Below are 70,155 nucleotides of genomic sequence, written 5' to 3'. Positions count from 1 at the left end.
TGAGTAACATTCCATTATAAATGTGTGTATATATGTATATATATATATATGTGTCGCATCTTTATCAATTAATATAACCATCAGCACTTAGGTCGTTCCCCTATCTTGGCTATTGTGAACTGCAATGTCTGTGTGGGTCAATTCTTGAGGCCATCCCATGCCGTCTGATCTAAAATTGCACACACAGCTGTTTTAAATGTAGATTGTATTATCTTCCAGGTATGATGAGGCCAAAAGATCAAGAGATGACTGCCACTGCAGGGCCACCTGGGAAACGCCAGAGTCAATCAGGAACATGAGAGAACAAAGGGGAACTGTGGGCAAAGGTCTTTATTGTGGTTTCTGCAGCAAGGAACAAGTGAAGCGGAGTAAGCAGGTTTAAGGTTGGCTGGTCTGAATAGTTATAGCAGTTCTGGGAATAGGAACGGTTCATAGTCATTTGGTAACTGGCCATGGAGTGGTTAGGACAGGTAGATAGCATCCTGAAGTAGGAGAGCCTTATGAAGGAGGTGCTTGGGATGTGGAATTGGGATTGGAATCCTCTACCAGCTCTAGGAATTGGCTAATCCTGGGAGAGGCAGTCTTTCCAGGCTGAGCCAGACGCCAGCCCTAAAAGCATCAGAAACACTGTTAATACAAACCTCCACCCAAGCACTGCCCATCCCCCAAAATACTGCGATATTTTTTCCCCAAAGCAGTTAACAGTGGCATACGGTATAGTTGACTTTTTTTATTTTATTCTGTGACACTCCGACAAGGTGCCAGCCCCATGACGGCAGGAACATTAATTAGCCTGTTTCCCTCCCAGCTATAGCGCCAGGACCCAGGACAGCGCCTGCTGCAATGAGTGAATGCAGGAACTGAACCATATGTTCTATGAGTTATCCAATGACTGCTCTTCGGCAGGTGGTGTGAAAGTTCAGAGCCTGCATAGAAACTTAGTGGCTTCTCTGATTGGCCTTCAAGCATCCCCAGCAGAGAAGGACACTGCCTGGCACTCACAACAATCTGGTATTGGGGGAACCGTATTGTGTGGCCATCCACGTCTCGGGTTTGAGCAGTTCGCAGGAATGAGACTCTCTGGGTATGGATGGGGCCCACATCCTGAGTAAGTGAAAGGGTGAGCTTCTCCCTGGAGGTGACTGACTCTCGGTCACATTTTTCCTTCACCCCCTGCCTCCATCCTAAAAATAACCAGGGTGCTAGGAGCTTGTTGAGGGTGCATGGAGCTACTTTTAACCTTAGGATCCTGGAGTGGTGACCAGGCTGCACCAATAGGATGTTGGTGGGGAGGTCCCACCTCAAAGAGGCTTTTGAGCATCCCTATAATGTGCAAGTTCTCATTTCTGACTTGATAAATGGTGTAAACTGAGAGTTATTGGGGAAGAAGCAGAAGAATGCATGAAATGCAAGAATTTACTCATTCTTTCAGTGCCAGACTCTGTTCTGGGAACTGAGGATACAGGAGGGAATAAAACAGACAAAAAAGCTGGGCCCTGGAAAGGAAAAGGACGACTGTGGAATATCTGCGTGTGTCAGAAAGCCATGAAGGCACTTTTAAAGCCTGACAGATTTTGTCAAAGGAACACCTGGTGCAGATTGACGGGGTCAAAATTGGAGAAAAGTTCTGCTCCATTGGTCAAAAAGCCGTGCCATAGAAACCTTGCCTACAGATGTTAAATGTAATTTCTTGGAGCTCCGATGGGGGAAATTAAATAAATAAACTGTCTGGACGTTTCACATTAAAATAAATAGCCAGCCCTGGCTAGTGTAGCTCAGTGGAGTGCGGGCTGCAAACCAAAGGGTCACTGGTTCAATTCCCAGTCAGGGCACATGCCTGGGTTGCAGGCCAGTTCCCAGCAGGGGACTCACGAGAGGCAACCATACATTAATATTTCTCTCTTCTCTCCTTCCCTTCCTCTCTAAAGATAAATAAATAAAATATTTTTTAAAGATTGATCTTAAATATATAAATAAATAGCCAATGCTATTTATTTTTAAAAAGTAATATTTCCCTTGGGACAGTCATGCTGAGCCACTGATTAATCAAAACACTCACCTAAAAAATATTATCTTACCGGGAAGTGTTATTTTTCAGTGACTTATTCTACTTTGGAATATTAAGAGCTGCAAATTTCTGGTTCCTTTCTAGGTACCACTTACTGTTCTCCATGTGGGAGTATTTATTTTTCTAGCAAGGAATCCATATGCTAGGAAATAAAATGCAGAAGCATTAGTTAAGGGTGCAGACCCTGCAGCCAGATTTTCTGGGTGAGTCCCAGCTGCCCCTCCCCCCGTTGGATGACTGACCTTGGGCAAGTCACTGAGCCTCTGGAGCCTCTGCCCCCGAGTCTACAAAACGGACACGTCATCTCAGCATCTCCCATCATATAAATGTCTAACCACTATGCTGTCTACCCGAAACTGATATAAAATAATATTGAATAAAGGAGCTCAGTATCTCCTTTTTGGAACAGTTATGAGAGTTAAATTATCTGCTTGTTTATGGGTAAAACACTTAGACTGGTGCCAAGGCACACCGCAAGGGCTATACAACTCGTTGTTAACAGAAGAGCTCCTTTACTGAAAAGTGATTTTAAAAAATGGAAGCAGCCCTGGCTGGTGTAGCTCAGTGTGAAGCAAAGGGTTGCTGGTTCGATTCCCAGTCAGGGCACATGCCTGGGTTGCGGGCCAGGTCCCCAGTAGGGGACACATAAGAGGCAACCACACACTGATGCTTCTCTCCCACTCTTTCTCCTTCCCTTCCCCTCTCTCTAAAAAATAAATAAATAAAATATTTTTTAAAAATGGAAGCAATATGTAAGAAACCTTTGTTCAGCTCTGACTCTACCAACATCCAGCCATGTGTGAGATAAACATCAATGGGTTGCCTCTCGCACACCCCCAACCAGGGACTTGGTCCACAAGCCAGGCATGTGCTCTGACCTGGAATCAACCAGTGACCTTTCAGTTTTCAGTCCATGCCCAGCACACTGAGCCCCACCACCAGCCAGGGCCAGGCCTGTTCTTACTGCTCACTGCAACACGGATATGCGGGAAATCTTAAGATGTCAAGTGTTGGCAGCCAGATCAAAACATACTCCTGATCTTGGACCCTTTATCTAAGACAGAGCTGGATAATGCTCAAATATTACTAATCGTGTAGCCAACATGGTTTGCCCAATTTCCAGGCACATGGAAGGATAGCATTTCTAGGCACCCTTGGCATGGTTGGGGCCAGGAGGCCTGTTCCGACCAATGAGGTGGAAGAAACGGCCGGTGTCCCCTCCAGGTGGAAGCATTTAAAGCCATTCAAGGCCTCAGGTAACCTCTTCCTGGCATGTTTATGCTGCTTTCTACCTACAGCAGCAGGACCGAGCTGCTGCCAACAAAGACCACCTGGTCTACAAAGACAAAAACATTTTGTGTCTGGCCCTTTACAAAAAACACTTGCCAATTCCTGTTTAAGCCACCAGGACTGGAGAGTTGTTGCTACAGCACCACGTGGAGCACTCTGATTGCTGAACTGCTCAAAGCCTGGGTCTCATCTCGGAAGGTTCGGGGCACCTAAGTTACTAGCGTGGTGGATTAAAGAGACCACAATTTTTTTCCACTCCTACTACCAAGGAGTGACTGAGAGACCTGGCCAGTGTGTCTCTGGTTGGAGTGTTGTCCAATGAACAGAAAGGCTGCAGGTTTGATACTCAGTCAAGGCACATGACCAAGTTGCAGGTTCAGTCCCCAGTCAGGGCACTTATGAGAGTTAACAGATTGATGTTTCTCCCACAAAACAATGCTTCTCTCCCTCTCTTCCCCACTCCCTTCTCCTCCCTCTAAAATCAATAAGCGTGCCCTCAGGTGAGGATTAAAAAAAGAAGTGACTGACAGAATGGGGCAGACAGGATGATGTCCTGGATTTCTAGGCCCAGGTCTTAAGAGGACCCACAATTTCTATTTTCTTTCTCCCGGGAAGCCCAGGCCAGACTGTTGAATGAGGAGAGGCTACTTAGAGAGAGGTGCTCTGGGGTTTCCCAGCCCCGCCTCCTGAATGCAGCAACACAAGGAACCACAGCCTACAACACGTGGAGCTGAAGAACCCCCTGGCTGAGCCCAGTTGGCCACCAAATCATGAGAAATAATCATTGTTATTACTCTAAGCCAATAATCTTGGAGACAGTGTGTTACTCAGCAATATATAAGTGAAACAAGTAAGTACGGGTGAGAATTAAACCTTTATTGTTTTAAAGCCCCTTAAATTTAGCCCATCCTGGCTGCCCTGCCTGCCCTCATTGTGCTCCCCTTTGCTCAAAGTTGGGGGTTCAAATATCTGAGCAGGACTTCACCCTTAAACAAATGTGGTTTAATTGGTATTGGAAGAGATTCAGAGTTCACTCACTATGTATCAAGAGCAGTGCCATGTCTAGATGCTATTTTTCAAAATGGGAAAGTGTTCAGACCCCTTTTATTACCTGGTGATATCCAAACACAATTAGCAAGCCTCTTCTCTCATAGAAAGAATAAGCAGTGCTCAGTACTCACCCATATGCTCTCCTACATTTCCCAGACTTCCTTGTAGGTGCAATAGACCCACGTGACTACTTCTAGCCAATGGATTATCACTATCCGGCAGAGGCAGGTAAGAGCTGGTACACCCCCTAAGGCCTTCTCCTTCCCTCTGCAGGTGGCTTTGGAAGCCCTGTGAGTGCTGGTGCTGGTGCAGCTGAAGGAAGGCTGGCTCTCTGAGTCACTACTTGGAGGTTAGCCCTGCTAACCAGCAGCTTTACAGGGAATTGTGCTGGATGAAGCCACTGAAGTTTCCAGTCTGTCATTGCCACTGAACATAGACTTACACTGACTATCGAGCATAATTTCTCGACTAGGATAGCATTCTCAGGAAAATCTTGTTGGCATTACATGTCCCTTTTCCTTAGCTCCAGTTGGCATAATTCATTATCCGAGAGGAACTCAAAAGTTAAGTTAGTGAGGAACTACCTAAGATCCATAGGCGGCAGTTTGCTGACCCCATTTGCTTCATGAGAGAGTAAGAATCATTTACTACACAGTGAATGTCAAGGGGTCTCTTTAAAGGGACACAAAATATCCAAGAGCCTCTCCTGAGAGTGATGCACGTAAGTCACTTCCCCAGCCTGGGCCTCAGTTTCCTCATTTGGAAAGCTGGATCAAGGGGTCTCTACAGTCCGTTCTCCTAGTTTAAAAAATTAGCTGTTTTAACTTCAGTCTGGATAATATGGGACAGGGAAGCAGAGAGGAAATTTGGGGACAAAATTCCCCTCCATGTAACAAAGTCTGAAGATTACGAAGAGGTTATAGTGAGAATGGGAGCAAGGAATGTAAAACTCCACAGAATGGGGTGCTTGCTGCCCTGGATTTAAACTCGGCGGAGCTTTTGGCAACACCCCCCGTCTTTCTGCCAACAGACTCGAGGCAGTGAACTGTTTGCTTCTGTTTGCTCTGTCCTCAGTACAGGACCGGTTCTCTGCGCACATAACCCATCACGTTCTAATGTACTTCCATTTTGTCCTCTCCTCTCTGTGCTGTGTGGTGTCTTCAGTTTGAAAGGTCATGTTCATCAAATTGGAGCATGAGAGGTTGGCAGGCAGACATTTCGTGTAAGTGCTTAAATGCCTGGGGCAGGATAAGGAGGAAAACACTTTTGCAATAGAAAAATAATTCTAACAGTTCAGGCACAGTCCTAGAGGTGGGCATATATTAAATATAGTAACGTTAGACTTTACTTTAACCAACTGTTTTTCTCTACGATAAATTATTTTCTTTGCCCAAATCATTCCAATAAATTTGCCATGCATAAAAATGCAGCTATTATATAAAAATGCAGCTATTATATTAAAATGCAAATTGTGACAAGTGGTGATCTAAAATAACACAAACAAATTGCTAACACCTGGTTTAAGCCTCCATCGTCTCCCACCTGGATCAGTGCAGTTGATTCTGCCCAAGTCTCTGCCCTCTATGCCCCATCTCCCTAGACACACACCAGTCCGTTGCCCCCACAGCAGCCAGAGGACACCACTGAACACACACTCAAGTCAGGTCATATCCTTCCCCTGCTCAGAACTTTCCACAGCTCCCATGTCACTTGGAGTAAAAGCCAAAGTCCTCCCCATGGCCCAGAAGGCCCTGCACAATCCACCCTTGTCTCCTCCCTGCCCTCATCCTGCTCCAGGGCCTTTGCACTTGCTGTTTACACTGCTTAGAAAGCTCTTCCTCCCAGCCGCCTCCTTCACCTTCGTTGTTGGCTCAGTTTTCACATTCTCAGTGAAGCCCCCACCCCGAACACCCTGTTTGTAACTGCATTCCACTCGCCAGCTCTTCCAATCCCCTCACCCTGCTCTGTAGTCTTAAGTGCTCTACAGCACTTACCACCTTTTACCATACTTTCATGTATGTTTAGTGCTCACTCTCCATGTCCCCTCCCTGCAATTGAAGCCCCACGAGGACAGGAACTTCGTTTACTCACTGCTGTAGCTCAAGCACCAGGCCCAGAGTAGGTCATTAGTACTACCTAATCAAAGGAATGGGTGAAAAAGCAAATGAATGAATAAAAGACTTGCTTTGGAATATCTTACTTATGGAACTTTTAGGATATCTACTTTTGGAATATCTCAACATTGACTCTTTTAAAAGAGGTTTTTATTTCCTTCTCCCTCTTGATTGGATTCTATCTGAGTTCAAACCGTGTTCCTCTTCTAGAATGTTCTCCATCTGCAGACCATAGGGTGCCTGTGCCCCACCCTTCTGTGTTTTCACATGGAATACTAATCTCATGGACTATACTCACCCCTGGGCCTTTCTGGGGCATGACAGCTCTGCGGCTTCCATCAGCAGAGACCAGCCTGACTCAGCCTGGACATAGCTGGGTGCAGATCGCCCTCCTCGGTGGGGACCGTCTGCCGTGTCCGGCCTCCACCCGCCTGCTGGCAGTAACACGGCCCCACCCCATGCACGGCTACCAAACACGTCCCCAGACTGCCAGACGTGCCTAGGGGGAAAGACCACCCCAGGATGAGAGCCACTGGGCAACAAGTTCCTGGAGAACTACCAAACCCACGTCCCGGGAAGCTCTCAGAGAGGGCTCTTTGGGTTCATAGTTAAATTAGCACCATTTTCTTTTTTTAACCATTTCCAACAGGATTTTGTGCACACTATCGCCAAAAAGCCCCCCAGCCATGCCCAGAGACACGTACAGTGCCACTCCCATGACATCCTGGCCAAAAGGACATAAATCAGGAAGAAACATCAGACAAACCCAAACTAAGAAAATACCATTTCATGCTGAAAGAGACTGAAGGGACTCAGTGACCAAACGCACTGCATGACTCTGAACTGGACCCTCTTGTCCTAAAGGACACCTTTGAGGCCACTGGTGAAATGTCCATGGCATTCGGGCATCAGATGGTCATATGGGGCAAACTTGCTCCCCTGATTTGGACAGTTGCGGATTGGTTCTTGGGTTTAGTGACTCACTCAGAAGTGCTCAGGGCTGACAGGCATTGTATCTGCAACACTCTCAGACAGCTTGGAGATGCTGCCACTGAGGAACGTGTGCAAAGGGAGTTTGCTCTCTGTGTATTGGTATTACTGCAACCTTTATAGAAATTGAAAACAATCTTTTATAATTTTTTTAAAAAAATCACCTAGTCACTTGGCAAAATTTGAATATGGGCTGTATGTTAGATAATAGAGTTACATCAACCTTACATTTCTTGAAGTTGGTAATTAATACCGTAGTTATGTAAGACAAGGTCCTTGACTTTGAGGGATGCACATTAAGTACTTGGGAACAAATGGTCAAATGTCTGCAACTCACTCTCAAAAGGCTCAGGAAAAAACAGCAATAATAATAGATGCATGCATATATGTATATACATATGTATTTACGTGTATAGATATGGAGAGAGAGAAACAGAGGCAGAGAGGCAAAAATGCAGACAGAGATGAAATCACCATGGAAAATATTAACAACTGGGGAGTCTACACAAAGGGTTTGTAAGTGGAAAAATCTTGCAATTTTTCTATAGGTTAGCACATTTTCAAATTAAATGTTGAAAAAAGAGATCACCCGGTCTATTGCCCGGATGTTGATTATTTTCAGGTGTGGGTATCAAACTGTGCCCCTGTTGACAGCCTGGCAAAGGAAACATGGGAAGGAAATCAGAGACGCCCAGAAGACATTTGGCGACCACCACGCAGAAGCCACGAACGCTCTACGTCTTCCATCCCCACCAACAAGCATTTGCCCAACAGCATCTCAGGGCACAAATCAGAGAAAGAACTGTGTTCTTCCTTCTGGATTTGCATAGACCCAGTTTGGAGCCAGGGGACCTTAGGCTACATGGAAATCTTGGAATGTGGGTTCTTAGACTGTTTTGAAGCTGGTGAGAAAACAAATTGAAGTAAAACAAGGCTGTCGAGGCAGAGGCGTCTGCAAGACTAACTAGGGGATCCGGTCAACACCTACAAGTAGAACCTTTTCTGCCCTCCCGGGAATGGATGGAGCTGGGAGGGAAGGGAGTTGATAGGTGACAAGACGATCCTGCCAAAATCCCAAAATAGAGCTGTTCCAAATGCCTTTTCACAGCACATCAAGCAAGTGCCGAGTGGGGACAGTGACATCCTGTAATGACTGAATGTCAAGTGGACACTTTGAGAAAATAAGAGAGGAAGCACAAGCTATGCACAAAAAACATACCCTTTTTATGTCTTTCCAAATCTGGGTCAAAATGTTCGGCTCTGAAACCAGGACACTCTCTCAGCTGTGTGGGAAGCAACACCACCTCATCCGAGTCTATCAGGGTGCCAGAACAGTTGGGCTTCTGATTAGTAAATGATTTGTCTGGTGTACATTCATGGAGCGCCCATGGTCCAATTGCCAGAATGCTTTGGAAAACACAGTGGATTCTCTTAGTTCCCACCTTTGGAGGTTTATAGTCCAATGAGGAAATCTTTGGTCCTATTTCTTCATCCCTCCCCCAACCCCCACCCTGTCGTGAGACTTCGCCATCCCTGTCTCTAGAGGCAGAGTTCACACCCTTGGTATTTTCGAGTACAGTGTAATGATAGACGTAGAGTATGACCAACAGATCAGAAGATGGTTTCCACTGAAAACACAGTTTATTACTGAAAGGTTTTCTTAGGCTCCACCGAGGAAGAAATGCCAATCAGCCACAAAGTTAGGCAGTATAGAGCTTTATTGGGGTTTGCGTACCCGGGCGAGGTTCTCTGGTCCAGAGAGTGGGGCTGGGGAAGTCACGCCCAAGCAGGGAATGTGGCGGGGTTTTATTTTGGTTGGCTCTCTTCGTGGGAGCTGGGGATTGGTCCCCTTTGAACAAAGCGACAATGTATCATTGGTGGTTCTCCTCGGGCTCAGGTTGCTATGCAGATACCTGTTTTGGCAAAGCCTGCCCTTTCGGCTCTCTGGTTTGTCATCAGCCATCTTTTCCAGGATGTAGTTCAGCCACCATTTTGGGTTGAGGTTCAGCCGCCATTTGGGGTTGTAGTTTAGCCGCCATTTTGTTCTACCCCGCCCATCCTGACAATTGCTCAGTTTCCAAGAGGAGACGGACATGCCAAGACACACAGGGACACATGGGAAAGCACCAGGATCAGCCAAGAGGCAGAGGGAAGGTGAAGTGTGGGCAGCAGACATTATTGTGCTTTCCTCAGGGAAAAAGCAGGCAAGGCAGGGTAAACAGGCTTAGGGTTGGCTAGTTCGAATAATTTCAGCAGACCCCCTGAAAATGGGGCTGCTGCCAGTTGATTGCTACCTGGCCCAGGGGCAATTCAGCCTGTGGACAGGGGCTCAGACTGTGAGAGCCCAGTACAGGGAGTGGTTGGAGTGTAAGCTCTGATTGGGTGGTTTGAACATGAAGGGTGGGTTCTTGGGCAAGTTGTTTACTATCTCTAGGAACTGTCTAACCCTGGGAGGGGCAGTCCCTCCAGAGTCAGCAAAGTCCCAGGTGTCAAAGCATCAGAATACAGAAAACGAAAGACATGGTTACTACACTTTGACATTCAGTTATTTGACCTGCTTTGGTCAATGGAAGGGAGTGGAAGAATCACTGTACCATTTACAAGCCCAGAGCTCAAGAGACCTCACGTTTCCATTTGCCGTTACCTCCATCATCACCAGGAGGAGAGCTTCCCCCAGAACAGCTTCTCCTGTGGCCAAGGCCCCAGAGTAAACACACGCAGAGCGGACCTGCAGAAATAAGCTCGAGCAGGAATCAAGGCTGCCCAGCTGATCCCCACCTGTATCGGCCAGGTCCCAGGCAGACCTTGGAAGAGGATAAATAATTGTTACATTTGGAACATTCACCAAAACAGCCCAAATGCTGTGCTGTAAAGCAAGTCTCAGTAAATTTTGAAAGACCGTAGTCATCCGAGTATGACCACAATAGGATGCAACTAGAAGTCAATGACAAAAATATAACTACAAAATTCCCAATTGTTCAGAAATTTAGCCACATATCTCTGAAAAGCCTATACGTCAGAGAAAAAAAGCACAGTGGAAAATAGAACATATTTTAACTGAATGATAATGAAAATACAGCATGTAAAATACAGGAGCTTGGGTGAGTTAGGGTGAGTAGGGAGGAAGGGGCACAGGTGTCATGACGTTTTTGGTCAAAAACTGCTGAACACTCAGCACGATGCAGGCAGGTGCACTCGTAAATCACTCATCATGAAATGGGCAAATGCACTGACTCTTTCAGAAAAATCACTGAAGCCGAAAACAGTCTCTCACAACAATGCCAGCTGGTACATCGATACAGATGGGTTCCTAGAACGCTCACCTAGCAGGGGAAGCCTGTACTGCAAGGGCCCCCACCCTCCAAAAGATCACTCTGGTATTTTTTGGGTCCCCCTCATAATCACAACATTGTGGTAAGTGCTATTAATTCACAGAGATGAAGTCACCTAAATCAGAAAATAAGAAAGCTGTGCTTGAACAAGAATTAAATTAAAAAATTATTTTAAAAAGAAAAAGAAAAAATTTCTAGAAAGAAAAATGCTTGAACCAAATATTGAGTATGAAAGAGATTATCTAGATGGTTAACAGAAAGTCAGTTAACAGGAAGTAAAGACTGATGAGAAGGTTGGGCAGAGGCCCACAGGCCTGAAGAGCGGCACAGAGTTCAGTGTAGCTGACCCATTCTCCATTTCCTCATCCCCCAGGCCTGGCAACCATGAATCTGCTTTCCCTCTCCATGTATTCGCCTGTTCTGGACATTCCATGTAAGTGGAATCACACAGGATATAACCTTTTGTGTCTGACTTCTTTCACTGAATGTAATGTTTTTAAGGTTCATCCACGTTGCAGCATGTACTTCATTTCTGCTTATGGCTGAATAACATTCTGCTGTATGGGTGGACCACGTTCTCCTCACCTATTCACCCATTAGTGATATTTGGCTTGTTTCCACCTTTTGGCAGTTGTGAGCAATGCTGCGATAAACATTTGTGTACAAGTTTTTGTTTCCAAAATACTTGTCTCCAGTTCTTTAGGGTAGATACCTAGGAGTGGATGCCTGTGCTATGTTTGCAACTTTTTTATCTGAGCTTATTCCCAACTAATTGTTTTATAAAACAAATTCAATAGCCAAAATCCAGATAGGGTTTGTGAATACATTCACACTCATGGAGCAAATTAGGAGGAAAAGTACTCTGGATGTGTTGGCAGACCTCCTGTGCCCTCCTGTGGTGGTGCAGCTCTACCTCCAATGGCAAGAGCCTCACAATGGTGTCTTTCAGACACACGCACGCATGCACACACACATGCATGCACACACACATGCATGCACACACACACACACATTCGCACATGCATCTGCCAATGGAACTGCAGGCGGCAGCAAGGCTAGCAAGCTGGGAGGATGCAGCCCAGCCTGCTGGTGACAAGCTGGATGAAGCACGCGATTTGCTGCACAGCACCACGCACACAAATAGTTTGGGGAGCCTCTGGAGGGCCGGAGATAGCCCATGACTTAATTCTGGTATTGGTTACATGGACGTACACACGTGCAAAAATTCACTGAGCCAAATGCTTAGGATTCCTGCAAATGTGGGCCTAAGTTTTAGCACCAGCAAGCCTTGCCTAGTCCTGCAACGTCCCCACCCCCAGCTGTTAACTGTCCCTCCTCAGTTCTCAGAGTTCTCTGTCCACTATATATTTTTTAATATTTTATTTATTTATTTTTAGAGGGAAAGGGAAGGAGAGAGGAAGAGAAACATCAATGTATGGTTGCTTCTCGTGCATCCCCTGCTGAGAACTGGCCTGCAGCCCAGGCATGTGCCCTGACTGGGAATCGAACCGCAATCGTGTGGTTCACAAGCCCGCGCTCAATCCACTAAGCTACACTGGCCAGGGCTCTTTCTACTTTAAATATGCCATAATTATATATACCAAAGGTTGGCAAGCCTTTTTCCTTAAAGGGTCAGGTAGTAAATATTTCCAGCTTTTCAGTCCAGATCATCTCTGTTGCAATGACTCAACTCTGTCAGCTGTAGCGTGAAATTAACCTCAGATGATACTAAACAAATGGGTACAGCTGTGTTCTAATAAAAACAATTTACAAACACAGGTGGCGGCCATAGTTTGCCAGTCTCTGAGGATTCTTATATGTACCATTTTGAATTGCTTCATCTGTCTCCTCTGTCAGGTGTAACTACCTTGAAGGCAAGGACAAGTTTTTCCATTCCTGCGTCTTCACCATCTGGTCTTATGCCTGACAAAAAATAGATGATCGTGTGCGAACAAAACAATGAGGGATTTATTGTTTACTCAGCTCAAATCTAAAAGAGAAGAGGGAGAAAAGCAAAGTTGAGTGACACAGAGTACAGCCCCCCACACCACACATAAACACCTTCCAAGTAGCCCCCACACTATGAGAGTGCCGGCTGTTTCCAAGTGCAGGGCATTCTTTTAGGGCGACAGAAACATTCTGGAACTAGGTAGAGGTGATGGTTGTGCAGCACTGAGAATGCACTAAATAGCACCAAACTGATCATTTTTAAATGGTTAATTTTATGTTCTGTGAACTTAGTTTCATTTTTAAAACAGCAAAAATAAAGTGATACACAAATTGGAAAACCTCACTGAAAAGGAAAACAAAGGCTCCCTCTGGCTGCTGTGTGGAGAACAGGCTGTTTAAACTACGAGGCAGGAGCAGAATCTGGATGTACCAAGTCCTTGAGCTTCGGTCATTTTATTTTTGTTAGTTCCATTATTTCTGAAATATTTCTTGACGGGCACAAGACTTCTGGTCTCTGAGCTATGGGGACTGGTTAGCCACATTAGCCTTGGGAAATGCCAAGAGACTAAGGTGCTGCCACTGGGCAAGCTTGTGGGCTCACAAGTTGATCATCTCGGCCCAATGCACCCTGATACTGGAATCTTGTAGCAGTGGCTACACCCACGGAGCACTTGCTAGATACCAAGCACCACATTGACCGATTTCATCCTGACCATATCCCTGGAGCTGATGGGCTGTTTTATCAGCATCTCTGCAGAAGACCCTCTGGCGTCCCTCGTCCCGCCCCCAGTCCTCTGCTTTCAGCCTCAGTGAACAGTTGCTGCAAGTTCTCAGTCACCTCTTATTGATAGTATCCCATCTCAAGGCTGCATCCATATATCTTTCTACTTTTTCCAGCCTCCTCCAACCTGGAGGAGATTCAATGCTGCTGAAGTTTCTTTCTCCCAGAAGCTGCCCTATCATTTTCCTTCTTCTTTTTTTTTTTTTTTTTTTTTTTGCTCATCCCATCTGCTTTAGAAGGATAACTTTCTTTTGTCTTGGAATATCTGCCAGGTTGGAGGAAAGTGTGAAGTTAAAGACCCCGGTATGCAATTGGTCACAGTTAACGCTGACATATCACATCACGTGGTCTCTAATAGGATATACTCAAAAGGACGCTGTAAACTGAATGTTTATGACGTTGAAACCTGATGCCTAATGTGATGGTATTTGGAGGTGGGGTCTTTGAGAGGTGATTAGGACAAGGGGTGGAACCCACATGAATGGAACCCCCAGAGAGCTCCCTGGCCCCTCAGCCGTGTGAGGGCACAGAAAGAAGACAGATTCGATGAACCAGGAAGCACAAATTCACCTGATTCCAAATCTGCCCACACCTTGATCTTGGACTTCCAGCCTCCAGAACTAAGTACGTTTGTTGTTTAAGCCATCCAGGCTATGGTATTTTTGCTATTGCAGCCTGAACAAGAACACAACGTCACTCTATGAATTCTTGCCAGAAACGCATAATCTCATACCTAGAATAGTCAAGTTATAGAGACAAAAAAGTAGGCAATGGCTACCAGAGGCTGGTGGAAGAGGGAAATGGGGAGTTAGTTTTTACTGGGGACAGAGATTCAGTTTGGAAAACTGAAAAGAGGTCTAGAGATGAATGATAGTAAAGGCCGCACAGCACTGTGAATGTCCTTAATGCCACTGAACTGTACGCTTAAAAATGGTTAAGATGGTACATCTGATATGATGTCTATTTTACCACAATTTTTTAAAGATTTTATTTATTTATTTATCTTTAGAGGGGAAGAAGAAAGGAAGAGAAACATCAATGTATGGTTGCCTTTTATGCGTCCCCTGCTGGGAGCTGGCCTGCAGGGAACCGACCTGCAACCCAGGCATGTGCCCTGACTGGGAATCGAACCGCGATCCTCTGGTTCGCAGGCCTATGCTCAATCCACTGAGCTACACCGGCCAGGAACCACAATTTTTTAAACTGATTTTCCAGGTAGAGAACTATAGTCATATCTCTACAAGGAGTTGTAGAAAAAAATTCATAATCTCAATCTAATTGTGAGAAAGCATTCTACAAAGTACCTGGCCAGCACACTTCACAAATGTCAACACCATGAAAGACAAGTAAAGACCGAGGAAGTACCCCAGGCCGCACGCAGGAGACAAAGGAGGCTCACCAACTTCGTGGAGGCGTTGTCCTGGGTGGGTTCCTGGGCTGAACCAAGGAAACCACGCTGGACTCCTAAGAAGGCCTAATGTGCATCCTTAGTCAGGGTAAATCTTGGTCATGAAGGGTGTTAACATTTGGAGAAGCTGGGTTAAGGGTAACAAGGACTGTCTGTACTATCCTTGCAACTTTCCTATAAGTCTAAAATTATTTCAGAATAAAAAGTTTTCAAAGAAACACATTTTGACCCTCAGCCAATGGAGAACGCAACCCAGTGGATAAATGTTCCTGCTTGCAGCTTTCAAACGGGCACTGTTGGGAGAAAGTTTGCCCAGTGGCCCCAGTAACACACCTTCTCTTGGCTCTTCCTCCTTCTCAACCACACTCTCCCAGGTCCCTCACTCCTGCTCCCTAAAGCCACCTCTGACAAGGACGCTCCCTTCTTGAACAAACTTGGTGGGGCTTCTTCTCTGAGCCCTCTTCCTGATCAGGTCTCATCCTTGGCATGCCAAGCCTAGTTTAGCAAGAGCTCCCCCACCTCCGACCCCACCTGTGACATCTAACCAAGTTCCCCTCGGGAAGTGCCACCCACTGGTTCCCAGTGCACCCATTGGCTAGGAGTCCCAGCTGCCCTTGGTGTCTTGGGATTGAGTTCTACCTCTCCTCTCCATTGCAATAGTCTTCTTTCTCTGTTTAATGTTGTCTGGTACAATTTTTCTTTGACACTTTCCAAAAGAACAACCCAACGCCAAGTCCTTATCTCAAGGGGACCCACACTAAGGTGAGAAAAATGAGGTGAGAAGTTAAGGAGCTCTCCCAGTACCACACAGCCAGGAAACCATGGAGAGAAGGCTCCAGCCAGACAGTCCTGCGCTGAAGTTTCCCTCTTGGTGACTGCATGATAACTCCTCTAAGAGGAGAATTTTCCACTGTAAATTTCACTAACTGAGCCCTGACTGGCATGGCTCAATGAGTCAGGCATTATCCCATGAACTGAAAGTTGCAAGTTCGATTCCCAGTCAGGGCACCTACCTGGGTTGCAGGGCAGGTCCCCTGTTGTGGGTGTGCAAGAGGCAGCCAGTTGATGTTTCTCTCCCTCTCTTGCTATCTCCCTTCCCCTTTCTCTAAAAATAAAAATAAAATCTTTTTTAAAAAAGATGCTTCATTTAAATTTCACTAATTAATTTCATTAATTGAGACCCAGACTTATGTCCCCCAAATTCCCTAATACAAACCCCAAACAATATTCTCCTGCCAATGTATTTGAATAATGTGCTTAGGGCAGAGAGTAATGACAGCTTGCAACTCTTCTAATTTTATACGTACAAATAATGAAGGTTGACTCATGCTGTTTTCTCCAAAACCTCCCCCCTAAAAACTGGTAATCTGGTTGGTGTTACAGAATGCCAAATTTGTCACATACATCTCTGACAGCTTCTACAATTCTTCCTCAAAAGCGACATTCAGAAGCCGTCAGTCACAAAACAACAGGAGTAAACAAGGGATATTCCAAGACAAAAGAAAGTTATCCTTCTAAAGCAGATGGGATGAGCAAAAAAAAAAAAAAAAGATGAGCGGGGAAGAAGAAGGAAAATGATAGGGCAGCTTCTGGGAGAAAGAAACTTCAGCAGCATTGAATCTTGTAAAGCCCATTAACAAGGTAAGAAAAACTAAGTTGCTATAACAAACACGCAGAAATGTACACAGTTCAAAGGAGGTAGAAGTATGAACCTTTCTTAGGTAACTGCCCTCAGGTAAGTGGTCCAGGTGCACAAGGCAGCTCCTTTCTGTTCAATCATTTCGGACTCAAAAGAAATTTCAGTTTTCTTGCTCTACTATTGTATCAGTTTCGTAGGGCTGCTGTAATGAGGTGCCACAAAGAAGCTTAAAACGGCTGGTGTTTATTCTCTGACAGTTCTGGTGGCCAAGAATCTGAAACCAAGGTATCAGCAGGGCCGTGCTCCCTCTGAAGCTCTGAGAGAGGACTCTTCCTGCCTCTTCCAGCTTCTGGTGGCCTAGGCATCCCTTGGCTGTGGCAGCACCACTTCAGTCTTCACGTGGCTATCTTGCATCTGCCTCTCTATGCAGCAGGGTGGTCAAACTCATTTTCACTGGGAGCCACATCAGCCTCAAAGTTGCCTTCAAAGGGCCAAATGTAATTTTAGGACTGTATAAATGTAACTGCTCCTTAACTAGGGGCAAGGAGCTCTAACATTTGGCCCTTTGAAGGCAACCTCAAGGCTGATGTAGCCCCCGGTGAAAATGAGTTTGACACCCCAGGTCTATAGTATCTTTAAGGTCACCACACAGATTGGATTAGCTCCGCGCCCCCCCCACCAGCCCTTAATGAATTTATTTTAATTTGATGAGACCCGCAAAAACTCTTCCCAAATTAGGTCACCACTAAAATGTTTTTACTCACAACACTATTTTGACACCAAATGTGTGTGTGTGTTCACACCTACAAACCAGTTTTCCAACTCTCCAGACACCACCTGGGTGTCCAATGATTCAACCCAATGCTGATGCTAAATACCCAGAGGCCCAGTCAGACCCCGAGATCTCCTCCTCAGGTTCAATAATTTGCTAGGTCAGCTCACATAACTCAGGGGAGATAGCTTAGTTACTGTTACAGGCTTATTATAAAGGACAGTATAAACCATACAAACAAAGAGCTAGATGAAGAGGTACATAGGGAAAAGTCTGGAAGGGCCCCAAGTGCAGGACCTTCTGTCCCATGGAGTTGGGATGCACCGCCTTCCTGGCCATGATGCATCCACCAACTCAGAAGTTCTCTGAATCCCACAGTGGGCTGTCCAACCCAGGCCCCCACATGTGGCCCAGGATGGTTATACATGCAGCCCAACACAAAATCATAAATTTACTTAAAACTTTTTTTTGCTCATCACTTTTTGTTAGTGTCCGTATATTTAATGTGTGGCCCAAGATAACTCTTCTTTTTCCAGTGTGGCCCAAGGGACACCAAAAGGTTGAACACCCCTCGTAGGGGTTGTGATGGAGGTTACGTTAAGTAGGCATGATTGATCAAATCATTAGCCAATCATTAGTGATTGAGTCAATCTTCAGCCCCTCTCCCCTCCCCAACCTTTCGGAGAGTGGGGCTGAATGTTCCAACCCTCGGATTATGTCTGGATCTTTCTGGCATCCAGCTCCCCTGCAGAAGCTACACAGGAGCCCCTGCTGCAGGTCATTCATTAGCACACCAAAGGCACTCTTGTCGTTCCGGAGACTCCAAGCATTTCAGAAGTTCTTGTGTCAGGAACCTGGGCCTAAATCCAAATATTATAATAAGAGAAGTACCTATCATCCCTACCACTCAGGAAATTACTAGCATTTTGGGGGATTTGCGTCAGGAACTGGAGACAAAACCAAGTATGTATATATTTTTATTATGTTTAAGTTGGCTGTCCCCAACTTATGATGGTTCAACCTAGGACTTTTTGACTTTACAATGGTGAAAGAGCAATACACATAATAAATTGCATGAGATATTCAACACTCTACTATAAAATAGGCATTCTGTTAGATGATTGTGCCCAGTTGTAGGCTAATGTAAGTGTTCTGAGCACATTTAAGGTAGGCTAGGCTGAGCTATGAGCTTGGTAAGTTAGGTGTATTAAATGAATTTTTGACTTGAGATATTTTCAACCTGTAAGGGGCGTATCAGGACAAAACCTCTTCATAAGCTGAGGAGCATCTTTATATCACAACACCACAGTTGCATTCACAGCTACAGTGGTTAGAACTTCAACGTATCTTTTTTGGAGGACTCAGTGCAACCCATAATAGCCATCACCTCAGTCATTGCTCCCACCCGCAGTGTTGATGCTGGGTTAGACAAATATTACACGTTCCAGCACCAGGAGGGGGAAGACAGCATAGAGGAGCATATATCTGGAGCTTTAAGGCCCATGTCCAGAAATGCCACACCACATCACTGCTCATTTTCCACTGGAAAGACAGTGCCTTATGGCTACCCACACCTATGCAGCGGGGGCTGGAAAAGGTGGCCTCTAACTGGGCTGCCAGGTAAGCAGCAACAGAACTTATTGCTATGAGAGCCAAAGAGAACATATTTCGAAAGACAATTGCCATCTTTGCTACCAAAAAATTAATAAATTCAAACTTGTGTATCACTTAAACATTTTTTAATATAATATATTGATTATGTGATTACAGTTGTAATTTTTTTCTTCCTTTTATTCCCCTCTGCCCTGCAACCCCTCCCACCAGCATTCATCCCCACTTAGTTCATGTCCATGGGTTGTACATATAAGTTCTTTGGCTTCTCCGTTTCCTATACTATGCTAATGGTATAGGAAAACCTCTCCCTGCCTATTTTCTACCCACCATTTATGCTACTTATTCCCTGCACTTTTTCCCCATCCTTCCCCCTCCACCTCCCGCTGATAACCCTCCATGTGATCCCTATTTCTGTGATTCTGTTCTTCTGGCTGTTTCCTTATTTTGTTTTTGTTTTTTAGGTTCAGTTGTTGATAGTTGTTTGTTGCCATTTTACTGTTTGTATTTTTTATCTTCTTTTTCTTAGATAAGTCCCTTTAACATTTTGTATAATAAGGGCTTGGTGATAATGAGCTCCTTTAATTTGACCTTATTTGGGAAGCACTTCATATGCCCTTCCATTCTTTTTTTTTTAAAGATTTTATTTATTTATTTATCTTTAGAGGGGAAGGAGAGGGAAAGAAACATCAATGTATGGTTGCCTTTCGTGCATACCCTGCTGGGAGTTGGCCTGCAGGGAACCAGCCTGCAACCCAGGCATGTGCCCTGACTGGGAATCGAACCTCGATCCTCTGGTTCGCAGGCCTGTGCTTAATCCACTGAGCTACACTAGCCAGGTGCCCTTCCATTCTAAATGAAAGTTTTGCTGGATAGAGTAATCTTGGATGTAGGTTCTTGCCTTTCATGACTTTGAATAGTTCTTTCCAGCCTCTTCCTGCCTGCAAAGTTTCTTTTGATAAATCAGCTGACAGTCTTATGGGCACTCCTTCGTAGGTAACTCTCCTTTCCTCTTGCTGCTTTTAAGATTCTCTCCTTATCTGTAATCTTGGGTAGTGTAATTATGATGTGCTTTGGTATATGCTTCCTTGGGTCCAACTTCTTTGGGACTCTCTGAGTTCCCTGGACTTCCTGGAAGTCCATTGCCTTTGCCAGACTGGGGAAGTTCTCCTTCATTATTTTTTCAAGTAAGTTTTCAATTTCTTGCTCTTCCTCTTCTCCTTCTGGCACCCCTATGATTCAGATATTGGAATATTTAAAGTTGTCCCACAGGTTCCTAAGCCTCTCCTCATTTTTCAAATTCTTGTTTCTTCATTCTCTTCTGGTTGAATGTTTATTTCTCCCTTCTGCTCCAAACCATTGATTTGAGTCCTAGTTTCCTTCCGGTCACTGTTGGTTTCTTGTACATTTTCCTTTATTTCACTTTGCATAGACTTCATTTTTTCCTCTATCTTGTGACTATATGCAACCATTTCTGTGAGCATCCTAATTACCAATGTTTTGAACTCTGCATCTGATAGGTTAGCTATCTCTTCATTGTTTAGCTCTATTTTTGGAGCTTTGATCTGTTCTTTCATTTGGGATATATATATATATATATATATATATATATATATATATATATATATATATTGGCTCTGCATGCCTGTTATAAGAGGCAGAGCCTTAGGTGTTCACCAGGGTGGGACAACCCACATCACTGTGCTGTGACACTGTATACAGGGGAGAGGTCTGAGAGGGAACAATGCCACTGGCTTGACTCTCAGCTTTCAGTCATTTCCCCTACTACCCACAAGCAAATTGGGTCCTTCTGGTGCTGATTATTGGGTGAGTGGGTTTGTGTACATTCTAGAATCCTGTGGTTCTCTCCAATGAACTCTTCTGTGAGGCTGAGAGTTTCTCCCACTGCCACGACCCACACAGATTTTTACACCCAAAGGTTTTGCAGCTTTATTTCCCCAAGCTGAAACCCTGTATTGTTCAATCTGTCTCGCTCCTCAGTTGTTCCTCCCAGTTTATCCACAGGCAAATGTGGGACCACTGGGTCTGCTAGCTGCCTTACCCACCCACAAAGAACTCCAGCCGCCACCTTGCCACTCATCCTCTCTGTCCCAGCTGCCTATCTCTGCTCCTCCTACCAGTCTGAATGAATGTTTCTTTTTTAACTTCTTGGCTGTTGGATTTCCATACCGTTCAATTTTCTGGGGGTTCTGGTTATTTTTGTTTTTAAATTTGTCGTCCTTCTTTTGGTTGTGCGAGGAGGCAAAGTGTATCTACCTATGCCTCCATCTTGTCCAGAAGTCCTAAAAACTTCTTATTTTGATAAAACTTTAGATTTTCAGAAGAGTTAACAGAGACAGCACCCAGGGCTCCCATATACTCTACACCCAGCTTCCCTTATGTTAGCATCTTCTTTAACCATGGCACATTTGTCAAAACCAAGAAATTCACATTGATACAGTACTATTAAGTAAATTATGGACTTTTTAAAAGTACCAACACTTTTTCCAGTATTAATTTTTCTGGTTCAAGAACCCTCATTGTATTTGATCATCATATCTCTTTAGTCTCCTCCAATATGTGGCAGTTTCTTAGTCTTTCCTTCTCTTTCATGATCTTGACAGTTGTTAAGACTACTAGTCACACACTTTGTAAAATATCCCTCAAGTCGGATTGCCTGATGTTTACATCAGTTTTTGACAATAGTGCATTTAAATGTTATTTCTTTTAAAACTAACAGTCTCTTGCTCACTACAGTTCAATAATAGCTATGGTTTCCACATCATATTCTTCTATTAGCAGTAAGAAAAACCACTAACATTTCAACATTCTTGCTTCTTTTCCCTCTGGCTATATATTTTTGTGCAGCTTCCTGGAATTAGGAGCATGTTGTGAAGTAAAAAATACTTCCACTATACCTAAAGGTCAGGAGGAAGCCCACAAGTTTTGAGCACTGTGCTAAAAGTTTCACTTATATTTCTTCCATTTATCCTCACCACACCTTCTGAAAACTGGGTATGTGAGCCATTTTCCAGTTTAGAAAAACAGACTCTGGTGATGATATAATTTGGTTGAGGGCCTACAGTCAGTAGGTGTCACAGGCAAGATTGGAATTCATGCTTCCCCACTATGCAATACTGCTTATGAAATATAACAGGACCCTTCATCAGCCAAAAACAAAACAAAACACTTACTATTGTGGACCCAAAGAAGGAATGTATCTGTCAAGAAGAAATCCTCATGGGCACAATTTCATAACCAGAATCTAGCAGGTACTGCCAAGAGGCGTCTCACACACACTGTATTTCATGAAAAACATAAACAGCTGAACCTCCAGCCTCCTGCATTATGCTCCTGCTGACTGAGTCAACCTTTATAAAGGAGTTCCTAGTATTGTATTTCAACCAATGGGCTGAAACCTGATCCATCTAATCAAACTGCAGGGCTATATCATTTGCATCACCGCTGGCCAATCAGAGCTGCTCCACAATGACCAATCAGGATACACTAAGCTGACCCCTCCCCAGGAAGATGCAATTTGGACCAATCAGACTGTGCAAATTTGGATTTATTATTCGCATACAAATGGACCTATCCGGAACCAGGGAGGAGACTTTCTCTATCTAAAACAAAACAAAACAAAACAAAACAAAACGCCCTGGCTGGTGTAGCTCAGTGGATTGAGCGCGGGCCTGCGAACCACACGATGGCAGTTCGATTCCCAGTCAGGGCACATGTCTGGGTTGCAGGCCAGTTCCCAGCGGGGGACTCAGGAGAGGCAACCATACTTTGATACTTCTCTCCTTCCCTTCCCCTCTAAAGATAAATAAATAAAATTAAAAAAAAAAAACAGCTGGTGTAGCTCAGTGGATTGAGCTCAGGCCTGAGTATTGCGGTTGGATTCCCAGTCAGGGCACATGCCTGGGTTGCAGGCCAGCTCTCAGCAGGGGACTCACGAGAGGCAACCATACATTAATGTTTCTCTCCCTCTCTCCTTCCCTTCCCCTCTGAAGAAAAATAAATAAAATCTTTTTTTAAAAAGCCTCTTCTTTGCCTCCAGAGAACTTTGAGATATTTTTTAACATTTTATTTATTTATTTATTTATTTTTAGAGAGAGGAGAAAGGAGGAAGAAAGGAAGGGAGAGAAACATCTGTGCCAGAGAAACATGTATCAGTTGCCTCTGGCTGTCCCAACCGGATACCTGGCCCACAACCCAGGCAGGTGCCCTGACTGGGAATCAAACCGGTAACCTTTTCGTTCACAGACCAGTGGCCAATCCACAGCAGCCAGGGCTTTTTCTTTTTTCTTTTTTTTTTTTAGTTTCTACCAGAGGCTGTTCGCCCAGTTTGCAAACTTTACCTTAATAAAGTTCTCCTGCCCTGGCTGGTGTAGCTCAGTGGATTGAGCGCGGGCCTGCGAACCACACGATTGCGGTTCGATTCCCAGTCAGGGCACATGCCTGGGTTGCAGGCCAGTTCCCAGTGAGGACTCACGAGAGGCAACCACACATTGATACTTCTCTCCTTCTCTCCTTCCCTTCCCCTCTAAAGATAAATAAATAAAGTCTTTAAAAAATAAAAATAATTTAAAAAATTAAGTTCTCCTTTTACCACACCCCTGATTGGACTCCTGTTGGCATTAGATTTATGGCAGTGACCCTTTGTTTACACCATGTAACTGCTGTGTTTATTCAAAAAAATTAGTAGCCTAGTTCTTACCTCAAGGAGCTTACAGTCTCTAACCATCCCAGAATCCACTCTTTCTTTATTCCTTTTAGTAACACAACCCCTTAATTTTATTTGGACAGATGGCCTCCAGCTAGGAACTACATTTCCCAGGAATGCTGGCAGCCAGATGGGGTCATGTGGCCATGTTTGAGCCAATGTGGTTCAGGCAAACTTGAGGGCAATTGGGAGGTCATCTCCTTAAACACAAACCTATTTATCCTGGCCTTCCTCCTGCCCCTTTCTGTCAGCTGGAACTTGAATTTGGAGGCAGCCAAGTTCTTACCCTGTAGCTGAGGACAACCCATGAAAGAGCAACAAGATGGAAGGAATCTGGATTCTTGGATGACCTAATGGAGCACAAAAATAGAAGTAATATCCAACCATGACCTTCTTTGCACCATGATTAATTTTAACCAAACACCTGGACCCATACAAAGTCTTTGACGTGAATAAAATGGCATGGCACACTGTAAAAGCTTGTTAGCATTCCATAAAACCCAAAGCCAAGCAACTGGTTACTGTAAAACTATGATGTGCAGGAAGGTCGCTGGCACAAACAGAAACTTCATGCAAGTAGAAAAAGGCACCCACTCTGGTAAGACAAGATGCACGATGCACTGGGCTCCAGCTTGGGGAACACAGCCTACGCTGGATTTCAGCCCCATTCCTGTGCCTTCAGCTAGGCACAACCTGCAAAATCAGTCACACACACATACAACGGTTTCTATCTAAATGCAGAAAGAAAGTTGAGAGGAAAATCTTGTATCTAAATGAATTTTATATAAAGTGAATCGGTTTTAGGGCGCTGAGGAAGTTTTCTATTTAAAGAAATCCTGCTGTGAACTCCTTTGCAGAGTGGAATTAGTCACCAAAATTTAAGTTCTTAATTTGGTCTAAGCAAGATCTGGCCGGAAACGTCAGATAAATTATAGATACTGTTAATAAATTAGAGAGAGATCAAAGGCGAAAGAGGAAAGAAAAAAATGACTTGAACGTGAACCGGACCGACATCTGGAGAGCTTTAAAGCGGTATTCATCAGCACCTAGTCGTAGCCGGGATTCGCCTGCTGGTGGTAGTATAGCACAAGCTCTTGTGGATAAGAAATCAGCTTGTGTCCAGTTGACAAGCGAACGAAAGGATAAAAAAGAACAACTCAGGAGAAGTCTCCAGGAGTTGAGGCAAAAGACTATTAATCCAGAAGTGAAGCCGACTGGACCACGTTCCCCTCCCGCCCTGCCCCGCCCCTCCCTGCCCCTCCCTGCCCTGCCCTGCCCTGGTCGTCCTGGCAACCCGGAGGGCGTCAGGGCGGTAACTCCACACGCGGCCAGCTTCCCACAGGCCCCTGCGCGCGCTCACGCAAGCGCTTCAGCTATGGAGCGGTGGAGCGGGGCAGTTTACTGTCTTAGGCACTTAAGTACTTAGCTTGGAGGTTAGGGGTTGCGTAGCGGGAAAGCGGGGTTGAGGGAACCCAGGAGGGATAAAAAGCTCATCTGAGCTCTTGTTTGTTGCTGAGAGCTTGTTGGGGGGCTTTGTAGAAGACCCTCTGCTTGCAGCCCATTCCGTCAAAACTGAGACTATGAGAAAGTTCTGTGCCTTCTCATCCTCTTTCCCCATTTGTAGAATAGGGGTTCACAGCCCCTACCTTGGAGACCAGAAAAGATTTAGAAAACTGGGAGAAGTGTGTACTCTGTGGTGAGTGCTTGAAAGGCCTTCGTGGTAGGAGTGGTGGGAGCGAGGAGACCCCCTCAACAGCCAAAGAGATAGTTATTATCACCCTCCTCATTTTACAGAGAAGGAAACTAAAGCCCAGAAAAGTGAAGCGATCCACCCAAGGGGCACAGCTAGTGCCTAGCAGATGAGAAGAAGGTGCCCATACTGGGGTAGCCCACCCCGGGATAACCCACACTGGATAATCTGGGGGTGGGTGAGCCTTTGTGCCTTGGTAAGAGTGAGTTGTGTTGAAAATGGCGGGGGCGGGGGGGGCTGATAAAATTAAGTAAATAAATGAATGAATGTTGGGAGTGGGGAGAAGTCAGGGCAAGAAATAACAGGCCAGAATGCCCGACATTATCAGGACTATAGGCATACCGAACTATTGCAATACAATGAGTCACGAAGTTTTTGGTTTCCCAGTGCATGTAAAAGTTATGTTTACATTATTCTGTAGTTTATTAAGTGTGCAATAGAATTATGTCTAAACATGTACATACCTTAGTTTGAAAATGTTTTATTGGTAAAAAATGATAACCATCGCTGAAGCCTTCAGTGAGTCCCTTTTGCTGGTGTTGGGAATTGTCTCAATATTGATGGCTGCTGACTGATCACTGGTCACCATAACAAATGTAATAATGATGAAAAAATTTGAAACATTGTGAAAATTACCAAAATGTGACAGACGAAGTAAGCAAATGCTGTTAAAAAAAAAATACCACCAGTTTGCCCTGGCTGGTGTGGATTGAGCAGAGGCCTGCAAACCAAAGGGTCACTGGTTTGATTCCCAGCATGCCTAGGTTGCAGGCCAGGTCCCCAGTAGGGGGCGCGTGAGAGGCAACCGCACATTGATGTTTCTGTCCCTCTCTCCCTTTCCCTGTCTAAAAATAAATAAACTTTAAAAAAAAACACACACACACAGTACACTTGCTCAATGCTGCGTGGCCAGAAACCTTCAATTTGTAAAAAACACTATCTGCAAAGCACAAGGAAGTGAAGGACAATTAAATGTATGCCTGTAGAAACAGGATGGGAAAATGTATTGATTTAGGAGCTCAAAGAAATTCTGAAATTTTTTTTAACCTCACCCGAGGACATTTTTTTCATTGCTTCATAGAGAGAGGGGAAGGGACAGAGAGAAACGTCCATCGGTTGCCCCCATAGGCAACCCTAACTGGGGATCAAACCCACAACCTTTCGGTTACTGGACAATGATGCAACCAACTGAACCACACTGGCCAAGTGAATTCTTTTTTGAAGCAATTCCTTTGCTGGCAAATTCTTTACCCACTTGGCATTTCCCCCATGGTCAAGACAGCCTGCCAGCTTCCAATCTGAGCTCCAATTTTGATTTCTGCCTCCAGCACAGGGTGTCTCAACCTGGGTGTTACTGGTATTGGGAGCCAGATCATTCTTTGTGGTGGGGGCTGTCCTGTGCCAAGTAAGAAATTTATGTTTAGCATATATTCAGCCCCTACTCACTAGAAGCCAAGAACATCCTCACCCCAGTTGTCACCACTAAAAATGTCTCCAGACATTGTCAGATGTCTCGTGGGGTGCAAAATGGCTCCTCTAGTGGAAAATCACTGACCTGGGGTCAAAAATTAAAAGATAGATAAATCTGTTAGTTTTCACTAAATAGATTTTGAATTCTTTAACCATTGTCCTATGTGGAAAATATATACTATACTAATTCTCTTACTGTGGAGATTCTTAAAATAAACAGATTTTCTGAAAACTGGTTGACCCAGTTGGATTATCTGAAACACAAGGGGCGATTGTAATGCACAGTTCAACTGAGTGAAAGAAGCATTGGCCAGGAATCAGGAGATCTGGGTTTTGTCCCTAGTTCTGTCAGTACAAACTCTGTGGCCTTGTCACTTAAGCTCTCTGGACTCATTTTCCCCTCTGTCAAATGAGGATGTTTTGATTTCTAAGCACCTGGAAATGCTCAGTTTCTGACAGGATCCCTCCAAACCTTTGCCCACCCCAACACCATAGTCACTTAACCTGCCCAGGCTCCCTCCCAGTGCCCCTTCCACTTCACCTCCAACTGTGTTTGGTTACATCACTTAGCCTCCCGGCTTGTGTTTCCTTAAATACAACTTTCCGAATCAGTTCTTCCAGCCTGTGGTTACCACTCAAACAGACTCATTATTATTCCTGACTTTAACAAGTAAATTATGGTGGTGTTTAACACAGCCGTGACAGGGGCCAGTTGGTGAAAATTATGGTGTTTAAGCACAAGACACCCTGGTGTTGGCATGAGGGAAAAAAATTTTTTTATTTAAACTGGCCTTTTAAAATGCTTCATTATGTACTGCCTAAATTATAGGAATGTCCCAAGCATCCACATAAATTATTCTGACCTGGCTAGTATTCATACCAAAAAAAAACCAGAGCATCACCCTGGCTGCCGTGGCTCAGTGGACTGAGTGCTGGCCTGCAAACCAAAATGTTGTCGGTTTGATTCCTGGTCAGAGCACATGCCTGGGTTGTAAGTCAGGTGGATGTTTCTCTTCCTTCTTTCCTTTCTCTCTAGAGATAAATGTAATCTTTAAAAGCAGACACAGAGCATCCCTTTAACTATCTTTAGCACCCACCTGCCTTTCCATGTATTTTGCAGTTGTCACATTGGGGTGATATGTCAAGACAGATTGGGGTAATGTGTCAGAAGATCTATGTGCTATCAGGAATTTGGGTCCTGCTCATACAAAATGGGCTGCCCAGGGTGATCCAACCTGAACCCACTGTAATGCAATCTCGGGAGAGCACTAACTGCCTGTTTTGTTTACTGCTACCCCCCCTTAGTGCTTAGAACAATACCAGACATCTCATGGCCCTCAACAGATAGGTGTGGAATGAATGAATGAACAAGGGGTACCTGGCATATTTGGACAAGAAATAAAGTGGATCTAAATATTTTCCTTGAGGTTTAAGATTCCATTTCAGTGTTCTAGAAAGCATTGGTATATTAAACGTTTTCATTTATTTTCTGCCCTTTTCCTCATTTCACACCTAATTCTGTTGGTTCCTTTCACCAGTTTTCTCCTCTGGATACACTTTGAATGAGCAGCACTTTTCTGGAGGGAGTCCCTGATGACAAAAGTCAGAATTTACCACATCGGGTCCACGTTAGGGTGGGGGTGGGACAGTTATCTGGTCCCTAAACCTGATTCCTGTGCACCCTGTCCCCACCATGTTGCATCGTGGCCTTATTCCAGAAGTTTTCGTCGTATGCTTGTGGTTTGCCGTTTGGAAAATCACCTTAACACAGTTGCGTCAGAACAGGTGAACACAACGAAGAAATGTCGCTTGGGATTGGAACTTCACCAGTGAACTTCATGCTGAGGCTTTCTGTTCCCAGAGGGTCCACATTCTGTTTCTTAGCATCTCTGTGTTTTTATCAGAATCCATCTCAAAAGCAACTAGAGAAGGGAATTTCTCTTAAAAATGGTCAGTAGGCCCTGGCCAGGTGGCTCAGTTGGTTGGAGCATCGTCCTGCACACCAAAAGTTTGCAGGTTTGATTCCCCATCAGGGCACACGTCTAGGTTGTGAGTTTGATCCCCAGCTGGGGCACGTAAGGGAGGCAGATGGTCGATGTTTACTTCTCTCTCACTCTCTCTCTCTCCAAAAAAAAAAAACCCACCAAAAAGCAATAAATATATCCTCAGGTGAGAATATTTTTAAAAAGACATTTTTAAAAACTGTCAATGTTACTCATTTTTTTTTTTTGGTCCACACACCCCTTAGGAGAAGAACCATCTGTAGTAAAAACTAGTATTTGGTCCAGGGGTGGTAAGAGTAGGGGGTTCCTCTCCATTTCTTTCATATTTCAATTGTCTGTATATAACCTAACTCTGAAACATTTTTTAAAAGATTTTAATTGACCCAAATCATGGTCTTAATGGTGATATTCTAGACACGATACTTTTCTTTGGTGTCATTTCTCCACAGGCCATGTTTACTAGCATACACTGCTGTAGTGATTCAACTTTGGTGTCCTATATGTGGTAGATCAAAAATTGAAAGTACTGATCTCATTGCAACTGTGATACACATCAGTTTACACAGTGGAAGGAAAAAGCCTATTTGCTAAGCTAGAGACTTCCCATTCAACAGTCACAGAATCTAGACTCAATACCAGTTATGCTGAGTGCTTTCCCAGAGTCAGCCCAGGAACCCTCCTGTGCCACTCTGAGCCTTAAGTGTCATTATCTCCATCTCAGGGAGATGAAACTGAGCCATACAATAGTTAACAACTTGCCTCAGGCCACAAAACTAGGAAGTGATGCCCAAATTCAAGCCTCTGAATGTGACCTTAAGAACTTTGTAACAACCATAAGACAAGGTTCAAACACAGGACCTCCTCGCTTCCTGTCCACAGCGACTTTGCAGCTGCTTTTATTGGAAGGAGTAAGACTTGTAGTTGTTCTAAAATAAAGATTTAATCTTTTCAATCCCTTAGACCAGGGTTCGGTGAACTGCCCGGCCCAATGCCTGATTTTATTGGAAATACAGTTTTATTTGCATAGAGCCCAATCCATTCATTTACATAATATCTATGCTTTCACTCAGTGTCAGAGCTGAGGAGGTTTATGGAACCATCTGGCCCCCAAGCATAAAATATTTACTCTCTGGTCCTTTACAGAAAACTTGCTGACCTTGCCTTAGTCCCTGAGGCTTCAAGCCAGAACCAAAGCATGTGGTAGCCCAGACTCTGGCCTACCTGCCTATGACTGACTTCAGGACCCTTACACTGGTCGTACCCTTGACCTTCAGATTCAGCTGGTAGAGGCACATCAGAGAGCCATGGGATAGGCCCATGCGTTTGGGGGCATGTAGTGGTAAATAAAGGGGAATTGTAACAGAGCCACAGAGAGAACAGGAAATGCCTTTGTCATGCAGTCTGTGTTGGCACCAGCATGCATTCCTAGCCTCCTCCTCTCAGCCAGAAGCAAAAATGCTTTGAATTATACTTCAAAAGCTTTTAGAAAACCAGAAATGCTAGGGGTGCCTCTCTGTCTCTGGTTCCTTGCTTTTTCCCTCAATTTTAAGAACAGTAGGCTCCAAGAGATCACCAGGTCAACTGGAATAGCAAGCAGCAGAACCAAGAATAGAAGGCAACTGCTCTGGAGAATCCAGCTTTTCTAAACCCATAAAGACACAGGCCCCCTTTTAAAAGTCCTTTGAACTTGGTACAATAAAAGAAGTGCCTGGGTTACATGTATTATTATTCCTGTTGTTTGAAGATAATACACAGATGACACTGACATCTTCAAGGTAAAGACTTGTTCTCTTCCATGTTCTCTTCCCAGCTACCAGGCACGCTGGGGCCTCACAGCTGCAGGTTGCCCTGCCGTGAATGGGAAGGGAGGCGCCTTTGCTCTTTAACCCAGCCCTGTCTTCTTCCCCTTTCTCTCAAGAGGAAGACCAAATAAGTAGTTCTTGCATGGACTCAAAGCCCTCCGTGTCACCACCTTCTCGCCACACATGAAAAGCATATTTCTAAACAGACGTTCCTTTTCAAGATTTTGTTTCCCCAAAAGACTTTAGCTGCCGAATAATCCAGATGCAGCCATTAATGAGTGGAGATATGGCACTGACCTTGCTAGCTTGGCAGGTCCTCTCTCCTCTGGGGTTGCAGGATCACGACAAAGTTACCAAGGCTCCCTGAATGTGCCCCGTGCCTGGCCTCTGGAGGAGTGGCCCATGTGGAACCTGGAGAATCGCCCTGGTGCCCTGACCCAGGCCCTGTCCTCTCTGCCTTCAGGCTTGCACCACAAAGAGGATTTTCTAGAAGCCATTGCGTATCTGAGAAACCCAAGTATAGTCCTCACATTGGGGTCTTGCAGAGGTAAATATATAAGTCTGCAATTGAGTTTTCTCTTTTGCCTGCAGTGGATTTGAAAACACATCAAGCAGATTTCTTTCATCCTATGTTGATGTATAGCCCGAGAAAGAAACTGTATTAGTTATTTATTGCTGCCTCACAAATGATGACAAACCTAATGGCTTAAAACAACATACATTTATTTCCGTTTCTGTGGGTCAGGAGTCTGGGTGCAGCTTAATTGAGTCCTCTTCATGTCTGTGACCAAGGTGTGGGTCAAGGCTTTGTCTCACCTGAGGCTCAACTGGGGAGGCTCTGCCTCCAAGCTCATGTAGTTATCAGTAGAAAGTTCCTTCCCTGCAGGCTGTAGACTGAGGGCCTCAGTTCCTCTCTGGTGTCGGCTGTGGGCTGCCCTCACTTCCTTTTCACAACATGGCAGCCGGCTTCAACAAGCCCAGCAAGGAAGAGCGTCCCCTAGCAAGATGGACACTACAATCTTATGTATTTATATACGGGTAATCACATATATCCTGTCACCTGATCATATTTTACTAGTTAGGATAGAGTCACTAGGCCCACACTCGGGGGAGAGGGTTACACAAGGACACCAGGAGACAGCGATCTGGGGCCCCACAGAAACTGTCTACTATAGAAACCCTCTCCTCTGGCACAAAAAAGGAAATTAGCACTTGGGTTTCTCTCCTAACATCTCACCATTCTTGTCCTTTGCTCTCTCAAAAGGCTGAAGAAGAGTTTGGGCTGTCTTGAAATCATCACTCATCTCTCCTTTCTTTGCTTTAATACAACTGTTGACTTAACCAGTTCCCATAATCATATACAGGACCACTCTCACAGTTGAGCTTCTTTTGGTTGCAAGAAAGAGAAACTTGTTCGAACTGGCTTAGCTGAAGGAGGACAGTTTATTATAGGGCTGTCTCAAGGGACCTAACCACTGAAAGGCCTCCCCATGTCTCTCTCTCACTGTATGGTTGCTTATCTCTGCCTTTCTCGTGGCTAAAGATGGCTTCCCACCAAGTCTGAAGTGCCATGGTCTCAGGTGAGGCCACAGGCAGGTTCCCGTGCATGTCTGGAAGCCAATGTTAACTTCCCAAAACCAAACCTCATTCACCCAGCTTTGGTTAAATCAAACCCACTGACCCAATCAGCTATGGTGGAGGATGTGCTGGCTAAGTACAAAAGCTGTGCTTGTACTTAGGGGTTAGATATTCACACAACATTGGAAGGGTAGCAGCCAAGATAGTTTTTTTTTAAGATTTTATTTATTTTTAGAAAGAGGGAGAGGGGGGAGAAAGAGAGAAAGAGAAACATCAATGTGAGACATATCCACCAGTTGCCTTTCTCGTGCCCCCAGTGGAGCACCTGCCCTGCAACCCAGGCATGTGCCCTGACTGGGGATCGAACCGGTGACCTTTTGGTTTGCAGGCCAATGCTCAATTCGCTGAGCCACTCAGACAGGGCCAAAACAGTTTTCACCACAGCCACAAATCAAATATAAAATGTCTAACCTGTTCCATCTGCTTTCTGAGCTCTGGATGGTGATTGAAGGGGTGAAGCTGAAGTTAGGTTTAAACCAGAGGCTCTCGGAGGTAGGAGGGAGGTGAAGGAATGGCTTGTGGGAGACTGATAGGCCCTCCATGGCCCTCACAGGCAGGAATAGAGGCGATGGGTGCCAACAGCGGAGAAATGGGTTTCAGCTTTATGTAGAGAAGTTACAGATGCTTGAAACCCGCCTAATCTTCTGTCATTCTCTTGTTCCCAAAAGCTGCACCATGTTCCTGGAATGCCCTTCCCAGCCCACAGCTTTCTTTTCTTATTCAAATGTTTTACAAGTACATCTGTAGGCATTTATTTCATTCGTTCCCATGGGCGGAGCCAAAATATTTCGCTTTGCAATTGAGCAAACAGAGGTGAGGATCAAGGTCCACAGAGCTAGAATCCAGGCCCCTTCCTGCCACCCTGCCCAGGGTGGCTAATTGCTCTCCTCTCCCTAAGTGAGTTCCCTTGGCCCCACAGGAATTGGCCTGCATTTGGCCTCATTATAGAACAGTCTCTGCATATCTCAGGCTGATATTTCAGTGCCATCACCGGCCCTGTGTGCAAAAAAAGTAAGACTCTACATATATCTTGAAAGACAAAGGTTCTTACACCTCCCCTTCCCAACATATTTATCACTGTTGAGGTGTAAGATAAGGACTCAAGCAAAATTCAGTGGATGCAAGCAAGATTACTGGGGCTGAATGCAGCTCCATCTCGTTTTTCAGGATCTGTGAGTATGCCTCTGCCCTGTGCCCCCTTCCTCTGCCTTGCTTTTCTTTATCCAGCACAGGGGGCACCCCTCACAGGGATGTCACTGACCCTCACTCCTGCCAGCTCCCAACCATTGCCACCCGCATTAAACATTCCTCTGGGTCCCCATAGAACCGATACTTAATGTGTACAATATACAGAGGTTAAGGGAACAAGGTTTCACATCAGATGGAGGTCAAATCCTCTACCCCTCACTAGCTGTGTGTCATTGGGCCAGTTACTTGACCTCTCTGGGCTTGTCTCATCTGGGGAATGAGGATGTTAGCAAATCCATCCCGTAGGAGCAGCATTCCCTGAGATAACACATGAGAGTACTGAGCCCTGGTGAATGGTGCTTGGTGAATTGTGAGCACTCAGTGTGCAGCACTATAATCACATGGAAACTGACTTGCAAGACTTTAGAACATTATTCAGCACCGAATAATACAGTAGTAGTAGTGTCATCATTTCTCACACTGCCCTTGATAAACTGCGAGTTGATATACCTCATCAATGAGAAAAGGGTGTGTCCTTTACCCTCAGTCCCCGTGGCCCAGCATCTAGCATGCACCTAAAACAGCTGTTCAATGAACAAATGAACAGATTCTGCTAGGCCCTACAGGGCATAAAAATTCAAACGCCACGCCCCTGTGAAGAAAGCAAAGCCAGGCTGGTCTGACGGCTCCAAGGCAGACTGGCCCACTTCTTCTGTTAAAAGGTCTGATAGTAAATTTTTTAGGCTCTGGGATCATACACACTCTGTTGCAAACATTTAACTTCGCCACTGTAGTGGCAAAGTGGCCATAGACACTAGGTAAATAAACGGACTCAGCTGTATTCCAATAAAAGTTCATTTACGGATACTAAAATTTAAAGTTCCTATTACTTTCACGTCACAAAATGTTATTCTTTTGATTTTTTTTTATCCTAACCATATACAAATGGAAAAACAGCCCTTAGCGCGCTAACTGTTCAAGCACACGACGCTGCTTTACTTCGCCCTGAGCAGCCTTGGACTTCTCCCATCCTCGCTGAAAGGTTTCAGCTGACGCGACAGTGCTCCTGGGAGGGCGCCGTTAGGGAAGCAGGCCTCGGATTGGACTAAGTAGAGTGGGCGGGACCGAAGGTGGGCCTCGTGACGCGTACGCAGGCCTGAATTGGGCCACTCCACTAACTAAGAGCGCGCGGCTTGTCCATCATTCAGCCAATCAACGCGGCGCTGCCGCCTATCCCCGCCTCTCGAAGGCGTTTCCCCTCACCCGGAGTGCGCTACGCCCCTAGCGCGTCCATCCCTTACTTCCGGGCAAGGCGCGCTGTGACGTCAGGAAGGGGGCAGGTAAGTCTGGGCTGGCAGAGGGGCTGACAGGCCGGGTTGGGCTGGGGGTCAAACTGCTACCTCGCCCAGTCTCGGCGCCACCCTACGGGAACTGTCATGTCGGAGATCGCGGGGCTCTGCGGTCGTGGGTCCGATGTTCGGAGCTGGCCCAGGTCCCTTTCGAGACCCACGACCCAAATCCCCGGCTACCGTCGTGACCCCAGATTCAGCCTTGGCCCGTATAATGCCTGAAGGGCCTCTGGGTCTATGACATCTGTGAAGTGGAACCTGTAATCCCCTACCGCGCTGGGTTGTGATGAAGATTTTGTAAAATGATGCTTGTAAAACGGTGGACATGAGATATCATCAAAACTACTAACGATTAATTCGGCATCAGGAGCTGTTCTAACAACTTTATTTAACTCACTGAGTCTTAACGTTAAATTGATCAGGTTGATACTTTTGTAAACCCCATTTTACAGTTGAGGAGACTGAGGCGCAAAGATAGCAGCTTGCCTAAACAGTCAAGCCGAGTCTCTCTCAAGCAGAGTCCGGATCTTGGTCCAAACAGCATGTTCTGGGCACCCGCAACCTATGATTACTCTCAACACCAGGGATCAGAGATTTCTATATATTCACCCTATAGCCTCAGCTATACCATCACTGGGGTAGTAAATCCATGTTAAGACCCCCAGCTCCTATAAACAGAGCTCTTTGTGCAAGCAGTTCCCAGTGTATTATGTCATCTGCAGCAATGCCAGAAAGTCAGCCCTGTTGACCTCATCTGCTCTTTACAGGTGAGGAATTTATAATTTCGGGGAAATTCAGACACTGGCCAAGGTCACCCAGTGAGTGAGGAGTGAAGCTGGGGTTCAAGCTCAAGGAACTGTGACTTCAAAGCCTATGCGGGCACTTAAATGTTTTGTTAACAAAAGCATTTTTAAATTGGAAGGGACCTTAGGAAAATCTCGTCCAGGGGCACACTTTACAGATGGAGAAGGCAAGATGGAGAGAGGTTCAGGACAAGGTGAAATAGTTTACAGCACTTCGCGCCCCAACTCTACCTCCCCACCCATCAGCTTCTGACCCTGGACAAATTTTTGGTTTGGCCAGAAAGTTTGTTTAGTTTTTTCCATATGGTGGCTCTAGTAGTGCCTAGTTGTCTTTAACTTCATTAGAAACAGTTTTGTTAGATTGTATTGAGACAGCTGTCATATCAGTGTGCATTTTAAAAAACTTATCAAAATTGGTAAATTTTTGTGCAGTCATTTTAATATTGAAGATGGAAGGATATGTGCAACATTTTCAGCATATTATGCTTTATTATTTCAAGAAAGGTAAAAACACAACTGAAGGCCCTGGCTGGTGTAGCTCAGTGGATTAAGCGCGGGCCTGCAAACCAGACAATCGCAGTTCAATTCCCAGTCAGGGCACATTCCTGGGTTGCGGGCCAGTTCCCAGCAGGGGACTCAAGAGAGGCAACCATACATTGACACTTCTCTCCTTCTCTCCTTCCCTTCCCCTCTAAAGATAAATAAATAAAATATTTAAAAAAAACACAACTGAAAGGCAGTAAAAGATTTGTACGCTGTATGGAGAGTGTTCTGCGACTGATCAAACATGTCAAAAGTGGTTTGCAAAGTTTCTTAGTACTATTGATATTTTTGCCAAATAATTATTTGCAGTGGGGCTGTCTTATGCATTGGAAGATGTTTAGCAGCACCCCTGGCCTCTACCCTCTAGAAGCCAGTAGCAGGAGATAGCTGGCATACTAAAAATATCCAAATCAATAAAGTGAGGGGTGAAAATGAAAAGTGTGTCTTATTTTACAGAAAAAACTAAGTTGACTTTTTGGCCAACCCAATACTCAATCCCCACATCAATTGGAGATAATAGTAACATAATATAGACTAAATGAGGCAATGATGTCAGACACAGTGCAGCGGCTGGCACACTGTAACCATTAAAGAGTGCACAGCTAAACTGGCAGAAACAATTAGACCAGACTTCCTGACTCTAGCACAGGGAGCTGGCAGACTATGCCCACAGGCCAAAACCAATCTGATTTTGTACAGCCTTCCAGTTAAGGGTAGTAGTATTAACTTCTTAAATGATTAGGGGAAAATCAAAAGGAGAATAATATTTTGTGACAGGTGACAGTCATGTGAAATGCAAGTTTTCAGTGTCCCTAAATAAAGTTTTATTGGAGTACAGGCACACCCATTCATTCACCTGTTGTCCACAGCTGCTTTGTAGCTGTGATGGGCCCAGTTGAGTTGTTGGGACCGAGACAGTCTAGTCCAGAAAACCAGCAGTATTTATTGTGTGTTCCCTAGTAGAAATTTTGCCAATCCCCATTCTAGACCTAAAAGTCTCTCTTCCACACACACGGGGTGCACGGGATGCCCCTGCATTTGATACCTGTGTCACCTGCACTGATTCTTAGGGAACCTTAATTAGTGGTCCTTCATCAGAATTCATCAGAGGCCAGGCACTGTCCTTGTTGCTAGAGATACAGCAAGGTGAGACCTTGCAGGGGAGAGAGCTGTAGACAAGCAGAGAGACGCAGGGTGATGTGGTAAGAACTCCAGGAGAGAAGGGACTCCAACGAGGCCTCTGACAAAAGCGGTTTGAGCTGAGACCTGTGACAAAAAACGGACAGCTCCTGGAGGAGCACTCAAGGCAGTTGACCTGCACCCGCTTAGCCTCTGAAGGCCACCGGAAGGCCAGTGTGACTGGAACAGAGTGAGCACAAGGGAGAGGGGTGCAGGACAGGCTTGGAGGGGCAGGCCGCATGGAGGAGCTTGATGTGATTCTCAAAGCAAAAGGAATCATAGGAGGGGTTTAAGCAGAAGAATATTTCAGACTCATTTTTTAAGAGGTCCTCCTGACCTCTGAAAAGAGCAGATTGTGGGAGTTGAGGGCAGAGCAGGACACCAGAGAGAGGTGACTACAGTGGTCCAGAAGAGCAGTGACAGGGGCTGTGGGTGAGAGGTGTTAGCTGTTGACTATGCGTTGCATGATGAGTGGACAGGACGCTCTTTCCAAACCAACAAATGTCGCTCTTTGGACACCTCCTACACCTGGGGGGAAGGGGCTCTTCTGAGTGCCACCACTGGACCTAGCCCATGGTACCTTCGCAGGGAAGCCATGGTCCCTCTGCCAGGTTCCCCAGGAGGGTGCGACTGGGCGGACAGCCAACATAGCTCAGTGTCAGTGTCTTGTCTTTTCAGATTGGCCACGTTGAAGGTGAGGACCAGTAGGCAGCTCCCAAGATGGTGAGTAGACTGGCGTGTGCTCCTTGGGGTTCTTTTGCAGTCTTCATCAGACCCCCACAACAGCCCCTTCCCCTCCGAAAGCCCCTTCTTTGTGCCTGAGCTCTAAGATGGTATTTTCAGACCCTGGGTTCATGATCTTTTGGTGCAGTTCTCAAACTTTGCTGCCCACTTAAATCACCCAGGAAGCTGTTTTCTTTCTTTTTTTTTTTTAATGAGGTGAAATTTACCTGACAAAATTAATCATTTTAAAATGCATCATCCCACCCTGACTGATGTGGCTCAGTGAGTTGAACATCACCCCACACCCCGAAAGGTTGCCAGTTCTATTCACGGTCAGGTCACATGCCTGGGTTGTGGGTTCGATGCCCATTTGGGGGTGCCTGTGAGGGCAACCAGTCGATGTCTCTCTCTCACATTGGTGCTTCTCTCCCTCTCTTCCTCTCTCCCTTCCACTTGAAACAGAAGGTCAACCCAGTCCAGAGCTCATGCTACCTGTCACCACTCAGCCAAAAAGTAGAGACAGGGATTGGATTATAATTACACTTTTATTAATATCAGAGGCTAACAGTTGAGAAGGTGGAGCATTGAAACACTAATACCCACTTTACCTTGAGCTTGTAGAAGCAAGTTCATATAGGGCAAACGTGGGGATTTGGGAGGGGGAAGCTCCCAGGGGGAGCACAGATGTGCAGACATGCCGCTTCTCTTGGGAGGGGGAGCTGACGGGAGTCACGCAGCGTCTTTGGTCCAATGTTATCTCTCTGTTTTAGGTAGCACTGTCTCTCTAAAAAATAAAAATAAATAAATAAATAAAGTGTATCATCCCATGGCATTTAATACATTCATAATGTTGTACAACCATGTCCTCTATCTAGTTCTAAAACACTTCCATCAGCCAGAAGTAAACCCCATCCCCATCGGCAGTCACTAAATGTCCCCCGCCCCCAGCCCCTGGCAGGCGCCAGTCTGCTTCATGTTTCTGTGGGTTTGCCTGGCAGGACATTTCACGTAAAGGGACTCGTACACCACGTGGCCTTTTGTGTCTGGCTTCTTTCACTTCGCATCCTGTCTTCAAGGTTCATCCACACTGTCGCCTGTGTCAGAGCTTCATTCGTTTTTATGATTGAATAATATTTCAGTGTGTGGGCAGACCATATCTGGCTACCCATTTGTCCACTGATGGGCATTTGGGTTGTTTCCACCTTTTGGCCATTGTGAATAATGCCATTGTGAACGAGCACATACAAGGATTTGTTTAAACACAGTCTCCAGGTTGCTTCTTGAAGGTGCTGTGTTCGGGAGCCGCTCCTCAGAGCAGCTTTTCTGCTAGTTTTCTGGGGGTGGGGCCCAGTTAGTAGAGTTTTAGAAACTCCTCAGATGGCTGTACCGTGCAGCCATGTTTGAGACCCACTGGTCTCGTGGGTTCCAGTCAACACAGCAGGTGGCTGCCAGCCTTTGAAAAGAGACTCCCCAGCCAGGGTAAGGCTTCTTTCATGAAGCCTGTGCCTCAGCTGTGTTACGGGTATACATGCACAGCTGCAGTGTTAAATAAATCTTACCATAAGTCATGGCCCCCAAAATGCCGGAAGCCATTGCTCTAAGAGAGTTGAACCCTGGTGGAATTTCCTACGGCCACAACAGTGGGCTTTTGTCCCTGGTCACCAGTCCCTGGTCAGACATGGAGCCCAGGGCCATCCTCAGCCTCCATCATCCAGGTTCTGCCCTTCGAGTCTGCGCCATTATGCCTCCTGCAGGACCCTCTCTGAGTAATGTCTCTCTTCTGCTTTCCAGGGTGAAAGGAAAGGAGTAAACAAGTACTACCCTCCAGATTTCAATCCTGAAAAGGTAAGGGGCGGGCTTCCTTCGCCGTATCCATGATAGCAGAGACTGCACAGGGCAGGGGCCAGGAGGTACCTCATCCCTCCTGAATCGGAGCCACGGCTGCCAAAGCGTGGGTGGCCCTGAGATCTTTCTGCCCTGTGCTTGTGACACAAGTCTCGGGGCGGTCTTTGTTCCCAGTGGTCAATGTGGCCCTCGTCAGTGACCTTGTACCCTGTGCCCAGCATGGCGTGTTTCCAGTGGAGCCCAGGATGAGGTTAGGCACTCAGGCTCTGGGGTCAGAGTCCCTCACTCTCCTGGCTCCAGCTCCTCTGGTCGTACCCTCTGCTGTTTCCTCTGCCTGGAACCTCTTCCTCCATTTGACCATGAAGCTCTCTCCCTTCCTTTGTGTCTGTCCTCACAGAGGGCCTCCCTGACCCCGCCTTGTTCTCCATCTTGTCACCTAGTGCTTTATCTCCCTTCACAGCCCATGTAACTCCCTGATGCATTGTCCCTGTACTGGGGTGTCATCCGTCTGCCCCTTTAGAACACTGGCCCCACCAGGGCAGAGACAGTTCTGTCTTGTTTACGGCTGTGTCCCCTTGCTCCAGATGCCCGGTAAGGCCTGCTGAATGGGTCCGTGGTCCCAGCAGGCCCTAACTCAGCCTCTGTGTACCAATTTCCTCATGGCAAGAAGGAAGTAAGCCTTGACCAGTGTGGCTCGGCTGGGCATCATTCCACAAAGCAAAGGGTCGCCAGTTCAGTTCCCAGTCAAGGCACGTGCCTGGGTGGCGAGTTTGGTCTCTGGTTGGGAGTGTACAAAAGGCAGCCAGTCGATGGATGTTTCTCTCTCTCATTGATGTTTCTCTCCTCTCTCTCCCCCTCCATTCCCCTTTCTTTAAAAATAATAAATAAATAAAATCTTATTTTAAAATAATGCTAAAATAGGAAATAAAACAACTTGTCCTCACAGAATTGTTAAGGTATTTAAGTGAGAAAACACAGATAAAGTATCCAGTAAACCTTTGCCAGTATTGTCATCTCACCTAATTTCCCCCACAACACCTGGCCATAATTACGGGAAACCGAGGCTCAGGAAGGCAAAAGGTGAGGTTACTACCCAGGCTCACGTGGCTCTTTTAGCTCTAAAATTGGAGAGAAAAGAATCAAACTCATGTATTCCTTAGCCCAAACCCACTGGCTTCACCAGGGCCTTTGTGCCTTCCATTTCACTGTTAACGCCCCTGGTAGGTCATAAGAAAGACGCCCCTCTCGGCCTATGCAGGAGAGCATGAGCTTGCCCGGCTCAGCAGCGCTAACCCTCTCCTTCCTCTTTTTTGCACAGCATGGCTCCCTCAACCGGTACCACCACAGCCACCCGCTGCGGGAGCGGGCTCGGAAGCTGTCCCAGGGCATCCTCATCATCAGGTAAGGCCTGAGGACCCCTGCCCCTTGTACTACCTGGCCTCAATCTTAAGGAGAATTCAGCACTCAGTTTTGCCCAATGCTGCAGGCTCTTAATTCTGTTAAGCAGAGAGTCACTGTATTAGTTAGCTGTTGCCACATAACAAAACAATAAGTGCATATTATTGCTCACAAGTCTGCGGCCCAGCTGAATGCCTCTGTGGCCTGGGCTGGGCTTGGCTGACTTGGGCCAGGCTCCTTCACATGTTTGGGGGTCGGCTGGCTGGGGACTGGTTGGCCCAGCATGGCTGTGGGCAGTGCAGCTGGGCTCTGCTCCATGTGCCTCATCCTCCAGCCGCCCAGCCTGGGCTTGTTTGTACAACAGCTGCAGGTTCCAAAAGAGAGTGAGCAGAGGTGTGCAAGGCCACTTGAGGCCAACACACAAAGCTGGCACGCCATCGATTTTTTGAACTCCGTCATGATGCCCTTCACCTCCTGACAGGAACTGCTGCAGAGTCTCATTACAGAGGGCACGGACCTGGGGAAGATGGAGAGGGAGAATGAGGAATCGGAGCCATTACTGCAGTGGAGCCAGGGCAATGGCCCTTCCCTGGGGATTCTCCCGTTTCTGGCCAGCCCTCCTTAGCAGAAATGCAAACCCTTCATTCCTTCCTTCTCTGCCTCATGAACTCTGACCTCTGTCTCATGCCTACCCTGGGCCTGAGCAGAGGATTCCACCACAAAACCATCAAAGGAGGGAACATCTGTGGAAAAAGAGTCAAGACACAAGATCCCAAGAGTAACCTCAGGAGGCACAGGGCGGAAGGTCTCACCAAAACTCCCTCCATGTTTCCGTGCCCCAGAGCCAGCCAAGCTTGCCTGCCTGGGGCCTGCGCATGCCACCCCTGTCCACTCTGGTAGCTGAGCCCTCACCTCCTGGCTATTCATTACTTAACATTTTATTCTAAAAGGGAAGCTTTGTCACTGCTGTTCATAGAAAACCAGAATTGTGTGTCACACATAGAACCACATGTGAAAAAGAAATTGGTGACAGTACAAACACTTAACTCGAAAGACACCAGTGCCCCTACCGCTTGCCCCTCTGCTCCCAGCTGTTTGGCACGGTGAGGCATGGAAGACACAGCAGCACCCGTGGAGACTCACCCTGCCTGGGTTAGCTGGCCAGGGAGCAGCAGACCGGACAGGCCCCGCTGTGGGAACGTTCACCAGCCATTCGTTGTACCTGCTGTGTGCGGGCCCTTTGCAGTGCAGCTGTGGCAGAATTGCAGGGGTGGAGACCAAGGGAGAGCCCTGTGAGCAGGAGCAAAGGAGCTGTTTTCTGTTCGTGTAGGTTCGAGATGCCGTATAACATCTGGTGTGACGGCTGCAAGAACCACATCGGCATGGGTGAGTTTGTGCCCACCCCCTGCTCCTGCCAGTCCCGCCCATTCGGCCCCACAGACACTGAAGCCCACAAACCGCAAGTGTCACCTCCCAGGATGCTCCCAGTCAGGAGTCAGGGAGGAGATGGGGCCCAAGTGATGGGCAGGCAGCAGACACCTTATCGCAGAGTGGTGAGGAGGCCAGGCTCTGGGTGCACTTCCTAGTTGGGTGACCCTGGGCAAGTGACAGAGCCTCTGTACACCTCGGTTTACCCACCTGTAAAATTCAGATGATATGAGTGTCCACCTACGTGACATATAAAGGGCCGAGTGCACAGCATATGGCACAGTGTGAGGACTCATACATTCAGTCTGCTACTGTCACTGTCCTTTACTGTTACAATTAGCTGTTGAACCTTTGACTGTGCCAGAGGTACACAGATGACAGACAGGCATGGGGCCAAGGCTGCACTCAGCAGTGGTGAGACCTCACGTTTCCTCCTCTGGGGTCCTCACAGCACCTCCTTCAGCTCCTCACACAGCTCCTGGGCCAGGGAGCAGCTTGCTCTGTACACAGGAGCTGGTGGCTCTCAATGACAGGGTCCAGTCCTCCTCGAAAAGGCTGTGGAAGTACAGGAAGGGGGGTGCCACGCCACCCCACTGCTGAGGAGGACAAGTGAGCCCCTATCGTGTCTGCTTGATCAGACCCAGTCAGGGGAATCTGCCTCAAAGGCCACCAGCTACTCAGAGGACAGAGAGTGGGGCTTGGCCTGACCCCACACAAGGGTCACCCCAGGGCCATGAAGGGAAGTAGCCACCAGGAAAGGGAAACCCAGCCAAGCCATGCCACCCGCCAGCCCAAGCTCTGTTTGTCTAGTTTAAGCTTTTTTTCACTGATAAGCAAGGTCATACAGAGTCAAAAATACACATCTTCTAACCAGCAAAATAACAAAAAACCTGAAAATGCTCTAGAAAAATAATAAATCCAGCCCTTCTTGAACACTTGCGGAGCCAGGCCCTGATCTGAGCAGTCACATGATCATCAGCTTCTGCTGCTCTCACAGTCGCCCTGGACAATAGGTGTTACACTCATCCCCGTTGCATAGGTGGGGATACCTAGGCCCGGAGGGGTGAGGCCCTCACAAGCTGATAGCTGGTAGGATTGGGATTCGAACCCAGGCCCTTTGGCTCCTGTCCACCCTTTGCTGTAGCCTGAGCGCCTGTCACACACAGCCTGAACACGGCTCTGCCTTGAATTTCAGTGCCCTCCCAAGGTACCTCCCCTGCAGGGGGACAGGATACCACCCCTGTCTGCCCCCCACCCAGGGAAAAGACACTGGGGTGGCCTTAGCCTGGGCCTCCACTCTTTCCTCTCCTTCCAGGTGTTCGTTACAATGCAGAAAAGAAGAAAGTTGGCAATTACTACACAACCCCAATCTACAGGTAGAGGCAGCCTAGCAGGTGTCTCGGACACAGAGGGGCCGCAGGGTGAATGGGCTGTAAGGGAGTCTGAGTGGGAGCGGGGTTCCTACCCTCTTCCCAATAGCAGCTCCCTGCGGTTCTGTCCTGGAAACTGTCCTGGGGTGTTAGTCAGCATGTCCCTCTGCTTAGAACCCTCCATGGCTCCCACCTTCCTCAGAGTAAAAGTCCCCCTATGGCCCAAACACTCTGCCCCTCCCTGCCCTTAGCTCCTTCCAGTATCTGCCTCACTCTGCATTAGCCACACGGCCTCCTTGCTGGCCCTCTCTTACTGAGGTCCCGCCTCTGTGCCCTCTGCCTGGAACACTCAGCCTTCCAGAGATATCTGCAAGGGTCCCTCCCTCTCATCAGGTTTCTGCTCCAACACCAGCTCTCAGAAAGCCTTTTCTAGAGTGGGGAGCACCACCCCACACTGTGGTTGCTTGTGCCTTTGCAGGCAACATCACCCCTGCTGGAATGTTAGTCCCTCCAAGAGTAGGTTGGCTTGTTTCACTGCTGTGTTCCTGGCAGCTGGTGCCAAGCCTGCCACAGAGCAGCCTAGCTCAGGAAGGTTTGTTGAGTAAGTGAATGAATGAATGAATGAATGAGTAAACTCCAGTCAGAAGGTTAGTTCTGGAGTGACGGGACCATGTCTGTCTCACTCGTGGCTCTACCGCCAGGTATGGAGTCTGGCATGTAGCATGCAGTAGGTGCTTAATGAACACTTGTGGAATGGTGTGCATAGGTGGAGGGAAGCAGGCAGGGGTCACGTGATAGCCTGGGGTGGCCACAGTGTCCTGAATCCTGCCCACCACCCAGATTCCGGATGAAATGTCACCTCTGCATCAACTACATCGAGATGCAAACAGACCCTGCCAATTGTGACTATGTGATTGTGAGTGGTGCCCAGCGCAAGGAGGAGCGCTGGGACATGGCAGACAACGAGCAGGTGCTGACGACAGGTGAGCTCCATGGACAGCCCCAAAGCCATCCCTGACCCTGAGCCTGAGCCTGAGCCATGTCCCGGAAGGCACAGCCACGTTTTCACCCTTGCAGAGCAGGAGAAGAAGCAGAAGCTGGAGACAGATGCCATGTTCCGCCTGGAGCATGGTGAGGCCGACCGAAGCACACTCAAGAAGGCCCTCCCCACCCTCAGCCACATCCAGGAGGCACAGAGCGCCTGGAAGGATGACTTCGCCCTCAACAGCATGCTGCGGAAAAGGTTCCGGGTGAGTGGGCTGCAGCCCAGGGTTGGAAACACAGGCAGGTGGGGCAGGGCGGGGTGGGGGTGGGCACCTGGCACCACCAACAGGGCAAGTTAAGACCCAGGTCCAGCCTGAGCCCCACCACATCCTGGCTATCGGCATGTCATTTCACCCACTGTGCCCAAGTTTCTCCATCTTCACTGTGGGGGCCTCACAGTGCCCAGGGGAGGCCCCCTAGCCCAACAGCTATTATTAAGCACATAGCACCTTCCCCTGGGAGGGGACCAGGCTTCCCTTTCATAAGATCTCAAAGGGAAAACGAGCCATCAGCCAGGGCACAGGCGAGGCCTGAGTGTGTCAGGCAGAGGCCCAGCATGGCACTGACCTACTGGTCAGCTCCTAACACACATTTCATGGGCCCACTCAGTTGTCGCAAAATTAAATCTATAGATTGTCAACATGCCCCCAAATAATTTCTAAAATCATCCCTGCCATGCCCTATCTATGACAGACAAAAAGGAAAATTTTATAACAAAATATAGTAATGAAGGTTTCAATGTGGACATGCTTGGGCAAGACATCTGCACCTGTGTGAAGAGTCACTGGGGGCACAGCTACCAATGCCAGCTCTTACCCTCTGCAGCTTGAGGACACCCCAGGGGCACTGCTGTCAGCGACCACTGTGGCTGAACTTGTTCCGAAAATACTTGGTGGAGCTATGTCACAGGGAGTCAGGGCTCAGAGGAGTGGGATGAAAATGGGTGTTTCACCCTCATGGTGTCCACTGGGGCACTGGGAGGACCGCCTCCCTCTTCTCTTACTCTGAGGAGTAGGTTGCACCCCTGGACACTGCAGACAGAGCCCAGGCAGGAGTGGTCAGGGTGGCCCCACAGGCTGTAAGTTCCCTCGCCATCCTAGAGCCCCCATCTCTTCCTGTCTCTTTTCTGATCATTCTGCAGTCACTATTATTAGGAGTAAAATTACTAGTTTTCTTACTAATTGTTGTTTACTGAAGGTGTGCTCTTTCAGCCAGACCTGCGCCCTGAGCTATGTGTCCCCTGTCTTCTGGGCTTCTACATGGTTGGGGGAGCGGGGGGAGTCTAAAGACCCTCAAACGTATCCCCACGAGCCACCTCATACATACCTCAGTCCTTAACCTGCCCGCCCACTTCCACCCCTTCTAGGCACTGAGTTCCCAAAGCCTGGAGTTGCCCTTGACTCCCCCTCCCTGTGTCCAGTTAGTTCTGTCAGCCTGTACCTTCAAATTATGTCTAGTATCTGCCTGCTTCCACCACCCCCATAGTCTCCTACCTGGACCAGCACTCTCTGTCCTGGTCTCCAGGCTCCCACCCTCCCACCCCCAATAGGCCATTCCCCGCCTTCCCCCCCACAGCCACCAGGGGACACCTATGAACAACTGAGTCAATCACCTCCCTCCTGTGTTCAGAACCCACCATGGCTCCCACTTATAGTAGAAACCAAAGTCTTCCCCATGGCCCACCAGGTCTGAATGATCTGCCCCTTCCCCTCTGCACCCCCATCTCCGCCTTCCCCTTGCTCACAGCCACACTGGCCTCACTCTTCCTCAACAGCTCCACTCATATTTCTGCCTCAGGGCCTTTGCACAGGCTGTTCCCTCTACCTTGGAACACTCTTCCCCCAGATACCCACATGTCCCCCCATTCAGGTGTCTTTTCTCAGACATGATCTCAGGGAGACAGTCCCTGACCCTCTTCATCACCCCACATCATGTTTCAAGTTGACCCCCCTTCCCACTCCTTTTGCCCTTCCTGGCATTCTTTTTCTCCCCACCACTGTTGTCTTGCCCACTAGAATGTCAGTTCTACAGAGCAGGGGGTTTTGTCTGCTCTCTGCTGGGTCCCCAGTGTCTGGAATAAGGCCCGGGACAAGGTAGGCATTCTGTAAATATTTGGAACGAATAAGTGAAAAAGTGAAAGGTACACATATGAATGACAATTGCACCTCTCATTTGTTGAGTGGCTTTTCTGTCCCAGCCATAGTGTGAGGCTTTCTCCTGCCCTGAGCTTAGGGAGGAGGAAACTGAGACCCAGAGATCTGGAGCAATGCCCCCAAGTCAACAGGCACAGAAGAGGCAAGACTCTGACACCCGTATCACTTCTCCCAACAGGAAAAGAAAAAAGCCCTACAGGAGGAGGAAGAGAGGGACCAGGCACTGCAGGCTAAGGCCAGCCTGGCCATCCCACTGGTGCCGGAGACAGAGGACGACCGCAGGCTGGCCGCCTTGCTCAAGTTCCATACCCTGGACTGTGCGTGGGGGCCAGAGGGCACAGGGGTTGGGGTAGGGAGAGATGGGGGTCCCAGCTAAGTGGGCCATGGCAGACCCAGGCAGAGGGTGGCTCTGGACCTCCTCCCCTCCCCTTCTCTCCTTCCTTGCCAGCATATGAGGACAAGCAGAAACTCAAGCGGACAGAGATCATCAGCCGCTCCTGGTTTCCATCAGCCTCAGGACCCAGCAGCAGCAGCAGCAGCAGCAAAGCCGGCAGCGTCCTGAAGAAGCTGGCCCAGAACCGCAGATCTGCACCCACCGGCTCTGCCATCACCGTGGGGGACCTGGGTATTGTGCGAAGGCAGTCCCGGGAGATCTCAGAGAGCCCACAGTGCCTGTCGGAGACCTCCAAGTTTGGGGAGCCCCAGGTGTCAGAGGGCACCACCCAGGATAGGCCCATATCCCCCCAAGACTGCTCTCAGGAGACAGTCAAGACCGCCACTACAAGGGGACCTCAGGGGCAGAATGGGAGCTGTCAGGACAGGCCGAGGTCCTCTTCAAGCTCCTCCCAGGAGGTACCTGTCCCCCAGGACGTGCCATACCCCAGCCTCAGCTCCTCCCTCGTGGCTGATTACTCAGACTCGGAGAGTGAGTGATTTTGAGGGCTGGACTCCTCCAGAGGCCGAGGCACGCCCAGGAAGCCCTTCCCAGACTGCAGCTCCTCTGGACCAGCAGCCCTCCGAGAGCTCAGAAGTCACCCCCTCCCCAGACCTCACCTTTCTGCACTGATGGAATTATTTATTTGGTCCTGGAGAGGGTTTTTGTGCCTTGTAGGACCCCCACCCCCACCCCAACATTAAAGCCCTGCTTCTCTGCCTCTGCCTTGGGTTACTAAACGGGCCCTGCCTCTCTCCGGCACTCCGTCCACCAAACTGGACAGATCTCTCTTAGCAAATGGAGACTATACCAGTGACCACAGCCATGCATAATGAGGGTTTCAAGGTAGTGGCTCAGGTTGGTCTGCAATCAGGACAGACTTCCCAGTGGAGTGGCCCAGGCTGAGTGTGAAGGGTGGGAAGGGGACCAAGCAGCAGGAACCATGCACAGAGGTCAGGGCTGGGAGGCACATGGGGTGCCCATGCAAGTGTGAACTGTTCATTGTCCACAGCCCATGGGGACACCTTAAAGGGGGTCACTAAAAAGACCCCAGCATGTTGCTGCTTTTGAAGGAAACTGGTAACACTGAGCAGAAAATAGCTCGAAACAAATGCACATGCACCAGGTGACTCAGCCTTCCATTTCCTCTAAACCTTGAAAGGTCATTCCACAAATATTGGTGGATCACCGGAGTGTGCCAGACACTGTTCTAGCCACCGGGGACACAGCGGTGAACAAAAAGAAAACTTGGGGCTGAGGTTCCAGCTGAATTCGTAAGCCAGACATGGTGGTGCCAGTGGCTGCCCCCAGCCCATCAGCCTTGCTCCTCAAGTGGTTGATAAAGTCTCAGGACAGCAGTAAGAGCCAGTCAGTTGCTGGGATCTTCAGTTAGGGACTTTCTCTAACTGAAAGAGGTCTTACCTGAGGTCACCAGCAGCACTCCCTCTGCCTGGATAAGTCAGGGACCTGGCATGTGGGGGTCGTGGTATGTCCCCCTAACGGATCAGCGGAGCGCTAAACACAGGGCTTGGCATCCAGGAGGTGCCCGGTAAATTGTGACACCTCTGCGTTTCCAAGGGGGAGGCTAACTGGCCAAGCTTGGCCGGGATTGAGGGCTGGGATTGGCAGAGTGGACCTTGAATCCTGGGAACCTACAAGGTTAGTGTGCGCACGCGCGTGCTTCCGGAGGAGGTCCCGCCCCCACGTGCCTGAGGCCCGCGCCAGAGAGCTTTAGAGCGCCCGTAGGACGCACCATGCCTTCCCTGGAAGCTATCCGCTACTCGCGGGGTTCGCTGCAGATCCTCAACCAGCTGCTCTTGCCTCATCAATGCCACTACGAGGTGGTGGGATCAGTGCGCCAGGCCTGGGAGGCCATCCGCGCCATGAAGGTGGGGTACAGCCGCGGGGCTGGGATCGGGTGTGCCCACGCCTCGCGCCCCTGACGTCCCGCCCCTTTCCTACAGGTGCGTGGCGCCCCTGCGATTGCCCTTGTAGGCTGCCTCAGCCTGGCGGTGGAGCTGCAGGAAGGCGCCGGAGGCCCGGGACTCAAAGCGCTTGTGGCCTTCGTGCGCGAAACACTGAGCTTCCTGGTCACCGCTCGACCCACTGCCGTGAATATGGCCCGCGCTGCCCGCGACCTGGCCAACGCTGCAGCCCAGGAAGCCGAGCAGGAGGGCGCCACGGAGGAGGCTGTCCGGAAGAGGTAGAGGGAACTGTGCCAGTCACTGCTCTGAGCAGAAGCTAACCCATTTTGCAGATGGGAAACAGATACGGCGCTCATAGTCCAGGGCCACACAGGCAGGATTGGGAGTTGACCCCAGGCAGCCTGGCTTAGAAGTCCTTACACTCATTCCCATGACTGTGCCTCCTCTGAACATGCTCAGCCCCCACTGCCCTTGGGGGTCCTTTTCAGTGCCACCTCTTTCTCCTGGTTTTTGCCTTTGAGGAATTTTGTTTCATGTCCTAATCCCCTGTCTACCCTCTTCTTTTCTCACTCTCCCCCTCCAGCTAAATCATGCCCCTTGCGTTCTTTGACCAGCCTGGGGTTGTTCCTGCCCCTGGGCCTTAGCACATTCCACTTTTGCAGGCTGGGTATTCGCAGAGCAGATGCCCACCTTCAGGTTTAAAGTGTCTGTCTTTCCCCACCTCCCATAAGTTATAGCACATTCCACCCCACCCTACCCTCTTCCCACCCCCACCCCCCGCCTTTTCCTTCACCTTATCACCAATACTTGCTCATTGTTTGCCTCTCCCACACCAGTGTCAGCCCCATAGGGGCATAGATATTTGTCTTTAATATATATTTTATTGATTATGCTATTACTGTTGTCCCATTTCCCCCCACTTTATCCCTCCGCCCTGCACACCCCCTACCACCCACATTCCCCCCGTGTGTCATACATGTACGTTCTTTGGCTTCTCCATTTCCTGTACTATTCTTGCCCTCCCCCTATCTATTTTCTACCTACTATTTATGCTACTTATTCTCTGTACCTTTTCCCCCCGCTCTCCCCCTCCCACCCCTCTGTTGCTAACCCTCCATGTGATCTCCATTTCTGTGATTCTCTTCCTCTTCTAGTTGTTTGCTTAGTTTGTTTTTGTTTTTGTTTTAGGTTTGATTGTTAATAACTGAGTTTGTTGTCAGTTTACTGTTCATATTTTTTATCTTCTCCTTAGATAAGTCCCTTTAACATTTCATATAATAAGGGCTTGGTGATGATGAACTCCTTTAACTTGACCTTATGTGGGAAGCACTTTATCTGCCCTTCCATTCTAAATGAAAGCTCTGCTGGATAGAGCAATCTTGGATGTAGGTTCTCGCCTTTCATGACTTCGAATAATTCTTTCCAGCCCCTTCAGTCCCTGATTTGAGAAGTCAGCTGAGAGTCTTATGGACACTTCTTTGTAGGTACCTGTCTCCTTTTCTCTGGCTGCTTTTAAGATTCTCTCCTTATCTTTAATCTTGGGTAATGTAATTAGAATGTGCCTTGGTGTTTTCCTCCTTGGGTCCAACATCTTTGGGACTCTCTGAGCTTCCTGGACTTCCTGGAAGTCTATTTCCTTTGCCGTATTGGGGAAGTTGTCCTTCATTATTTGTTCAAATAAGTTTTCCACTTGTTGCTGTTCCTCTTTCCTTCTGGTACCCCTATAATTCAGATGTTGGGATGTTTAAAGATGTCCCAGAGGTTCCTAAGCCTCTCCTCATTTTTTTAAGTTCTTCCCTCTTGGCCGTCTTGGCCGGAAGTCAGATATTTGTCTTGGTCACTGCTGTGCCCCCCAGCACTTCACACACAGGAGGTGCTCAGTTAACATGTTGCATGAGTGAGTGGAGTGACAGGTGGCAAAGGCAGGAGGGTCCAGGCCTCACCGGTGTGAGAGGCTTTCTGCAAGGGAGTTGGGCAGGAAGAAGCGGCCAGCTCAGGCCCAGAGGCTGAGAGCCCCTTGTTGGCTCCAGAGTGATCTGCTGTGCTGAGGACATGCTGGAGAAGGACCTCAGGGACAATCGGAAAATTGGGGACCTGGGAGCTCACCACCTCCTGGAGCGGGCAGCCCCTGGGGGCAGCAAGGTGACTGTGCTGACCCACTGTAACACCGGTGCACTGGCCACTGCTGGCTACGGCACAGCCCTGGGTAAGTGAGGGGGTGTCCATGGGGATGGGGCAGGGCCTCTTTTGGAATGAAGAGAAAGAAACCCAAACCACTTTTCCCACCCTGCAAAATGGAAATCGATTAGGTCTTGTACAAGTGCAAGTTGATGCACTTGCTTAGGATATTGGCTTCAAATGTTACTGGATCCAGGGACTCAGGCAGTAGCATTAGGACCCATCTATTCCAGTCCCTAAGCTCTGCCCCCCAACTCCCATTCCATAGGCCAGCAGAGGCCCTGCCAGTGTTCACATCAGGAGGAAAAGGGCCAAGGGTCCCTATGCCAACAGTGCCAAGAAGATCTTGTAGCCCAGGGCTCTGATGGGATCACCTGTCCATCCAAGATCAACCACTTGATGCACCTGGCCAGAGTGGGCAGGATGTGGATTTCAAGAGAACTGAGGGGAAGGGTGTGGCCTCCAGGAAACACTAGGGTGGCTGTCACCAGAAGAGGGGAAACTGGGTCCCAGTGTTCAAGGCAGCAGATTCCCTAAATTCTCCAGATTTCCCTACCTGCCTGGGGCCCACTTTGGAGCCTGGGGCCCACTTTGGAGCCTGGGGACTGAGGCCCTGATGGCAAGACATCATTCATTCATTTGCTTAACAAATATTTGCACCCATTATGTGCCTTGCCACTCATGCATGCATGCATTCTTCATTCACTCAGCATTTATGAAGCAACTAATGTTTGCTCCACCGTTCATGCATGCATTCCATTTACTTACCATTTATTAAGCCCCTCCTATGTGCCCCACCGTTCGTGTATGCATGCATGCTTTCATTCACTCAACATTAAGCATCTGCTGTGTGCCCCGCCCTTCATGTACACATGCATGAATGAATGCTTTCATTCACTCAACAGACATTTACTAAGCCCCTACTATTTGTCAGGCACAGTTCTGGGAAGACAGAACTGTGTCTTCCAAGGCTCCCAAGGGAGCCGGCAGTAAACAAACAAAACAAAATCTCAGCCATCGGGGCAGGAAAGTGGGAGGAACAGGCAAAAGTCAATAAACGTATATGATGTGTTCAGAGGTGGTAAGTGCTGAAGAGGCAAAGCAGGGAAAGAGGTCAGAAGTGTGGGGGTTGCTGTGTGAGGTGGAGGGATCAGAGAAGGACTCACCGAGAATGTGTTCTCGAAGCTCACAGGTACTAAACAAAGGGAACATCCACCACAAGGGCCTGGGGATGGGGAGCCTTTGGGGATCTGTGCCCCCAGATAATGGGCCACCCTGCCCATCTGTCCATTTCTGTCTCATCCTGACCTTCTGGTGGGTCTTGCCCTACAGGTGTGATCCGCTCACTGCATAACCTTGGCCGCCTAAAGCATGTCTTCTGCACAGAGACCCGGCCCTACAACCAGGGGGCCCGGCTGACAGCCTTCGAGCTGGTCTATGAGCAGATTCCTGCCACCCTCATCGCTGACAGCATGGCAGCTGCCGCCATGGCCCACCGAGATGTGTCAGGTCAGCAGGTGGGGCGCTAGCAGGCAGAGCTCCAGGAGTCCAGGGCTAGATGATAACCCTTAACATCTTGCTTTTAGCTGTCGTCGTGGGAGCTGACCGTGTGGTTGCCAATGGCGACACAGCCAACAAGGTGGGCACCTATCAACTGGCCATCGCTGCCAAGCACCATGGCATCCCCTTCTATGTAGCTGCCCCCAGCTCGTCATGTGACCTCCGTCTGGAGACAGGCCAGCAGATCATCATTGAGGAGCGCCTAGGCCAGGAGCTGACTGATGTCAACGGGGTCAGGATTGCAGCACCAGGTAAGCCATCACTCGGGAGAGCGCCTCCAGTTATGTACCCCAGCCCCTCACAGGAGGCAGGTGGCATTTGGAGCGTCACTGGCCTTCTAGGGCACAGGCATTTTCAATTCAAGCCAATTTTTGGAACAGAAACATCTTGGAGGTCAAGTTCCACGTGAGATTGTCCAACTCATGACTTGAGAAACCTTGGGTAAACTGTCTTGCCATTCTTCACCTCAATTTTCTCACCTAAAGAACAAATAATACTGTTCAGCCAAGTGCCTATGAAGAGACAGATATTTCTCAGCTTCCCCATGCTTCCTCGCTGTGCAGCTGTGGGCAGTTTGCCTAAGTTTTCATCCCTAAGAGCCTCGGTGTCTCTATCTGTAAAGTGAGTTGACCTAACTCAAAAATCCTAGGGCTTTCAGTGAATTAACTCACGTGACATGGAGAATAGGCCCAACCCTTCATTAGTACTCATTAAATATTAATAAATATGATTGAAACCCTTTCATAAAAAGGACCAGTTAAAACCCCTAAACATTCAAAATATAGGAACACCACTAAATATGGAGTTAGGATAAAAATAACACTATACTGTTAAGCTGAGGGAAGTCCTAATATTCTCTTATTCTGCTGCAATTCGTTAATAGCATTTTAAAAACAGGTACATTAGTTGTGAATTTTTTTATCTTTTTTTTTAATGCACTTGCTTTCCCAGAGGTGTAATTAGCAGTGGTCATAATCCGCAAGACCACGGAAAGCAGAGCTGACAACCCACACCCACTGAAATAAGTCTGGGGCAGCAAGACATGAGCAACATGGGCCAGGTGTCGCCTGTGGGCCCTGATACTCTGCTCCCATTGGTGGGCATGGGAAGACAGACCCCAGAGAAATGGGTCTTCTGATGTTTCCAAGAGAAGCCTTACATTTTTTTTGTAAATGAAAACTCCCACCTTTGGAAAGCTGGTCTTAAAAAAACTGAGCCAGAGAGAAAAGTTCCAGGCCACCAGTTTACAGCCTCTTGTATAATAAGTTGTGATCTACATTGAGTAATTCATCCAGCAGATGTTTCTGAGTTCCTGGCTCATGCTAAGTACTGGAGTATAAGAGTGAAAAAAGACACAAAGTCCCTGCCCTCGGAGAGCTGGCAGTTTGGTGAGGGTGACAGACTTATAGGAGGTAAGGACTGAGAAGTAAACAAGGCAAGGAAGTGTCTGTACAGGAGCTTTAGACAGGATGATCACAGATGTCCTCACCGACAAGGTGATATCTGAGCAAAGACCTGAAGGGAATGAAACACTGGGCCATCTAGGAAGAGGGCAGAGCCCACACAAAGGCCCTAAAGTAGATTCTCAGAGGTTCTTAAAGAGGTCCAGGCAAAAATGGGGTGGTTGTATGTAAGACTGAAACCTTGTTCTTGGACAGTGACAGTTCAGAAATGGTGTTTCAGGGGACAGATACAAACTTGTGACTGGATGCCAAAGCCCACACCTTCATGGGCTTTTGGGATGAGTATCCCCAGATTTTCAAAGGTTCCCCAACTCCAAGAACCACCATGGGACGAACAGGTGACAACAGTGTGAGAACTTCACAGAGCTAATACCTGCCTTCTTGTCTCCCTACTCTGTCCTGTAGGAATCAAGGTTTGGAATCCTGCCTTCGATGTCACCCCCCATGATCTCATCACTGGTGGCATCATTACAGAGCTGGGCGTCTTTGCCCCCAAAGAACTCCAGACAGCCCTAAGCACCACCATCTGCTGAGGGCAGAGACCCTACATGAACCCAGAAGTAACCAACCGGCATCTGCATACCCATAAAACTTACTGATGGCCTGCCCCAAAGCTGACCTTCTTCCCCGAAACCACAGGGCAGGGATAGTGGACAGGGCCTTTGCTTAGTTCGTAAAAGCCTAGCAGCTGGAGCTAGGCTACCCCAGTGCATGTCCTACTTCTGCCACTTTTTCTGTTGCGTGACCTTGGTCAAGTCACTTCACCTCTCTGTGATTTGGTTTCCTCATTTATAACATGCGGACAATACTGATACCGCCCTCGTAGGTTGCTCTCAGGACTGGAATTACAGTGACATCTCGGGTGCAGGATTTTAAAGGCGATATCAGAAAGCTCAGTAACCAAGTTAATAATAGTTTTATGAATATTATTAAAAATCAAAGTTAGTGCAAAAACAAATCCATGAACAAAATACCAAGAAAAAATGAGAGAATGGAACCCTACATTTGTACACCTTGACCTTACCGTAACCTCTGATGCGAGCATTTGTTCCCATTAAACTTCATTTACAACATCAGGCTGCCTGTCTACAGGCAGCAGTTTTACAACTTGATTTTTCTTTATTTTTTCCTTTGTATTGAATTTATTGGGGTGACTAATTAACAAAATTATACAGGTTTCAGGTGCTCAATTCCACAGCACATCACCTCTGCACTGTATTGTGTGTTCACCACAAGTCAAGTCTTCCATCACCACTCATTCCCCCCAAATCCACCTTCACGCCCCCACACTAGAATATTATTTTTAAATGTTGAGCCCAGGCTGGGTAGCTCTGTTAGTTGGTTGATGCACTGGAGTTGCGGGTTCGATCCCTGGTCAGGGCATATACAAGAATTGACTAATGAGTGCATCAGTGGGTCGAACAAAAAAATCGATGTTTCTCTCTCATCAATAAATGAAAATTTTTAAAGTAAATGTTGAAAACACTATCTCAATTACATAACTTTAGACACCCTTAAATTTTGCACCAGTAAGCCTAACTCGCCTCATTTTCGTAGACTTGAGTTTTCTATATAAAGAGCACTAAACAGCCTACGTTTTACAAAGCAAATGAACGCCCAGTAAATGTTAACTTATCATTAGCTTAAGATTTTTACCAAACGCTGTCTAAAACGGACTTCCTTGGCCCAGAATTCTAAAATCTCTGCCACTTCGTTTCCCATGAGCCCTTGGGCGCCCGGCACCTACTGTATCCCATCATGCCCAGTGTCCGGGTGCAATGCTCAGCCCCACCTCTTCCGGCGTATGCCCGATCATGGCGCAGGGGCAACGTAAGTTCCAGGCGCGGAGGCCAGCCAAGAGCAAGGCGGTGGCGGCGGCCTCAGAGCGGAACCGGGGCCCGAGGAAAGGAGGTGAGGAGCGGTCCGGGTTCTGCTGGGCGAGGGGGACCCGGGGCTTCCAAGCCTCAGGCGAGCACCTCTTCCCCCAGGTCGTGTTATCGCTCCCAAGAAGGCGCGCATTGTGCAGCAGCAGAAGCTCAAGAAGGTGCGTGGGGCATGCAAGGTGTGAGGGATGGAGCTTGGAGGCAAGTGCAGAGGATCAGAAATGGAATCTGGCTCCAGTGAGGAACGTGGGGCTTGACGGGGGGGGGGGGGGGGGGGGGGGGGGGGGGGTGNCGGGTGGGGCTGGGGGGGGTGTTAGTCAGGAACCGGCGGAGATTGGAGCCTGGAGGCGGCCTGAGGCAAGGGATAGAGCCTAGAGGTCTGTGGAGGGATCCAAGGATGAAGTCTGGAACCGGGGAGAGCCGGGTACAGGAACATCACCTTCTGTTCAGCAGGCGTCATAGAAGCAAGGCCTGGCTCACAAAAAGTATTGTACACGCCTTAGCTGCTTTGGTTATTACTGTCCTTTGTAATAGAACGCGGGCGGGGAGTTGGCATAGGAAAGGAGTTGAAACCTCAGCTTTGTAAGAAGGCAGTGCTGGGTGCAAATCGCACCTGCATGGATGACTAGTGTTTGTTCACCCTAAGCCTCAAACCTGTGAAACATCGTGATAGCACCTTTCTCTTAGCGTTGTCAGGATTCGATGTCATAGGGCACCTGTAAAGCGCTAAGAACAGCACAGGGCACAAATAAACGTTAGTTTTGTTGGTTATTGTCATTTGTGTGATTGTCTTAAATCCAGTTTTTTATATAGATGGGTAGGATTGAGCTTATGAATAAGTTACAGAAAATTAAAACTGGTTTAATATTCGGGGTCGTCCTGGATCTCCCCTGCCCCTTCCCCCTTCTCACGTCCAGGTCAGATTCTATCCTTTTTTGCCCTTAAAATTAATCTAGAATCCACCTATTTCCCACCTCCCTGATACCCCTCCTCTGGTCCACCCCGTTTATCTTCCACCTAGACTGGTGTAGTTGCTCCTCCCTGGTCTGTCTATCCCCCTCCCCCATAGTAGCCAAAGAGCACCTGTAAGCAGTTAGAATCAGATCCTGTGCCTTCTCTGCTCAGAACCCTCTTTGGCTCCCACAGCACTCAGGAAGATTAAACCCTGCACACTCTGCCTCTGTCCCCTCCCTGCCCTTGTCGCCTCCTGCTCTCTCCACCCTCACTGGCCCCTTAACTGCACCTAGTTCCACATCAGCTTTGCACTGGCTGTTCCTTGCTCCAGTTAGAGATCCACATGGCTCCCTTCCTCTGAGTTGTCTGACTGCAAATGTTGCTTCTGAGCAGCTTGTTCCTTATGACAGCCCAAAGCCTCGCCCCTCGTGGTCATCGGAGGTCTCGCAGGCAGGGCAAGAGGGTGGTTTGGGGAATATGATTAAACTGCCAGTTTTGGACCCAAACACATTTGGCTTCTGATCCCTGTGCCTTGAGTTCTTCATATCCTGTACCAGAGCCCCAGTTCACCATGTACAAAGCAGAGGTAACATGGGACAGGAGGGACTGCCAACCTGGAGGTTGAGACCACAGGCACTGGGCAAGCCAGGATCCAGTCTCCCCTCACGTGGTTTCCTCACTGCAGGCGTCTCAGTTTCCCCATCTGTGACACAGGGGTGAGCAGAAGTTTAGAAGCTGAGGTCCAGAAATAAGGGATTTTTGTGTGTAACATCCCAGAGTGTGGGACAAAAGCAGGACTTAAGCCACAGCCACCAGACTCTCAGGTACTATTTCAGGGGGGAGCTAATGATCCAGCCCCAGGTCAGGCACTCCCTCACTCCCTCCGCCCAGTTTGATTGCCCCTCGGTTGTTCCCTCAGGGCCTGGAGGTCGGGATCCGGAAGAAGATTGAACATGATGTGGTGATGAAAGCCAGCACCAGCCTGCCCAAGAAGTTGGCGGTGCTGAAGGCCCCTGCCAAGAAGAAGTAGGCAGCCTCTTCCTCCACCGAGACAAGACACCTTCCTGAGGCCACAGCAACTGCCTCCACGCCCACACCTCTGCAACTGGCGCCATGGGCAGTGCTGTGCACCGAGGGAACCTTGCCCCCCAGAGTCTTGGCTTGCTGCTTGAACTTGGGGCAGGGGTGGCCTGGCCTGGGGACAGCTGATCAGAACATCTGTAGTGCATGGGTCAGCTTCCCAGGATGCCGAGAACTCAGCGGTGTCCCTAAGGACATGTTCACCAACTTTCTGTGCTCCCTTCCCCCTTCAAATCCTATGTCCACTGGTTTAACCTAGAGCAATAAACCTGGTTTTGTCATTCCTCCTGCAGTCACATGTTCCTGTGAACAGACCTGTGCTGGGACTGTAGGCCAGGTACACTGACCCGGTCAACCCCAGCAATTTCTGCAGACCAGCCACGTGCTCAGGGAAGGGTGATTAGGCTTCTGCGTGTCCATGCTGGGAGCTGGTGGAGAGTCTTTACCTGCCTCCAAGCTCAAGTGGCTCACACCAGCCTCCTTACTCACACACTCTCCCCAGACATGCCCAGTTCACCCCCCCTGCCCAACACAAGCTGAAGACGTAGGAAGCCATTTTTCCCTCTGTAGAATGGGTGTTGTCACCATCATGGTACCAATTCAAACCAGAATGTCCTTATGAACTGCTTGAAGGCACCCTGATCTATAAAAAAGTCAAAATGTCTATTAGGCCCATGGCGCAGGCATTGTTCTAGTGCTTTCTGTACATCACTCCATCCCAGGATGGGTCGTGTTAACATTCTAGAGCCAGTCCTTGAACCCACCACTGGCTGAGTCCCAGTGTGCACTCGGCTGACCATCTGCTGCCTCTGTTTCCACACCAAGAGTCTCACCTGTTCCATCCTGGGTGTCCCCTACCCCGAAGCTTCACTTGAATCTGCTCGACTGGAAATGCCTGTGGAGTCAACCAGAAGCTCTGGCTTGGTGACTGCCCTTCCCTCTATTGGAAGAGAGAGGCCACTGCTCCGTGACCAGGCTGGGCCCAGGGAGACTTGAAAATGAAAAGTCTCTCCTACAAATTCTGGCTCTGCTACCACAGCTGCTGGTTTTTGAGATGTTGATTACAATTTTTGTGTGTATGAAATTGCTGTCCCTGCTTTTGTGTGTGTACGTGTGTGTGGTTAAAACTGTATGTCCTGGTTGGTGTGGCCCAGTGGATTGAGTGCCAGCCTGCAAACCAAAAGGTCGCCTGTTTGATTCCCAGTCAGGGCACATGCCTGGGTTACAGGCCAGGCCCCCAGTTGTAACATGAGAGGCAACCAATGGATCTATCATACACTGATGTTTTTCTCCCTCTCTCCCTCCCTTCCTCTCTCTAAAAATAAAATCTTTAAATTTTTTTCTATAAAATTGACATTTAGAAATAGACAATTCAAAAAAGGACTTATGGACAACAGTGATGATTGCTGGTGGGAGAGGAGTATGAATGGACTAAATGGTAATGGAAAATACAATAAAGGTTAAATTTTTTAATAAATGGAAATAATACACTTCGGTGGCGTTTAGTACATTCACAATATTTTTGCTACTACCTGAAACTTTTACCACCCAGAAGATGGCCCATCCCCAGTAGTTGCCACTCCCCGTTCTCCCTCTGCTCAGTCCCCTGGCAACCACTGATCTGTTTTCTGTCTCTCTCTCAGTTTATTGAGTGAAGGAAGGAATTGTTTTGCAAATAAAATTTTGTGTTTCAGTGACTCAGTTACCATCACACACCCTCCCGGCCATCTGATTCATAGCATCAGTATTTCTCTGGAATGACTTCACAGCTCTGAGAATTGCAAGCAGCTGGTAGCAATACCAAACCACTTTTATCTCTAGACTTGCAGATTCCGCCTGTTCCAACGGAGGTTCCATTGATGAGCTTCCTCCCCGGTGGTAAAATCAATTTGCCTGCGTCTGTGTAACATACAGCATCTGCCTGGATCCCACATGAATTCAAGAAAAACCCTTTAACCCTTATTCATGTCTTATATATCTGAGAGACATTTCACACTCTTGAAAATTATCTTTTAACTCATCTCTCCAGAATCTTCAAAGGGCAATGGCTGGAACAGCACGAGCTCCAGGTATCTTCTGGCTCATCTGCCACAGTGAGGTTCCTCGTGCCCCAAGCTCCAGCCCGTCCTACTGGCAGTCTCTCACAGGCCAAGGATTCTGGTTCCTTTGCCCCTCTGGAGCCTACCCCTTTGAGCAGGGACCCAGAGGCAAGGAAAGTCATTCAGGTGTGATAGGTATGGGGTCTGGAATGTCAACCCACTCGTTCCCCCATTATCTCCCCCCTCAGGCTCTCCAAACAGCCACATTTCCCCCTAAGGTGATTCAATCCTTTCACCTGTATACAAACCCGCTATTAATGCTGGAGCCAAGAGCCCCGGACTTTGGAAAAACCCACACCTTTCATTCTATGCCGGTTTTTGCCACTTCCTTTTCTGTGACCTTCAGGTCCCTTCACCTCTCTAAGCTTGAGTTTTCCCACCTGTTAAATGGGATCCTAACACCCCTCCCTCAGAAAGGAGAATTCTCAGGAGCCTGTAGGCCACGGGTCTTGCAGGTGTGATTATGAGCTGCCCTTATGTCCTGTGGGGCAGAAGGTAGCCCAAGTTCCACCTCTAGGCCTGCCTCTCTGGACCTCTCCCCCAGGGACAAGGGCAGCCATTACATGTGGCTTTTCAGACACAATTATACCTCCCCAAGCCTTGTCCTCTCCTGCCTCTAACGTGCCCCTCTGCCTGAATGCCCAATTTTTTCCTGACAGGGACCTGACGCTTTGCCCATAAACTTGTGTTCCAAAAGAAAGAAAACAAGAATGTAAGAAGCAACCCTTGCCAGCTGGGTAGGCCAGAGGGGCTGTGGAGACCAGGAAGTGAAACTGCCCCTGCTGGTTTCCCGCCTGAGTCACCAGGGATGGGATTGCTGCAGGGGACTGGCAGAGGGAGGGGTCCTCAGAAAATTAGAGTCGGGGTGGCCACAGCCAGGGGGCCATGCTCCCCATCCATCTGAGCCTCCAGGGTTGCCCCATTTCCCTTGGGTCTCAGGACAAGCAGGTTGGGGTCAGAAGCTGTGGATGCCTAGACAGTGAGCTCACGGCTGGCCAGTGGGATAAAAGTGGCCTCTTTTTCTCTGAAGCCCCAGCTTGCTGGCTGCATTGGGAAAGGGGTCTATAAGGGTACTTGGAAACCCCACTCCCCACTTCTTTCCTAAAAGTGTTTCTAGGAAGAGGGGAGACTTGAAATAGGCCTAGTGACTTCCTAGGGGCACCCCCATCTTCCCAAGGGCCTTTGACCTCACACATTCTCCTGGGATCACTGTGTGGCTTTGAGCAACTGTTTTTAAAATGTTTTTTTAATTTATTGATTTGAGGGAGAGAGAGACTATTGTTCCACTTATTTATCCACTCATTGCTTGATTCTTGTATGTGCCCTGACTGGGGAAGCAAACCCACAACCTGGCTTATCAGGACAATGTTCTAACCAACTGAACTACCCAGCCAGGGCAAACAACTTTCTGACCCTCTCGGGGCCTCATTCCCCTTTGTAAAATCAGGGGATCAGAAGAGAATCTTGGCATATGCCACACTGTGTACTTGAACCCCAGCCAAGGTAATAGGACCAGCCCGCCCACCCAGGCTTGAATCCAAGCCCTACCCTTTCCTGCTGTGGACCTTGGGCACGTCACCTGGCCTCTCTGTGTCACAGTTTTCTCATCTGGGAGATGGGGATGATGACAGTATTATCTGTTGTGAGAAAATAAAATAAAACATCTTTACCCTGTGATAACAGATTCTCAGTTCCTTCTAAACATCCTCTCTTCTATTGGCAAGGAGTGACCTCTCTGATCCAGCATCTTGGGACACTCACCGAAGCATCCTCAGGGGCAGGGCTTAGCTGATACAGTTACATACCGGATGCTGAAGGGGCAGCCAGGAAAAGCTGGACCTTGGGTCCTATTTGCAAGGGGAGCACCTAAAACACATGATTCATGGAATTCCTCCCTGCCTCTCCCTCACCCCAGCTATTTCTTCCCCATGGGCCTCTCTCTCTCAAACCCTTTTCGAGAAAGAGATGCTGCAGTAAGCCTAGGGCTTCCCAGTCTGGGTGAGCTCAGGCAAGGACATCCCTTTTCCAAGCCTCAGTTTCTTCACCTGAGAAATGGAGGCCACCATCCCCAATTTGCAGCTCTGTTGGAAGGCTTAAACCTGATGCTATATCTGAACAGCTAGAGCAGCCCACTATTACTATTGTTTCTGTTGTCACTGTGGCAGGCTCTGGCCTCTCAAGACCATAGCCCTCTAACAGAAATTACAATGCAAGTTGCATGTGTAACTTTAAATGTCCTGATATACATAGAATGGAACAGAACAGCATTGAATGGAATGGAATGGAATGGAATGGAATGGAATGGGATGGAATAATACAATATGAAGCAGGTGGAGTTAATTTAATAATGTATTTCACTTAACCCACATTTATCTAAAATATTATTTCTACATCTCATCTCATCTCATTAATAAAAAATTCTTAATGAGAAACTTTACCTTGTTTTTCCTGCTAAGTCTTTGAAACACAACCTGTGTTTTACGGCACAGCCCAATTCCCACCAGCCCCATTTCAAGGATTCAAAGGCCGCTTACGTCAGTGGTGACCACGTGGGACAATGAAGGTGAGAGGGAGTTTACTGAATTGTGGGTTGGGGACTGTCCAGAAAGTGCCACTGTGAAACTGGAAATTCCTGGAAGGTAAAAGCCAGTGTTTCCATATGAAGAGGGGCAGCAATTAGACCACTTACAGGGCAGTTGGGGTTTTTCCTATTCAGTGGATCAACAGAATGAGAGCAAAGCATTCATGGTCCCCTCCAAGAGTTATACATTGACTGCTGTATGTGATACAGTGGTGCACCGATTAGCCTCTTGAGGCTCACAGTAGAGGAGAGAAAGGCATTAAACAATTGCTGAAATAAAGAAATGTAATGATAATGGAGAGGGGTGTGGCGAAGGGAAAACAGCATTTCTAAGGACAAGGGGCCCGAGATTAGATAAAGACCTTGGCCTGTCTTCAGGCCAAAGATGTAGCCGGGAAAGCTGAGTCAGAACCAATAACCAGAGATGGTCTTATTTGACATGTATTACCTCGAACCTTACGAAACTGCCGTTTTGATAGGTGATAAATGGTCGAAAATCAGCAGTTTCATATGACTCAATAACATACTTAGGGCATAGAATGGAATGGGATGTCCTAATTTGGGGCTCAAGGATGAGCCTGAATTGGGCTCTATTTCTACAGAGGAGATCCGTAGCCCCTAAGAGGACTACTAAAGGGCCAGTGATGCCCAATTCTGAAACCACGAAAACGACCGGGCGCCTACAGAGGCTGAGCGTTTCTAGCGTCACACAACCCAGAGGAAAGAGGGGCAGAGCTGCTGCCCGAGGATCCCGCCGCTCTGTCTCGCTCTCTGGCTGAGCCGTCTAGATTGTCCCCCTCGCCGCGCCCGGAAGAGACCCTCAGTAAACAAAGCCGTGTGTGGGCGCAGCTCCAGCTGCCCGGGACGCCCTATCCAGCCCGAGGGGGGCGGGGGAGGAATGTTGTGAATGAACCTAAGGCCCGCCCCGAAACTCTGCATGAAGATTGAGCCGCGGGGGGGGGGGGGGTGTCCTCCCACTCTGATTGGCTTCGGCGCCCACTGATTGACAGCGCCGCTCGCTGAACATTCTTATTGGGCCTCTCCGAAAAGACAGGCGAGACGTATAACGAATGAGCAGCGACGACTTGAAGACGGTCTGGCAGTGCCGCCAATGGTAAAAGAGGGCCTCGGAGGCCATGGGGGGGGAGGGGGGAGGGGGGAGGGGGGCCCAATATGGACGGGCGGCGGGGGAGGTACCAGGCGGATGATAAAGCGGCGGTCGAAGCAGCTTCATTGTTGTGAGAGTCTTAAAGGGGCCGCAACACCCGGCTGGCCCGGCTCGGGGCCGGGTGGGAGCGGCTGGGGTTCGGGGCCGGCCCTACGTGGAGGAAGGACCAGAAGGCGTGTAGGCGTCGGGGGAGCCAGCGAAGCGGAGCGGGCATCGGACCGAACCCCCCCCCCCGACAGGCCCCGCCCCGGCCCCAGACGGATGGACCCCCCCGCGGCCAAGCGGAGTCGGGGTTGCCCGGTGGAACCGGAGGAACGCGATGTCGGGGCCGGGGCCATGCGCGGACGGGGACGGCCCGAGGCGCTACTGGACCTCAGCGCCAAGCGAGTAGCCGAGAGCTGGGCCTTCGAGCAGGTGACCGAATGGAAGACGGGGAGGGACGGACCCCTAGCCCCTTACAGGATAGGCCTTCTCGTCACCCCTGCCCATCCCCCAGCCTCGGGACTGCGGTCATCGGAGAGAAATCTTCTCAAAGATCCTTAACCCTGCCTCGAGGCACCCTCTTATCCTCTCATTGCACTCCTTTAAACCTCAGAACCCACCCTCATCCCTTCTTAGCAAACCTGCCCTCCAGCCCACAAGATCCAGAGCTGTCCCCAGCGCCCTACATCCCAACTCTTGACACTTCCTTCTCTCTTCCCCATGATCCCGTCACAACTGGGTACCCCTCTCATCCCCCATTAGGGTACTCCATTCAGTCCTCACTCTCTCTAACTCCTACAAGCTGCCCCCATTTGGATCACCCCGGAGCAGAGCACCTAGAGACCCACACTCCCCTATTCCAGATCTCTGCTCTATATCCCCCGTTGAGGACTCCCCATTTCTACAGATCTTAGCCTAAGAAACCCCTTTATGCTCCCTCAGCCTCCAGAACACATGTCCCATGGGGAGCCCCCCTTTCCTCCATGCCCTTCCCTCAGGTCCTGTCCCCCACTCCCACCCCCAGTACTTCTGGGACCACCTCCCACCTGAGGCTGTCCAGCCCCTCCTGATGGACTGTAGGGTTTTCTCCAGTTTCAGGTTCCTTCCCCAAGGCCCCCACTAATCATCCTTCTCTCTGCCCCACCCCGTGCATCCCAGTTCTTCCAGAAGCAGGCAGCAGGGTTGGGGTCTGTGTTGGGCTGGCACCTGAACAGGTGTACCTGGAACCCCACCTCTGTGGCTTCTGAGGCTTCTGACCTGATGCCCCAGGGGTGGAGCCCTGGGTGTCCCCTTTTCCAGCCCCAGTGTGAGTGCCTTAGGAGCTAGAAATGTGGCTCGGACCTGACCAAACCCATGAGCTGCCACAGGCTCTGCCTGGCTTGCCGGGCAGAGGGGCATCGGGGGCAGAGGGGCATCACTTGCCTGGCCTCTCCAGAGTTAGGACGCCTGCTGGGACTCGGGCCTGGGCCAAGTGTGGATGGAAAAGGCTCTGATTCATGGCCTGGAAAATCCCTCCTTAGTCATCTGCCAACTGTTCTCGAGGCCAGGGTCAGTCACTGGCCCTCCCACTTCCCGCCGAAACCCAGAATTTGGGGGTTCTGGAGGGTGCCTGCCCCTTCTCTGTGTGTGAGATGCCCAGAATCACCCTAAAAATATCTCCGGAATTCCCATGTACCTGCCCTGGACAGGCTGGGCACTAGGAAATTCTTGCCCCATAGAAGCTCACAGAATCTTCTGCAACCCTTTGGGAGTTACGGTTTTCCTCCCCACTCTGAGGAAACTGGGGCACAGAGAGGTTGAGAAACTTGCCCAAGGTCACCCAGCAAGTAGCAAGCCCGCTTGGAACGCAGGCTCAACCAGCTCAGTTCATTGCTCGGAGCCCATAGGGGTGGCTAGGACACCCCTCCCTTCCTGGGGGCCCTCAGAGGCTGGGAACAGTCTGTAGTGGGAGTTGGAGCTCACCAGCTCTGGGACCCTGAACAAGTGAATTCCTGCTACATCTGAGCCTAAAATTCCCCAGGCTGTAAAATGTTATTAGTGTCAATGGGATTTTGTTGTGAAAGTTAAGGAAAATTGCATATATAAAGCATTTATCATAATATAGGTTGAGAAAATGCAGGCCTGGTCACTATTCTTACCACTTTTAACTTCCTTTTTCCTTCCTCCTCAAAGCCTGGGAGGCAGGACAACCCTGGAACCTGACATCCAAGAGTAAAGCAGCAGAAAGTTCTAAGACACTTAACTCTGGGCCAAGTGTTATTGCAAGCAATTTATGTAGATTAATGCATATTTAAGCCTCATGATACACAGGTGGCTGGTACTACTAACATCCTCATCACTCTTGAGAAAACTGAGGCTCAGAGAGGCACAGTGACTTGCCCATGGTCATACAGCTTGTAAGTGGGCAAAGCCGGGACTCAAGCTAGGAATTCTAATCCACCGGCCCTTCCTTCAGGTCGAGGAGCGGTTCTCCCGGGTGCCGGAGCCGGTCCAAAAGCGCATTGTATTCTGGTCGTTTCCACGCAGCGAACGGGAGATATGTATGTACTCGTCACTGGGCTACCAGCCTCCGGAGGGCGAGCACGATGCCCGGGTGCCCTTCACCCGAGGGCTGCACCTGCTGCAGAGTGGGGCCGTAGACCGAGTGCTCCAAGTCGGTGAGTCCCCCTGCCAGGGAGGCCAGGAGACCCATAGAAGGCTTGAAGGAGGGAGAATTGGAGGGAAGCCAGGGCCAGGGGGAGGTTCCAGGTCTCTGAGGAAGGTTAGACGAGATACTGTGAACTACAGAGTAGGAACCTGCCTAGACCTCAGCAGCAGGCTCAGATGGGGGGTGAAGGGGAAGGATGTTGTGCCAGTTCAGACAGCTTAGTTGGAGGGTGAGTGGGAGGAGGGCAGGACTGAGGCAGCATGGAGAAAAATTTGTACAATGGAAGTGAGAGGAGCTCCCCTACCTCGGATGGAGAGACCCAGTGCCCTGGGACTGTGCCGGAGGCAAGAAGGATACCAGACCTGAGACAGACTTAGGTGGAGGTTGGAATTAGACCTAAGGCAACAAGGCTCAGGTGGGAGTCTAGGGTAGAAGTTTAGGGTCAGCTGTGAGTGGTGGTCTTATACTTCAGGTAGTGGGGTCCAGGGGAGGGGAGGGGAGGGGTAGAGTTTAGAGCTAGACGTGAAAGATGATTCTAGACTTCAGGCATGGAGGCTCAGAAGGGAACCAGTAGAGGTTGAGCCAGAAAACAGGTGAGCCCTGGAACACCACATCTCCATGGGGGCAGGTCACGTCTCCCAGCTAGAGGCAGGGGTTTGGGCAAGATGACCCTCCCTGAACCCTGTCAGCCTGGGGGCCCCCTTGCCTGGATACGGCCCAGCTGGCCGCAGGCTCGGCCACATCCAGCCGGTATGAGGAAGCTACCGTCTCCTTGCATGACGCAGCCAGGGCCAGCTGGGGCCTGAGCTGCCCAACCAGTCTGATGAGCCTGGCATCTGCTCCCCAGGGTCCAGGGAAGGGCAGGGGTGATGAGGTGACCTGGCCTGCCACACCAGCCCCTCGCCCCCAGGTGTCACAGGCCTTTGGCATCTTTTTATTTAGAGGTAAACTTTTAAAAAATTTTTTCATGTGTTGATTTTAGAGAGAGAGAGGAAGGGGAGGGAGAGAGATAAACAATTTGTTGTTCCACTTAGTAATGCATTCATTGGTTGGTTTTTGTATGTGTCTTGACTGGGGATCAAATCTGTAACCTTGGCATATCGGGACAACACTCTAACCAACTGAGCTACCAGCCACAGTGGCCTTTGGCATCTTCCTGGAAAGTTGTAGCACATCTGGACCCCGGGCTGTATCCACAGTAACCCGAGGACTGAGAAAACCATCTTTAATATCATCGCTATAGTAATATTTATACTTGCATTTATTTAGGAGTTACTGTATGGCAACAGTGTTCTAAGCTGTGGCCAACTATTAAGTCATTTAAACCATATATTTATAATATATGGAGGAGGATGTTACTGTTCATACTCATTTGACAGATGAGGAAACTGGCACAGAGAGGGTAAGTGACTTGCTCTAGGTTACTCAGCTGGCATTCGTGCTGGGTCTTGCTGTGCACCATGGATGCGCGCCCCCTGTCCCTGGGGTGGCGGGTGGTGATGGTTTGGTTTTTGTTTCAGGGTTCCACCTGAGCGGTAACGTCCGGGAGCCCGGGAGCCCCGGGGAGCCCGAGCGCCTCTACCACGTCTCCATCAGCTTTGACCGCTGCAAGATCACGTCTGTGAGCTGTGGCTGTGACAATCGCGACCTCTTCTACTGTGCCCACGTGGTGGCCCTGTCACTGTACCGAATTCGGCATGCCTGTCAGGTGGAGCTGAGGCTGCCCATCTCTGAAACGCTCTCCCAGATGAACCGAGATCAGCTTCAGAAGTTCGTGCAGTATCTCATCAGTGCCCACCACACTGAGGTACTGCCCACCGCCCAGCGTTTGGCTGACGAGATCCTCCTGCTGGGCTCTGAGATCAACCTCGTGCATGGTAAGGGCGCCTCAGGGTCTGATGGCAGCGGTGAGGCCTCACCTCACAGCCATCTCACTTGCCATGTGACAGGCATTTGTCACAGAATCATCAGGTCCCCTTGATCTATGAGCAGGGGTGGGGGGAGAACCATTGCCTGAGGGTCAAGGTCACATACCTACTAGGTGGCAGAGTCAGGATTTGATGTGGCCCTGATCATATGAATGGGGGAAAGCAGCCAATGGGGAGATTGAGAGTTGAGGGAACAAATGGGAGGTCAGAGCCCAGGGTGGGGATGTCCCGAGATCATAGGAGGAGGCCTGGATGTAGGTGGGTGAAGGACCTGAAGGGTCTGTGGGTGTCAGGTGTGGAGCACTGGTGGGAGATAGACGAGAGGTGTTATGAGTGAGCTCTGGAAGCATTTGGAGCCTCAGGGGGCTGTGTCGTCCCTTATAATGGTGGGGAGGATGGAGTAGGCTGAAGGGTAGACAGATGGATGGAGGAGAGGTGGAGATGTGAATGGATAATGGAGGGTAGGGGTGGGTAGATGCAGAAGGTGTCCATGACAAGGAGTTGGGGTGAACTGACAGTGTGGAAAAGCAGGTGGGGTGGGTAAGTGGGTGAATGTTAACTCAGACAGTAGGTGAATGGGGAATTGGTTGGTGATAATGGGGGCGGTGTTGGGTGGGATGGTCTTTGAGAGAGTTGAGGTACACCGATGGTGGTGGACAGGTGAGGTTGGTGGACAATTGGAAGGACCAGTGAGTGTCTGCATTGGGATGAGTTGATGGGTGCACAGTGTTCATACATGTGAACTGCCACAATGGATGGGTCAAGTGGGTGTAGGAGAGATGGATGGACTAATAGGGTGTGGGTGTTTTGGGAGGTACGTATGAATGGATGGGTTGATAAGAGAAGGACAGATAGAA

General features: G+C 48.5%; 4 protein-coding genes across 6 annotated transcripts in view; all 4 read left to right on the top strand.

Moving 5' to 3' along the window:
- Window positions 1-34,848: 34,848 nt before the first annotated feature.
- YJU2B (YJU2 splicing factor homolog B) lies at window positions 34,849-48,570 on the top strand. 2 transcript variants are annotated; one of them, XM_037041836.1, is made up of 10 exons: window positions 34,849-34,922; window positions 38,135-38,179; window positions 39,971-40,024; window positions 41,343-41,425; window positions 42,753-42,808; window positions 44,166-44,226; window positions 45,061-45,203; window positions 45,298-45,470; window positions 47,596-47,734; window positions 47,866-48,570. In XM_037041836.1, the coding sequence occupies exons 2-10, from the start codon at window positions 38,177-38,179 to the stop codon at window positions 48,348-48,350; spliced, it is 1,197 nt and encodes a 398-aa protein (XP_036897731.1). In that variant the 5' UTR covers window positions 34,849-34,922; window positions 38,135-38,176; the 3' UTR covers window positions 48,351-48,570. The 2 variants fall into 2 exon arrangements, with proteins under 2 accessions (XP_036897731.1, XP_036897732.1); XM_037041837.1 differs by lacking the exon at window positions 34,849-34,922 and adding an exon at window positions 34,936-35,698.
- Window positions 48,571-49,441: 871 nt separating this feature from the next.
- On the top strand, window positions 49,442-56,088 carry MRI1 (methylthioribose-1-phosphate isomerase 1). Its single transcript, XM_037041838.1, has 6 exons — window positions 49,442-49,739; window positions 49,815-50,053; window positions 51,806-51,981; window positions 53,286-53,462; window positions 53,540-53,764; window positions 55,382-56,088. The coding sequence occupies exons 1-6, from the start codon at window positions 49,605-49,607 to the stop codon at window positions 55,507-55,509; spliced, it is 1,080 nt and encodes a 359-aa protein (XP_036897733.1). The 5' UTR covers window positions 49,442-49,604; the 3' UTR covers window positions 55,510-56,088.
- A 498-nt stretch (window positions 56,089-56,586) lies between these two features.
- CUNH19orf53 (chromosome unknown C19orf53 homolog) lies at window positions 56,587-59,178 on the top strand. The gene is given in 3 exon segments (XM_037041839.1): window positions 56,587-56,887; window positions 56,965-57,020; window positions 58,733-59,178. Coding segments are annotated over 3 exon segments (609 nt in total). The 5' UTR covers window positions 56,587-56,754; the 3' UTR covers window positions 59,153-59,178.
- Window positions 59,179-64,772: 5,594 nt separating this feature from the next.
- The window catches only part of ZSWIM4 (zinc finger SWIM-type containing 4), a 16,988-nt gene continuing 11,605 nt past the window's right edge, over window positions 64,773-70,155 (top strand). The window contains exons 1-3 of one of the 2 annotated variants that reach the window (XM_037041834.1): window positions 64,773-65,155; window positions 67,179-67,380; window positions 68,891-69,247. In XM_037041834.1, the coding sequence (XP_036897729.1) occupies window positions 64,778-65,155; window positions 67,179-67,380; window positions 68,891-69,247 (937 nt within the window). In that variant the 5' untranslated portion in view covers window positions 64,773-64,777. The remainder of the gene's footprint in view (window positions 65,156-67,178; window positions 67,381-68,890; window positions 69,248-70,155) is intronic. The other variant, XM_037041835.1, reaches the window with a different exon arrangement.

Source organism: Sturnira hondurensis, unplaced genomic scaffold (assembly GCF_014824575.4).
Source record: "Sturnira hondurensis isolate 20B ecotype Veracruz unplaced genomic scaffold, ASM1482457v3 Scaffold0003213, whole genome shotgun sequence".
NCBI classification, from domain to species: domain Eukaryota; kingdom Metazoa; phylum Chordata; class Mammalia; order Chiroptera; family Phyllostomidae; genus Sturnira; species Sturnira hondurensis.
This window is presented reverse-complemented; position numbering and strand designations above follow the sequence as displayed.

Coding starts and splice junctions, on each gene's coding strand:
- YJU2B (XM_037041836.1), top strand. Junction 40,025..41,342: donor CAGATTTCAATCCTGAAAAG/GTAAGGGGCGGG, acceptor TTTTTTGCACAG/CATGGCTCCCTCAACCGGTA. Junction 44,227..45,060: donor TACACAACCCCAATCTACAG/GTAGAGGCAGCC, acceptor CCCACCACCCAG/ATTCCGGATGAAATGTCACC.
- MRI1 (XM_037041838.1), top strand. CDS start 49,605: ATGCCTTCCCTGGAAGCTATCCGCTACTCGCGGGGTTCGCTGCAGATC. Junction 51,982..53,285: donor TGGCTACGGCACAGCCCTGG/GTAAGTGAGGGG, acceptor CTTGCCCTACAG/GTGTGATCCGCTCACTGCAT. Junction 53,765..55,381: donor GGTCAGGATTGCAGCACCAG/GTAAGCCATCAC, acceptor TCTGTCCTGTAG/GAATCAAGGTTTGGAATCCT.